We start from the raw sequence: 65,013 nt of genomic DNA, 5'->3' as shown, positions 1-65,013 counted from the left end.
TGTATTATTGTTTTCAATTTTATACTTTATTTTCTGTGTTTCCTTGTGTGGACAGTCGCTTGTGTTGTGTCGTTGCCTTGGAAACAGTTCTTCATATTGAGCATGCATGTATCGACAGTGGAAAGGAAAACTCCCTTTTAACAGGAAGAAGCATCCAGCAGAACCAGGCTTAGTGTCAGCGGCCATCTGCCATGACTGACTGGGGGTTTGAGAGAACAGCTTATACACACAAAAAACACAAAAACACTGATCCACAATTATTTTCTATTTAAAAATAAAGTAAAATGTTAAAGGCTGTAGTAGCTCCTACAGTGGCTTAATCTAGGAGAGAAAGACAAGTAAGCAGATAAACTGAACTAATTTTCAAGTCTAGAGTATGAAAGAGAGCACATACAGTTAGTCACAGTAAAGGGTAAGCCAGTAGCTATGTCTAGGAGAGAGAAAGGGTTAAACATCAACACACATGGCAAAGTGTATCGTAGAAGGAGAGCGTTAAGTTGTTGGCAGCAGGAGCTCAGCTGGTGCTCCCCCTCCAGGAAGGTGCCACAGCTAAACACTAGGCCAGGTGTATCCAGGAGGAGTCACTGACTTGAAGCAATCCGCTATGTTTCCTTAGACAGAAAACTTTTGAACCAATTTAAATATTAATCAGAATTTGACTGCATTGTTTAGTAACTTGGATCATTTTGAATGTATGTACTTGACTTGGCATCTGTCTGTATGATTCGACTGAATTGACTTTATAAAGTGCCTTGTGACGAAGTATATAACTGGCGCTATATAAATAAACTATTTGAAAGCTGAACTATAATTGTGTTCACAGAAAGAAATATATTTAATAAACACATTTTTACACAGTGATATAAAGCCTGTTTAAAAAATAACTTTATGAGTGTTACCATTTTTGAAGCTTTCTCAGAGTCTCCTTATTAATGGAAGAATTTCTGTGGAAAAACAAGAAATTTAATGTCATGTATGAAATAACTACTCTAGTAGTAACTAATAGACATGAAGTAATTTTTGTATAAATTAAGCAATAAGGTATTAAAAATGTTGCAATTCTGTACATTAGCATCTTGTGCTGCTTTGAAAAGAAATTAACTCAATCAATACAATGTAAAACATAACAGAGAGAGAAAAATTTGATCTATAGACAATCAAAGCTCTTTTTTTAAGACATGTAAACATTTTATCAAAATGCTCTAAATGAAAAGACATAAAACATTAATAACTGTCTATAATTTATCAATTCACAATAGCTTTATTAATTTAAACAGATTTCTTAGTTGGGAAAACTGGTTTTTAACCAAAGGTTTATAACAATTTTCTGACAAATTAGGGCCAAATTGACAAAATAGCATCTTGTCTGAAGACAATGATGTCAGTCACAACACCAAAGCTTGGCTTGACATGTTAGTCTATATGACCAATATTTTTTTCTAATTTTTGGAAACCCTTTTTTAGAGGAAATAATCAGCTATTTGATCTTCGGTTTTAAGTTTACAAACATTAACATGAGGGGGCGTAGTTGAATGTAATCTGCGTAAATGTGTTAAGAGATGCATCTACATGTAAGATCACCGACACAAAGGTTGTTGGTCTGACAGTGAAATTCATTATTAGCCTAAAACTGAACCATGAGGAACACATGGATAAATATTGCCAGATAAGATACTTTGGTGTTCTTTAGGCATTTTTTTTACTTTAAGGACCTAACATTGGCAAGATCAAGATCTATCTAAACATAAATCTTTGATGGACTAAAGGTTAATCTTCACCTTCCTCCCAGCAGTTGTAAGACTCTAATAACCATCACTGCTCTCAACAAATATATAGAGCATAGTTTGAACATTTCTCTTCTAATTATCTTACTGAGTTGTACATTTCTTAGAATCTGAGTATGTTTTTCACAACTGTACAATTTTTTTTTTCTTATGTTGTACATTTGATATTACTGTACTGACTCCCCTCTGACCTAATGAAGCCAATACACTGACAGAATAATGTCTGACAAAAACAAATCTGTAACTTTTTATTTCACTTTGTTCTGTAATGTGAAGTCAGTGATATCAGTTCTGATCCATGTGGCCTCTTTAATTTAACACTGTAAAATTACAAAATCTTTTAAAAGCTTTGAAATTAATGTTGCAATACTAGAATAAAATACAGCAACTCTATTTGGCAAATGGTAATACCATTTATTCCATACTTTTGTTTCTTTTTAGAAAGGCTTAATAGTATCAGAACATTGTTATAGTGCAATTGTTGTTTCAACAATGGATGTAAAACCTAATTGAACCAGACGGAGACTGCATGACAGCCTCATGGGTTTGCATGTCCTCAGGATTATATGCTGCTGCTGTTGGTTGATGAAGACTAAGAAGCACACAACACCCAGCATGATACAGATGAGTTTTTTTGAGGGGGCTTTGCCTGTATTCTTTCAGAATTAGGAGCAGTAACGACTATATTATACTAGAAAAGCCACTATATGTGACAAAGACGTTTACTTTCCATGCAGACAAAGCAGAGTATTACTGAAGCAATGCAAATGTGAAGGAAGGTGGGACTACAATTAAAGATTAGTTTTAATATAACATTTTCAATTCCAAGTTCAAAATGTCAAAAGATAATTAAACAGTTACTTTCCAGCTCTGACTGCAATAATGTCCATTTTCTCTGGACAGTTGAGTAATATTTTGCGTAGCTTTGAAAATTCTTCTGTCTGGCATGATCAGTTTTTTTATTACGTAAAAAAGCAGGGGAGCAAAAACAGACTGGTGGCAGTTCTGACCAAATAAACACAGGAGGGATATAGATTAACCCACACATATGTCTCAGTTTGCTATTTTGTCTAATTTCTTCTCACCTATTGTGGAGAACATGGAGTTTGCTCTAAAACTTTTGAACAAATAAACATGGTTACCTTGTCCTTTGGAGCTGTCCATCTATTTCAATTATTCTGTTAAAAAACAACAGACATATTTATCTGCATTTAACAAGACACAGAGAATATAAAAAAAGGTCGATTTGAAAATCTCTCACATCTGTAACTACAATTTAGGTGGCAATTTTTTTATTTTACTTCCAACAATTTCTAATGACAATTTAAGAGTGTGAGTACATTCCACATCAGTTTTTTTTTTCTGATTCAATTTCCGAAGTTAAAAAATGTGCCTGCAATGTAGTAAATGATAGTTGGGCCTTTGAGTGAGACAAATCAGAGTAAGTGGCTGTTTGGTTAACTCTTAATTAATCAATCAGTCTTATATCAGTATTTCCATACATAAATGCAACACAAAGTGATTTTACATAGGATGAAAGCAGGGGGCAATGGAAACAAAAAACGATGATAAAACAAGATAAAAACAACTAATATTTTTATACCTACCATGCTTAAATAATAAAGGCAAGATGAAAAAGGAAAAGGGAGAAATGTTGACAATATTTGGCTGGAGTCCAAGGTGACTTTCTAAGTAAGTAGCACAAGTGTGAACCCCCTTCAGTGAAAAACAAGAATGTTTGGATGTAAAAGGAAAGAAGAGGGACCAAGGATACACGTGTAAAAGCTGTGGAATAAGAAGCTTAAATAGCGAGGTGTGATTGGACAGCGAGTGGTTTAGACATGGTCTTTCTCTTAGCGCAAAATATCTTGTTAACAAGAATTTTAAGCTATATTTAATTTTATTGTGGGAGAAAACACCAGAGATGGTTTTCAAAACAGTTGTCTGATTAATATTATTGTTTACTTTATAAACATAAAGATTCCAGTAACAGCAAGTTTGTTTGCCAAAATGTTCAGCAAAATTAATTGGTGCCTAATGAATGTTGGGTTTGTTATAATTATTATCAAAAACTCGAAGACCATACAGATGGAAGACATCTTTAAAATTTTCCAGGATTATATTCGGACAAAAAAACAGTCTTACAGGCAAACAGCAACCGACATCAAATCTTGTTATTGTGTGCGTTATTTCTTACACTTACACACCCGATTAACAACATGGACTCTTCTTTTTGGCCAAATGGGAAATATTTTCTAATGAGCTGCTCTCAGGTGAACTTGACGACTTGTTCAGGGTCCAGAGATTAGTTGAGACAAGGAAAATAATCAGGTTCACAGAGCAGGCGGTTTTCTGTGTTGGCAAGGTTGTCATCTTGGGCAGGCTGTTGGTGTAACAATCTATCACTACTTTTTAATTAGGAGATACAGCATGATGGCTTTTTGTGATTTAAATGTAATTTGTCAGGGGTTGGTTATCAAATAGGTTTAAGCACAATCCCAAACCCATTTTTTAAACCTTGAGAGACTGTTTCATTGATGGATCTTTAATCAACAAAATTGTCTGACCTTTTTAGTTAGAAAAATGTTAATGTTGTGCTTCACATCATTAAATATAAAGTACCTTTGCTTGAGTGCTTCAGTTTCGTTTTCTTTGGCTTTTAGAGCAGCTCTGTGGAGTAAAATACACAAAATGTAAAGGAAAGGCATTTTCAACAAACATCTCATACTGAATTAATGCAATTAATGCAACTAACACTGGCATCAGTAAAAAAATTTAAATTATCTATCACCTTGATTATTTCTGCTGAATTTACTACAAAAAATTGGCAGTGTATTGGTTAGCTAAGATGTTCACACTTTGTGTGTGAGTCTGCTATGGATTTAAACGTATTACATTTAGATTTGCCATCTATCCATGGGTATGAGTTACCCTTGGCTACTGAAACCAAACCCTGATATAAACAGGTCTAGAAACAAATATTAGTCATTTAGTCATTTCTGTCTCTCCACTTGTCTTGAGTGTGCTGTTCATTTGGTATATCCATCAGGTTATTCAAAATGGCGCTGTGAATAGCTGCCTCGGTACTAAGCTTGCTCGCACTTTTTTGTGTATTTCCACTGTCTTGCTGCTATACTGCAGTCACTTTCACCAGAGAGCAACTCTTAAGCATGAGGCAGTCCTCTCAGGACAGTTTTTCACAGGTGTTCATCGATCTAGAGAGTTTTTCTGAGACCCTAGTTGAAAGTGAGACAGTTCTCTGTTGGATTTACTGGAGATGCAGATGAGGAAAATTCTGCTTCACCGAAACTTGTCTCAGTAAACACTTCTGATCCCGAGCTTTTAGCTGTTTCAAGTGGGCAGCTGCAAGGAGAGCTCGTGGAAAAAGAGAGGACGTGGATTCTGCTTTTATATGAACAAAGGTTGGTGTTCTAATGTCTAATGTCAGAAGACATGCAGCCCTCACCTAGAGTAATTTCTTATAAACTGCAAATGCTTTTATTCACCTAGGGAGTTTTCCTGCTTTGTTCTGACCAGTGTTTACATCCCACCATAAGCCTGAACATTAGAAGCTGAAAAACAACTCACTGAGCTGATAACAGACATGGAGAAAAACACCCAGACTCTCTCATCATTGTTCTTTGTTCTCAAATAAACTTCTAAAGTGCAAACAGCATGTAAACTGTCTCAAAAGGGCTAAAAGCACTCTGGACCACTGTTACAGAGTTTTAAAAGAAGCATACCACACAGTTCCCAGTGCAGCTTTAGGACTGTCTGATTACTGCCTGCCTCACATTATCCCAATTTACAGGCAAAAAAACTGAAAACCTTTTAGTTAGGAAGTGGACTGATGAGTCAAAGCAGATGTTACAGGCTCGCTGTGACTGCACGGATTGGAGTGCTTTGGAAGCTTCATCCATTGACCTGAATGCATTTACTGACGCTGTGATATGGGACATGGGTGTCCAGACCAAAGCTTTTTACACATATAATGACAATAAACCATGGTTTTCTTCATGTTCTTTGTACATTTGAATTTATTACTCTTAGATCGGTTTTGTCTTTTCCCCTTGGTTTACTAGTGTTTGGTGTATCAGTTTTGCTTCACTCTTGTTAAATAGTCTCCCTCCCTCAGCTTCCCTGCTTTCATTCTGCCACAGCTGCTCCACATTTCGCTTTGATTAGCTCATCTGGTTCTTTTGTCATATTCCACCCCTGCCTCATTACTTAAGCTCCTAATTTTATCATTGTTCAAAGCTGGATTGTTCTTTTACACTGTTATCTATTGTTCCTGTACTCCATGACCTGTTCCTCCTGTGTTTCCACTTGTAAGTTTTCCATATTTTTACATTACAAAAATGTATGTTTTACCACAGCCACACTCTGCCTTTGGGTCCTTTAATAGCGCAAACATGACATCATAGTTATCTTTCTTCAGACATATCTTCAACTCTTACTTCCTTGACATCCACTTTGAAAAAGTTTGTTTGAACTCCCAGGAGGAGAACTTTCTGTACTTAATAGATGTTTTCTGAAGCACCTGTCTTGGTCTAGTACAACCTCTCCCTTAATTTCCTGCTTGAGGCTGATACATCTAACTCTGATGTAGGGGCAGCTTTTGTACAGATGTCTGTATTGGATAAAAAGTTTAATCCTTGTTCTTTTACTCCATGACTTACCTCACATGAGAGAAACTAATAGGGTGGAGACAGGAAACCTATCGCTATAAATTTAACCTTTAAAGAATGGCATTACCTCTTGGAGGGATCAGTTCATCCCATGGTTATCAGAACTCATTAAAAGAACCTTTCATACCAACAATCTGCGAATAGCTTAATGTCAACCCACCAGGAAAACAAGAACTTCACTTCACTGGCAGTGCCGGTGGTCATCCGTTAAAGAAATTAAAACATTCATCTTTGCCCATCCATCATAGAAGACAGTAAACCAGGCTCAGGAACAAGGACAGATGTACCATTGTACCCATAAATTGCTTAATATTTCACTACTTTGCTCTCAGACCTATTTTGATGCTTGGGTCTTGTTGTTAGCAGAATTTTTTAATTTTTAATCAAACAAAAGTTTACCTTATCCTCTCATGTTGCTGTCGTTGATGGTCTTTTATGTCTTCAATACTTCATGCAAACATGAAAGACATGTTAGTCTAAAGTTAATCAGTGTTGTAGGATATTTCTATTCTATTCTAAAAAACAGAATCTTTCTAACTGTTTCAGTGAGTTCAATAGATTCCCTCTTGTGAACATAATCCCACAAATCTAATCAGAAAGTTTGGGCTGTGGGTATAAAATTAGCTCTTTTACTCATTATCTGGGGTGGAGTGCGGCAAACTGAGGAGAGTAAATGCTGAAATACTGAGATTTTATTGTTTTATACCTAGAACTTGTTATTTGTTGAGATACAGTACCGTTTGTGGAGCGAGTTCATGTTTTCTTTTCCTTGTTTAAATGTAGATCTGTGGATGAAATATACATCATAAACCTAGAATTTTTCTGCTAATTTTAATAAATGAAATTTTTATTGCATGGGTTACATAACAGTCGCACTCTTTATTTATTTCACAATAGGGGATTTTAAGTCACACTGCTTGAAAAATAAAAATCGTACACTTACCTTATTTCATTATGAGGATGAAGATAAGAGCCCGTCATTTGTTCAACTCTTAAAAATTAAATAAAATGAATATTCATTTTGATACCATCTAAGGGATCACATATTGTTTAATTAAACCAGCAATTATAAAATCAGTGCTGAATTGTGGGATTGAGTACACATATAACTGATACATTTATTATTCCACAAACCTAGAAATCAAAGATTAGTTTATTCAAGAACCATACTGTGTTTATTTACAGAAATCTGCTTTGATAGTTTCATGTCACCCTTGGCACTACTCCACTTGTATATACGTAGTTTTGAAAACAAATTGCAATGATATGAAATCTGGCGCATACAAATAACCACCTGCCAACCAAAAATCAAGTTATTTTGCAGGATTTTAACCACAACCTTTTATTCCTTTTATCGTTGAACTGAAGTCGGAACACTTCATGAGTTTTGCATATTTTAACTCTCTCACTAGTTTATTAGGTTGATAAGTGAAAATGTTCAATTAAAAGGTAAATGTATTTGTAATTAATTGTTAACCTACTTTATGCAAACATTTCATTCTATAACTCTATATAAATCTGATGCATTTACCTGGAGTTGCCTGCTCCCATCTCACTTTCTGTTGCACTGCCTTGTCTTGTTCAAAGTGAATGCGTCAACAAGTTGACATTCATAATAATCAACATATCACTTCATACAAGGGTTGGACCTTTGGTCAGTCCTGCCCAGTTAGATTATATATAAATATTTACCTGAAACACCTGCCTCTCAGTACTTTATCTTATTTGTTAACACAACCTGCAGGACCTGTTCCTACAATGGAGGAATCTTACATCATTGCTATAGACTTTGACATCCAGAGAAGAAAAAGTAAATCCCCAGGTAAAACTATGGGGTAAAGAAGTTGGACTAGAAACCTCAAAGACTCCAACCTGCATCCTATTTGATGAAAATCAACAGTTTGTCAGCTTCGGATATAAAGCCAGACAAACATATTTAAAAAAAAACGGCAGAGATTCCAGAGCGAAGTTCTTCTTTGATTGCTTTAAGATGTCTCTCTATGACAAAGTGAGTAAAAAATAAGCGAAATAAAATGATCCATTTGACAAGTCATATCTTATCTGCTCCTGAATGTACTTGTATTTGGCACTGTTCTACACAATTTGTAAGAAAATGAATAAATATTCACACTTAAAGCTCTAGAAAACCTGTAAACAAAAATGTGTTTTTGACCGTAGATTAATTGGATGAATTATTTAATGTTCTTTAAGTCTTTCACATGATTGAACAAATCTAATTATGAAACATCTCCAGAAAATCACCACAGATCTGACAATTAAAGCGGCCAATGGGAAGGAAATGAAAGCTTTGAAGGTTTTTACAGAAGCTCTAAGATTCCTGAAAGATGATGCTCTGAAAACCATCGCAAAAAACACAGAAGGGAGAAAGTTCTTGGCCTCTGACTTCACCTGGGTGCTGACTGTTCCTGCCATTTGGGATCTTTCAGCTAAACAGTTCATGAGAGAAGCTGCAACCCAGGTAACCCACAGACTATTTACACACTACAGTGGAAACATGTCCTTATTGTTGCTAAATATATGTATTTCTTATTGCTTGCAGGCAGGTATTATGACAGATGGAACAGAAAACAATCTGGTGATTGCTCTGGAACCAGAAGCAGCTTCAGTCTATTGTAAAAAACTACCATCTGAGGGTTTTGTGGCAGAAAACCTGGGAGAAAACAAACTTGACAGATCTCCAGGAACTCGGTACATCATTGTTGATTGTGGAGGTATGAAATTTCCAATAGTGGCTGTTTCAAATGAATATGAGGATTTTATAAGAATTAGTTAAAGTGGTAACATATCTATATATATGTATATGTATATGAATACAGTACTGTGCAAAAGTTTTAGGCAGGTATATAAGAATGCTGTTAACAAAGAATACTTTCAGAAATATAAATGATGATTGTTTATTTTTATCAATTTATAAAATGCTAAGTGAGCGAACCCAAACATACAGGCAAAGTCATTAAGAACTATCTTCAGCATAAAGAAGAACAAGACTTACTGGAAGTGATGGTATTGGCCCCACAGAACCCTGATCTCAACATCATCGAGTGTGTCTGGGATTATATGAAGAGACAGGATGTGAGAAAGCCTCCATCCACAGAAGATCTGTGGTTAGTTCTCCAAGATGTTTGGAACAACCTACCTGCCGAATTCCTTCAAAAACTGTGAGAAGTGTACCTAGAAGAATTGATGGTGTTTTGAAGGCAAAGGGTGGTCACACCAAATATTGATCTGATTTAGATTGCTCGCTTGTTCATTCACAGCATTTTGTTGATTAATGAAAATAAAAAATTAACACTTCCATTTTTGAAAGCATTCTTTGTTTACAGCATTTTTTCACACCTGCCTAAAACTTTTGCACAGTACTGTACATAAACCTTTCACAACTGGATTGCATCAAAAGCAACACACAAGATTGAAAACTGTTTGGAAGTAAGTAAGTAGGTAAAGTTTATTTGTTAAGCACCTCTCTCAGACAAAACCATCACAAAGCGCTGTCCAGAAACCCATTATAATAAGTATAAAAGTAAGTTAAGTGCCATAAATAAGACTGTTAGGTATTATTTAGTCAACTCAGAGGTAAGAACGATACAGTCAGAGTTACTTGTGACAAGGGTAGCCCACTTTGCAGTAAAACTACCAAGTTTTTGACACCCTATCTCTTTATTTATATGCACAGTTCAACAGACAGTTCAGACAGGGTGTGTGTGTGTGAGACAGAAAGGAGGCTGGTTCACACAGAGATAACAATAATTCACACACACAGGGAGGAAGGCATAGTGCAGGTGCCTTGCAACACAAGGTTTTTACATGAGTGATAACAAGTTTTTGCACCCATCCAACAGTCCCTCCTTTTATCACAAGTAAAAACATTTAATATAAAAACGAGTAAGAAAAATACTTTGTATGAGCGAAAACCCACGGACGGTAAACAGATTATATTTTGTGGAAAATACTCATACGGCCCCGCCGCCCTCGGCGACCATTAAAAGTTAAATGTTGATTAATACTTGAAATCATAAAAATAAAAGAATGATACTTGAAATCATAAAAATAAAAGAATAATACTTGAAATCATAAAAATAAAAGAATGATACTTGAAATCATAAAAATAAAAGAATAATACTTGAAATCATAAAAATAAAAGAATGATACTTGAAATCATAAAAATAAAAGAATAATACTTGAAATCATAAAAATAAAAGAATAATACTTGAAATCATAAAATAAAAGAATGATACTTGAAATCATAAAATAAAAGAATGATACTTGAAATCATAAAAATAAAAGAATAATACTTGAAATCATAAAAATAAAAGAATGATACTTGAAATCATAAAAATAAAAGAATGATACTTGAAATCATAAAAATAAAAGAATAATACTTGAAATCATAAAAATAAAAGAATAATACTTGAAATCATAAAAATAAAAGAATAATACTTGAAATCATAAAAATAAAAGAATAATACTTGAAATCATAAAAATAAAAAATAATACTTGAAATCATAAAAATAAAAGAATAATACTTAATGAAAACAGTGAAACATAATAAAGGAATTAAAAAATCTGCCCTGTTTATGTCATCATTGTACTTTTTCTCATTTCACTTAAGCAACAACTTCTTCCGATTTTCTGCTGTAAGGTTATTTTATGAAATACAATGTATGAGTACACTCAGGCTTTTGATGTGATTTATTTACAACATGTCATCATAATCGTCCCCTTCATTTTTGTGCATTTCTACCTGGTTCAGTGTTGCATATGCCACCATGAACAATACCAGAAATTCTGTAGGAGTGGATGTGCGTCATGTTCTTCCGTCAGTGTTCTGAGATGGGTCCCGTCTGATGTCCATCTCTTCTGGTTCGGTATCACCTCCTGTGGATCCTGCTTTAGATAGAGAAAGAGTCCTGCTACCAGAATTAAGCTCAGGCTTATCAGTCCTGTCCACATGTTACAGAGAGCCATTTTATAATTAGGCGCAGATCAGCTGTTTTCTTCACCGGTTTGAGACGCTGGGCCATAGGGGTCCTCCAACTCCTTTGAACCCGGACTTCCTTCTGCTTACCCCGTCGGTTGATCTGGCTCCTGTAACGGCAAAACTGGCTTACAGTGGCTTTTATGGATCCAGGAAGGCCTCTCTGCTATTTTCAGAGCTGTGGGCGTTGTCAGGAGTACTTAAAACGGCCCTTTCCACCAAGGAGTGCTCCAATCCTTCCGGTGGAGTGTCTTAATCAGGACCAGGTCTCCAGGCCTCATTCTGTGGGATAGGAGCAGAGATTATCGGCAGACCACTGGACATTTGTTCTTCTTTTGTCTGCAACATTTTATTCATCCACTCAGCTAATGAAGGTTCCTGTTGTGCTTTCTCTATTTCATTCATGTCAGAGGGCAGAGAAAACGGTCTGCCATGTACTATTTCTTTGAGAATACAAATTTATATCAGCAACTTGGTGCCACGTGATCTCAGACTCAGAATATAGTGGGTGGAGCCATACAATGATGTACAGTAGGTGGCAAATGGAGTAAGACCGGTTTGATTTGGAGTTATTCTCATCCATAATTTAACCAGGGATAGGCATTTGGGCCATGGCCTCCCTGTTTCTTCCATTGTTTTCCTTAATCTTTAACTGAAACCCTAATGCATTAGAACTTAGTTCTATTAATTTATTTACAAAATGAGTTCCATTATCTGACCTTATAATCTGTGGGATACCATATGTGGGGAAGAAATGTGTCACTAGGTTCATCTATTACAACTAGGCAATATTTCTTCCCCCGTGTTTGCAACAAATTATGCAAAATCTGCAAAAATGATTTGCATAGTCAGAAAAATTTATAGTGTAGCATTAATGCTTTACCAGATGTGACATATTCCCCCCTTGACACGTGGGTCTTCCCAATGTGTCACTGTAGCCGCTGTGTTGTATAACTTTTTTGGGAGGATTGGTTTATCTTCTATCTGATAGATGTCATCTTTTTTCTGTGCTCCTCTCTTTAGCCAGGCCTTTATTTCTGTCTTGGGTGCTGACTGTTGGGCGTCTTTCAGCACGTCTGTGTCTATAAATAGCAGATCTGACATTTTCTCTTTAATAGGTTGAAATGAGTTAGTTATGTCCCTGATGATGTTTTAAAACCTCTATTTTGCCAAATCTTAGCATGGTGATGTACTGATCCGAAAACGTATTGGCTGTCTGTGTATATAGTAAGTATTTGTCCCTCATGTAATTCACATGCTCTTACGACAGCATATAATTCTGCTGTTTGGGCTGAGCATGTATTGGGTAGAGATTTAGCTTCTATTATCCTATCGATGGTTGTTACTGCATAACCAACTCTATTCTTTCCATATTCATCTTTAGATGCTGAGCCATCTACAAACACAACACATGAATCTGGTATAAGGATTTGAGAAATGTGTCTTGTCTGGGTTTGGTGTCTTCTTCAACTTTTGCTTTATGAGAATGTGGTTTTCCATCTTCTGCAGTAGGTATTAGAGTACTTGGATTTAAAGGGCACATCTTTTTAGAGTTATGTTTGGCTGTGATAATAATAGCGATGTCAGTGTGATATGCCTTGCATGTAGCGTCAGGTGCTTCTCTTAATATTCCTGACTTCAACATATCTTGTATTACTGGCTTAGTATCTTCTTCAGCTTCTGGCTTTAAGGGGTATTGGCGGACTAATGGCCTTTTTTCAGATATTAGTTTAACCTTGTATGGTGGGAACCCCTTTATAAGCCCTACATCAGTTGATTGGGACCACAGTTCAGGTGGGACAGCAGCTAGGGCAGGATGCATGTTGCTCTCTTTGCTCTCAGCTAAACCCTGTATTTGTCCCTCTGCCTCATCTAAATATATCCTTGGATGGACTTTGACTATCCACGCCAGAATGAGCTTCCAGATTCCTGTATTAGGATCTACCTTTGACAGTGTCAGTGCTGTTCCTGCAGAGGTTTAAAGCCTCTGTTTTTCCAAATTCTTATTATTCTTTTTTATCATATTTTATAAAGTAAGTCCTTATTACATTTAAAAATGAGATCACTATTTTTGGTAGTTGCTATTATTATAAATAATGCTTGGTTTAGTTCTTATTAAAAATACAAAATAAAAACTCACTCACTGATGAACACAAAAAATGAAGGGCATATTATATCTTATAATCTTAGTTTGTCTTACCCAGTTTTATAGATACAACATCCAGTTTCAGTCAGCTTTGTATTTAATTCAAGTAACTAAAGTTTGTTTCAATTAACTCAAGTTTTCTCTATTTCAGTCCAGTCCAGTAATTCTGTTAAGGTTCATTTCATCTTATGTTAAGTTTGAGTCTAATTCGATCATTTTGAACCTGACTGGAAAAAGTCTAAACATCTGTTAAAATCTTTTTGTTTTACCATAGAGAACTGACCTAATATTATTATGGTAATGTTGAGGACTCTAATTTTTACATAACATGAAACAGACATTTATTTCACAAAAACAGAAAGTCAAACACAGACATTTGGCCACATGAAAGTTTAAATAACCTGTTTGTACAAGAATTATGAAAAATTGAAGACAGATCTATGAACTTTCTTATGGTTATCAGTATTTTCAATACAGGTAGAACCTTTGCCATCTTTGTATGATTTTTCGAAAAAGATTCTGGAAACCTTATTAAGATATAAATTTGGCAAAGATCATCAGAACATCAGACCTTTATTAGCGCTTTTAAGGTCCCTCAAAGATGCATTACAATGAAATCAGTCATTCCCATTCACACACATTCACACACTACTTACTTATTTCTCTGTCAGAGTAATTTTTATTTGCAAAAATTTGAACATAATTTGACTTCTATTATTCTTAAAATGCACATTGTTTCCTCATAACCCCTTTTGTTTCCACAAGGTCTGTTTTGAATGCTTCAATTCTTTTTTTTTATTCACCAAGAATCAAAAAGGTGGTCTTAGTGGGTCCACCTTAAAGGTGTTATTTGTTGGGTGTCATGTTATCATTGTCAGGTCAATGAGGTTCATAAGTCAGTCAGAACCTTGGTCATTTGTTCTGTGCACATAATGTTTCATAGATCCAGCCTATGATTAGTCAGCAAAACTTCCACCTATAGGAGAAAAATTGATTGTTAATGAATGAGCTGCATTTCCTAGGAACACTGTCTTCCTCCTGGATGAGCATCACCTGTTGAAAAACTTTCATCATTGTTTGTTTCACATATTCAATCAGATCTTTATATTATACCAGTAGGTGAAGTTGTTAGTATCTCATGTAGACTGACATATACTGTTGCATTTGGAGAGGATCTCAGATTAAATAAACTTAGTTAGAACTTCAATCCAAGTTCATTTTGTGTCTGCAGACTTTAGCCAATTTTTCTTTTCTTTCTTTTTTTTTTTTTATACATAAAGAGCAAGATTCAAAACATTTTCAAAAGACAGATTGTGGCAGAATGTAGACAAAACTGCTTATTGATTGACAAAATAACATTCAAGCACACAATCACCATATTAAAAGGCTCTACTTCTAGAGAATCACTAAACTTCTGAGGTCCGGTTTTGGCCCACGGACCTTGAGTTTGACACATGCAGGGTAGAGTTACAATTTTTTTTTTTCAGACCTTTCAGCAGAGACAGACTTCTGCTGTTTGCAGAAGTTTTATCTTTGTTTTCAGGCAGCTGCATCTCTTTGTCAAGGTCGTTTCACAGAGCTGAAATTTAACTTCTCTCAAAGAGGAAAAATCAAGAATGCACACAATCTGAGCCAAATATGGAATTATTTCCCTGTAAAATGAATCTTTTGCATTTTATCATGATATTGTTAGTAGTATAACACCATAGAATGATTTTTAAAGCACCTGTTTCTCACTAATGCTTGCCTACAAAATCTTTTACTCTCAGATTACTTCTTTAACAACTCTAGTCATTGTTCACTGGGTTGTCCAGTTGGACAGTTTCCATGTTGTCCACATTGTCACCTCCTCTTTTAACTTCTTTTACCACGTCCTCTAAAACCATCTCTTAGTCTTTATAATTTGGGGCTACCTTGGTTTTCTAAACTGGGATGGGTGGCAGTCCGCCCCCCTTTATTTGTTTTCAGTTAAGCTGAAAGTTTTTTCCTGTGCTTTTCTTAAGGCCTCAGTATTATGGTTATGTCAGTTAAAAGCTGCTCTTATTGTTGTTTTTTTAATTCATCTTTTTGTTTTAATCTGTTTATCAACTGTGAGCACTCAGGGACTGAAAAGTCCCCTTTGAAATTATAATCTGGCAAGGTTTTTTATTGTCTGTTGAATCTTTTGAATGCATAATCTCCAGTTTAAGATCCCCGTGTAGTTTTAGGATTTCAGTGATAATTAAGTTACCTGAAAATCCGTATTTTTATGCCATCGTGTACATATTTCTGTTAAATCAGAGCTTTTTCTCTGTTCTTTCCCCATTGTTCTTTGTTATTTTTCTCTTTTTAGTTTTCATTATTGCTAATTTTAGATCCCCTTGTAATTTTAAGACATCCTTTGTATCTAATTTGCCCAAAAACCCATGTTTTTTATTTTTTATTCCATCTATGACAGATCATACCTGCTCCTTTTACATAGTTCTCCATAAACTTTACCTCCCCTTCTAAGTCAATTAGTTTACTTTGTTTCTTCCCCATTATGTTTTATGTTAGTTTAATTATAGTATAAATGTCCCAGATAAAAGGTCACTGGCATGAGACTTATGGAGAGGACATTAACACGGCCTTCTACTGCAACTAATTCGCAGCGGTGTTAATTTTCTGGAATGAAATCCGACTTTAATCTCCAAAGTCACCAGTACGTAGTTTTAATCTGGGCAAAATAAAACACAGGACTAGCAGAATCCTGCTGATTCTATTAAAATGCTTAGTCCTCCATACACACACAACACAGTCACACAGTTAGTTTCAGGTACCTTGTAATTTTTTCTAAGTTAACTTGGTGTTATTTTATGAGCTCAATTTACTCCGTTCTTTTTACTTTTATAGCGCTTATTCTATTCCCACGCAGGGGAATAACCCTTAGTCGTTTTATTTGGCCCCCTTCTTGGCGGGGCCCTACCTTAATTTGTCACTATTCCTTTCATGGTGGAATAAAACCTTCCCAATGCAGCGTCCTTACCGGCGACGCACTACCAACGACTTTTAAGTACTTTTCTTCTTTTATTTATATAGCGCTTACTCTATTCCCTCTCAGGAGAATAATCCTCAGTCGTTTTCTTTAATCCCCTTCACGGCGGGATTGTACCAAATTTGTCACTATTCCTTTCACGGTGGAATAAAACCATTCGAATGCAGCGTCCTTACCGGCGACGCACTACCAACGACTGTTAAGTACTTTTCCTATGAACTGTATTTTAAAACTGTCTCACCTCGGAGTTGACTTCTTGGTGACTCTCTGGACCCTGTGAGAGTCACCCCGCGCCGAGGAAGGCGATAACCCACTGGCCAGGTGTGAATTCACACACACCGGGACTTTCAGCCACTCCGGCTAATGGAGGCTGTGCAGCGGTGCTTCGCTCGACGTCAGGCTTCCCCCACGGATCCCAGAGTCACTGTTAAAGCAAAGAGAAACAAGGTGATTGAATTAATCCGGCTCGAAGGACCAATAAATCTTAGGTATTATTTAGTCAACTCAGAGGTAAGAACGATACAGTCAGAGTTACTTGTGACAAGGGTAGCCCACTTTGCAGTGAAACTACAAAGTTTTGACACCCTATCTCTTTATTTATATGCACAGTTCAACAGACAGTTCAGACAGGGTGTGTGTGTGTGAGACGGAAAGGAGGCTGGTTCACACAGAGATAACAATGATCTCACACACACAGGAAGGCATAGTGCAGGTGCCTTGCAACACAAGGTTTTTACATGAGTGATAACAAGTTTTTGCACCCATCCAACAAAGACAAAATATATACAATAAGACACACAACGAACACCCAATAACACAATAAAAATGATCATTCAACTGAAAGCCTGTTTAAACAGGAAGGTTTTAAAATGCGTTTTAAAAGAGTCCACAGAGTCATCTAAACGTAGCTGTGGAGGTAGATTGTTCCACAGCCTTGGTGTCGCAGACTAAAAGCCTCTGTCCCCCTTGGTCTTCAGTCTGGTGTGCGAAAGAACTAGAAAATGTAGAGCTTTTTTCAGTACATTTTGTGAGCAGATCAGATATGTAATTAGGGGCCTGGCTGTGTAGGGCTCTTTATGGTAGTGTGAGAATTTTAAAACAAACCCTAAAATCTATTGGTAGCCAATGTAAAGAGTATAAAACGGGGGTAATGTGAGCTTGCTTGCTGGAGCGTGTCAGAAGTCTGACTGCAGCATTTTGTATTACTTGGTGGTATAAAAGGGATGATTTATCCAAACCAGTAAACAGGGCATTACAATAATCTAAATGCAATGGTACAAATGCGTGGATTATTCTTTCCAGTTCAGCTAAAGAGGCCATATGTTGCAGTTTAGAAATGTTCGTTAAATAAAAGAAACAGGGACAAGACAGATTTTACAGTGAGGAAAATAAGTATTTGAACACCCAGCGACTTTGCAAGTTCTCCCACTTAGAAATCATGGAGGGGTCTGAAATTTTCATCTTAGGTGCCTGTCCACTGTGAGAGACAAAATCTAAAAAAACAAATCTGAAAATCCCAATGTATGATTTTTTAAAAATATATTTGTGTGTTACTGCTGCAAATAAGTATTTGAACACCTACCAATCACAAATATTCTTGCCCAATTACAGGTCCTTCTCAAAATATTAGCATATTGTGATAAAGTTCATTATTTTCCATAATGTCATGATGAAAATTTAACATTCATATATTTTAGATTCATTGCACACTAACTGAAATATTTCAGGTCTTTTATTGTCTTAATACGGATGATTTTGGCATACAGCTCATGAAAACCCAAAATTCCTATCTCACAAAATTAGCATATCATTAAAAGGGTCTCTAAACGAGCTATGAACCTAATCATCTGAATCAACGAGTTAACTCTAAACACCTGCAAAAGATTCCTGAGGCCTTTAAAACTCCCAGCCTGGTTCATCACTCAAAACCCCAATCATGGGTAAGACTGCCGACCTGACTGCTGTCCAGAAGGCCACTATTGACACCCTCAAGCAAGAGGGTAAGACACAGAAATAAATTTCTGAACGAATAGGCTGTTCCCAGAGTGCTGTATCAAGGCACCTCAGTGGGAAGTCTGTGGGAAGGAAAAAGTGTGGCAGAAAACGCTGCACAATGAGAAGAGGTGACCGGACCCTGAGGACGATTGTGGAGAAGGGCCGATTCCAGACCTTGGGGGAGCTGCGGAAGCAGTGGACTGAGTCTGGAGTAGAAACATCCAGAGCCACCGTGCACAGGCGTGTGCAGGAAATGGGCTACAGGTGCCGCATTCCCCAGGTCAAGCCACTTTTGAACCAGAAACAGCAGCAGAAGCGCCTGACCTGAGCTACAGAGAAGCAGCACTGGACTGTTGCTCAGTGGTCCAAAGTACTTTTTTCGGATGAAATCAAATTCTGCATGTCATTCGGAAATCAAGGTGCCAGATTCTGGAGGAAGACTGGGGAGAAGGAAATGCCAAAATGCCAGACGTCCAGTGTCAAGTACCCACAGTCAGTGATGGTCTGGGGTGCCGTGTCAGCTGCTGGTGTTGGTCCACTGTGTTTTATCAAGGGCAGGGTCAATGCAGCTAGCTATCAGGAGATTTTGGAGCACTTCATGCTTCCATCTGCTGAAAAGCTTTATGGAGATGAAGATTTCATTTTTCAGCACGACCTGGCACCTGCTCACAGTGCCAAAACCACTGGTAAATGGTTTACTGACCATGGTATCACTGTGCTCAATTGGCCTGCCAACTCTCCTGACCTGAACCCCATAGAGAATCTGTGGGATATTGTGAAGAGAACGTTGAGAGACTCAAGACCCAACACTCTGGATGAGCTAAAGGCCGCTATCGAAGCATCCTGGGCCTCCATAAGACCTCAGCAGTGCCACAGGCTGATTGCCTCCATGCCACGCCGCATTGAAGCAGTCATTTCTGCAAAAGGATTCCCAACCAAGTACTGAGTGTATAACTGTACATGATTATTTGAAGGTTGACGTTTTTTGTATTAAAAACACTTTTCTTTTATTGGTCGGATGAAATATGCTAATTTTGTGAGATATGAATTTTGGGTTTTCATGAGCTGTATGCCAAAATCATCCGTATTAAGACAATAAAAGACCTGAAATATTTCAGTTAGTGTGCAATGAATCTAAAATATATGAATGTTAAATTTTCATCATGATATTATGGAAAATAATGAACTTTATCACAATATGCTAATATTTTGAGAAGGACCTGTATTACGTTAGACGGGTAGAGAGAATGAGTGAGAATGTTGTGTGCAACAACAGCTATTATGGTAGCTCGCCGCACTTCTGTTAACATTACGGACAGAGTAGAAGAAGAAGAGCTGAGCCTTTTAAAAAGAGGAAATATGTGAGCTGTTATGATTTGGGGTTGTTTGGTTTTTGGTTTCAGGTTTTTTCTTATGTTTTTCACAGTTAAGGTTTTGACTGGTTCTTTTGTTATTATTCTTCTTAGATTTTGAATCATGCTTCTGTTATTTTCCTGGTTCATGCTTTAGTTTTGTCATCTTGTTCATGTTTTGTCAAGTTTGGTTTTCGGATCTGGTTATGCTTTTGCTTCACGTTTTTCTAGTTTGTGTTCAAGAGTCTCTGTTTTGATTAGTCACGTTTTGTTCTGTCAATTAAGTTTATTCAGTTCGCCTGCACCATGTTAATCAGTTTTGTTTTCCACCTGTACCATGCTCCATTTATACACACCTGTTCAGTTAGTTGTCGCAGAAACATTTCTCATTTTCATGCTCATGTCTTGTTCTCTAACCAAGTCTTGTCTTTTTGATCATGCCATGCCTGCCTTGCCTGCCCGTTTGTTTTGTTCCTGCCTCCTGCTGTGAGTGAGTTTTTGTTATTAAATCTTTTTCACTTACCATCATGATGCCTGCTCGTCTGCATTCTGGGGTCCAATATCTTGCAAACCGTAACATGAGCAGAGCGCTAGCTTGTCACCACCAACAGGGAGCTGTCCTCTGATATGGTACAGTATGTGTGAACCGATTTATTTTGTTCGGACTGGGCTGAGGAAACATTACCAGTGTTGTCAACATTATCTGTGCCCAGGTAAGAAATAGGGCTTGGATGTGTTTGCTTTACTAAAGATAAAGGACCCGTATGCAAAATAAATCAAGCTTTTATTAACAAGCAGAACAACAAAAGTGCACAGGGAGTAGCTGAGGCATAAGTGAGCAAGGGTGGGAGGAATCGTAATAAAATGATTAAAAGAAGTCCTTGTAAAGTGCTGCTTGATTTGGTTCGATGGCACTCAACAAGGTTTTTTCTAAAAAAAGAGGTTTTAGAATTGACAGGTGATCTTTAGCTTATTTTTTCAGACCTAGTTAAGAGTTGTTTTGCTAATTTTGTCATAATCTGCCATTTTGGGTTTTGTTTTTGTTTACTTTTCAGCGGGTTTGTTAGCTTACTTCACTTAGTTAATCCTTCTTAAATTATTTTGTTCATATGTTTGGTTAGAGTTCCCAGCAGGTCTGTAGTTTTTGTTCGTTGGTTGGGTCTGCCCTTCTGCCTTGCCTATTAGTTCTTTTCTTCCATGTCCTTAGATTCCTTCTGTTTATTGTTACAAACCGGATTCCAAAAAAGTTGGGACACTAAACAAATTGTGAATAAAAACTGAATGCAATGATGTGGAGGTGCCAACATCTAATATTTTATTCAGAATAGAACACAAATCACAGATCAAAAGTTTAAACTGAGAGAATGTATCATTTTAAGGGAAAAATATGTTGTTTCAAAATTACATGGCGTCAACAAATCCCAAAAAAGTTAGGACAAGGCCATTTTTACCACTGTGTGGCATCCCCCCTACTTCTTACAACACTCAACAGATGTCTGGGGACAGAGGGGACCAGTTTCTCAAGTTTAGAAATAGGAATGCTCTCCCATTCATGTCTAATACACGCCTCTAACTGTTCAATCGTCTTGGGCCTTCTTTGTCGCACCTTCTTCTTTATGATGCGCCAAATGTTCTCTATAGGTGAAAGATCTGGACTGCAGGCCGGCCATTTCAGTACCCGGATCCTTCTCCTACGTAGCCATGATGTTGTGATTGCTGCAGAATGTAGTCTGGCATTATCTTGTTGAAAAATGCAGGGTCTTCCCTGAAAGAGATGACGTCTAGATGGGAGCATATGTTGTTCTAGAACCTGAACATAGTTCTCTGCATTAATGGTGCCTTTCCAGACATGCAAGCTGCCAATGCCACAAGCACTCATGCAACCCCATACCATCAGTGATGCAGGCTTCTGAACGGAGTGTTGATAACAACTTGAGTTATCCTTGTCCTCTCTGGTCCGGATGACATGGCGTCCCGGTGTTCCATAAAGAATTTCAAATCGTGACTCATCTGACCCCAGAACAGTCTTCCATTTTGCCACACTCCATTGTGTGGAGCTTGCTTAGAAATGGCTTCCTCTTTGCACTGTAGAATTTCAGCTGGCAACGGCGGATGGGACGGTGGATTGTGTTCACTGACATTGCTTTCTGGAAGTATTCCTGAGCCCATTCTGTTATTTCCTTGACAGTGGCATTCCTGTTTGGGGGGCAGTGACGTTTAAGGGCCCGGAGATCACGAGCATCCAGTAGAGTTTTATGGCCTTGACCCTTACGCACAGCGATTGTTCCAGATTCTCTGAATCTTTTGATGATGTTATGCACGGTTGATGATGATAACTTGAAAGTCTTTGCTATTTTACGCTGGGTAACACCATTCTGGTATTGCTGCACTATCTTTCTGCACAACAATGGTGGAATTGGTGATCCTCTTACCATCTTGACTTCTGAGAGACACTGCCACTCTGAGAGGCTCTTTTTATACCCAATCATGTTGTCAATTGACCTAATTAGTGTTCAATGGTCTTCCAGCTGTTCGTTATATGCTCAATTTCCTTTTTCCAGCCAGTTATTGCTACTTGTCCCAACTTTTTTGGGATTTGTTGACACCATGTAATTTTGAAACAACATATTTCTCCCTTAAAATGATACTTTCTCTCAGTTTAAACTTTTGATCTGTGATTTGTGTTCTACTCTGTATAATATATTTGATGTTGGCACCTCCACATCATTGCATTCAGTTTTTATTCAAAATTTGTTTAGTGTCCCAACTTTTTTGGAATCCGGTTTATATTTATTTGTCTTATTGTTTCCTTTAGATCTAGCTTTTTCCCCAGGTTTGTTATTTTAATATAGTTCTCTTTTGTTCAGTCTCACATGTTCCTTTCTGCCAGGTCATTAGTTACAGTCTATCACTGTGTTGTGGTTGTTTACTTTTCTCAGTTAGGTTTTCCCTCATGTCCTCAGGTTACTTTTGTTAGTTGTTACTTTCCAGATTCCTATATTTTATGTTTGTTAATAGTTTACTTAGGTCTGTTCCCTGAGTTTTTTTTCATCTAGTTTTGGTTCCCTGTTAATTAGTTTTCTTCAGATACATTCCCCCCTCAGTTCCTGCAGCTTGTCCTCACACCTGTTCAATATTCATCTGATTACCTGCCTCCCTTCTCATTGGTCCACATTGCTCTCTCCTCCTGTTTAAACAGTCTTTGGTTCTCATTGTCACTCGATGGTTTCTTCCGTTAACAACCTTGCTGTTCCCTGCTGATTCTCTTCATCTGCTTGAACTTTTTCCTCATCATGCTGCTGCCCAGTGTTTGTCTGCGTTTTAGTCCACTACAACCCCAAACTACATCAAATTTATTATTGTGATTTGTAAGCATAGACTTTCAGTGTGTTTGTCTATTCAGTTTGGACATAGTATAGAAGTTCCTCATGAAAAAAACAAACCAGTCAGTGACAGGGGAAACTGAATGAGGCAAGAACTGCATGAACTGAGAATGAAAAGGAGGAAGAGATGATCACCTGGTTGAAGGTGCATTTCTTCTTTTGTTTGAGCTTGTAGCTGCAAATAAAAATATTTTTTTGCTAAATATAGAAGTTTTGGCATTTTATCAGCTGAGGAATGTACTTAAATAATACAAAAACTGCTAATATGTATAAAAAAATACTAGGATGACCCCAGTTTGTCATCTAAAACCTTTTCTGCTCTTATTCTATCCAGACCTCCATGGCCATCATGCCTGATGAACATGGCAGATGGCAGAACCAGAGATCAGCATGTTATCAGACTCCCTGACCAAAGTTCACTCACATCACCCACACATACACTTTACTCACACATCAACTACATAACCACACACACACACACACACACACACACACACACACACACACACACACACACATAGTGTACTTATACACACTTATGTAAGTATATACCTGTTCACATTTATGTAAGTGAGCATACACACACACATTTGTTTAGACCCTGGTCCCCCCTCCCACAGTTTTAGTACTCCATTACTACTTTATTTGTTTTATTACTCTTAGGAAACAATGTGAACAACTGTAACAACAATGTGAAGAGACACATTCCTGCTGTTACACCTGATTTTTATTGTTTAAATATTAATAAATATGTAAAAATAAATTAAACGGTATCTGTCCCAGTTTCTTCATTTCATCTTGCTAAGATTTAATTCTTTTTTATCTATCTTTGAGCTGGAAATGTCCCCGGATTTAATTTTCAAAATATGGTCACCTTACTGTATGACCACCATTCCATTCCAGTGTGTTTCCAACTACACACACCAGTTCCATTTAATAAGATACTGGTCAGATGAACACAACAGCAATGTCAAAAACCAGTCAAGAGCATGCCACAAGACGTGAAAACTGACTTGAAACGATGATTCTTTTACCAAATATTTATTTCCATCTATCCATCCATCATGCAGTGTTTATAGAATAAAACAAATAATATTATTTTTACTGAAAGATATACCTAAAATAAGAAGAATTAGAGAAAAAAAAAACCATTTTGCAATTGTTCTTTTTCAAAGGTCATGTACATGTGAATCATGTAGTTTCGTACAAAAACGAGCAAGTCCTGAACTAAATCTCAGTTTTGGTTACTTGTGACTAATAGGTACAGTAAATGTGCTCATAAGAATTCATGACTCATACATTTAAATATTTATTATTTGTTGGTGACTATTAATTAAGAAAGAGAACTCGAACGTGCGAAGAACTAAATTGTTTACAGCAGAGCAGTCAGTTTTTCACAAACTTCTCTGTGTGTTTCAGGAGGAACCATTGACATCACTGTTCATAAAGTCCTTAAAAGAGGAGTTCTGAAGGAGCTGCACAAGGCCTCTGGGAACAATCTAGGAGGACAAACTGTGGACAGAAAATTTAAAGAGTTCCTCAGAGACACGTTTTCTGCTGCAGTCTGGGATGAATATGAAAAAAACTATCCCAGTGAGGTTCAAAGAATAATGTATGACTTTACACTTTTCAAAAAATGTGATGATGATGTAGAAATCATCTGTCCACTAAACCTAGGCATGATGGCTCAGAAAAAACAGAACATTGAAGAGTACTTTAAACGAGTGCAAGGAGCATCTTGGAATGAGGGATCAATCAAAATAACGAAGCAGACACTGAGATCTTTCTTTGAAGACAGTCTGTGGAGCATCACCCGGAGTCTCAGAGGAATCTTGAGCAAAAGACTCAACATTGAGTACATTCTGTTAGTGGGAGGTTTTGCTGAAAGTCAGATTCTACAGAGATACATCACTGATGAGTTTATTGATGACTGTAAAGTATTGTGTCCCATTACGCCCCAAGAAGCAATTATGAAGGGAGCTGTAGAGTTTGGAAGAAACCAAGGTGTAGTGGCATCAAGAAAAAGTGCCTATACTTATGGAGTAAGTCTTTTAGAGCGGTTTAATGAGTCAATTCACAGGGCAGACAAGAAATACACAAACAAAGAGGGAGACTTTTGTAGGGATATTTTTGGAAAACTGGTTGAAATTGATGAGGATGTTGGTTGGAATGAAACCAGAGAGCACTTTATGTATCCTATAGAAAGAGATCAAACACAGATAACTCTTGCATTTTATCGCACAAAGAAAAAAAAGCTCACGTATGTGGATGAGCCAAAAGTGGAAGAAATTGGCTCATTTGTTGTTCAGTCCCCTGACACCACACTTGGAATGGAGCGTGAGATCGACCTAGAAATAAAGTTTGGATCCACAGAAATGACAGCAACGGCCACTGACAAAGAGTCAGGCTCAGTACACACAGTTATCCTGAATTTCATGGCAAAATAATTATTATACAAACAGAAACATAAAAGAAGATGAAAGACGTAAGATGCAAAAAACTAACAAATGTGCACGGGCCCTGCTATTATTTTATACAGGCAATTAAGTTGATCATACAATGCTAAATGATTAAAACTGCCTATTTAAGAAAGATAAAAGATTGCTTCAAATATTCCCAGTGCCCTCCGGCACCCTTAAAAGGCACAGGGTATATATATATATCTAGATATATAGATATATATATATCTAGATATATATATATCTAGATATATATATATCTAGATCTAGATATATATATATATATATCTATATATATATATATATCTATATATATATATATATCTATATATATATATATATCTATATATATATATATATATATCTATATATATAGATATATATCATATATATATCTATATACTATATATCATATATATATATATATAGTATATAATATCTATATATATACTATATATATCTTAATATATTATATATCTAGATATATATAGATATATATCTATATATATTCTATCTATATATATATCTATAATATATATATATAGCTATATATTATATATATCTATAATTATATATATATCTAATATATTAGTATATCTATATATATATATCTAGATATATATATATATATCATGATATATATATATATCTAGATATATATATATATCTAGATATATATATATATCAGATATATATAGATATATATATATAAGTCTATCTATATAGATATATCCTATATCCTAGATATATCTATATATTCTATATATATATATATATATATATATATATAGATATATATAATATATATCTAGGATATATATATATATATATAGATATATCTAGATATATATTATAATATTATAATCTAGTATATAATCACTATATAATTATATATCTAGATATATAATATATATTCTATATATATGATATATATTATCTGCTATATATATATCTTAATATATATATATATCTATATATATATATATAATATATATCTATATTATATCTATCTATATATATTAATTATCATCTATATAATATATTAGCTCGATAATATATATATATATCTCTATATATATATATATACTATATATATATATAATAATCTACATAGATATAATATATATATATATATATATCTAGATATATATATATATATCTATATATATATATATATCTAGATATATATATATATCTAAGATATATATATCTAGATATATACTGTATATATAGATATATCTATATATATATATCTATATATATATATCTATATATATATATCTATATATATATATTAATATATAGTATATATATATATATATATAGATATATATAATATATATATATATATCTATATATATATATATATATATCTAGATTATCATATATAGATTATATATCTATATAGATATATATATATATTATATATCCTAGATATATATATTAGATCTAGATCGAGATATATATATATTAGATAATCTAGCTATATCTAGATATAATAGATAACTATATCTATATATATATATAGATATCTATAATAGATATATCATATATATATATTCGAGAATATATATATATTATATATTCTAGATCTAGATATATATATCTATATATATATATAGATATATAGATAATTACTAGATAATATCATATATATATAGATCTAGATATATGATATATATCTATATCTAGATCTCGATATAGATATTATATATATAGATATATATATATAGACATATCTATCCTAGATCTAGATATATATATATAGATATATATATATAGATATAGATATATAGATATAGATAGATATATACCACACTTGGAATTAACCGTGTGATCGACCTAGAAATAAAGTTTGGATCCACAGAAAGGACGGCAACGGCCACTGAAAGGGAGTCAGGCTCAGTACGCACAGTCATCCTGAACTTCATGAGAAAATAATTGTTATACAAACAGAAACAAAAAAGAAGATGACGTGTGTGTCTATCTGTTTGCTTGTTTTGTTTGCTTGTCAAGTCAACAACGGAACAGTTATTGACTTATTGTACTTCAAAAATGTCACATTACTTTTATGTATTTTTTTATATCTAGCAAAAATAAAAACCTAAGTAAGTATACATGTCTTCCAAACAGTGTTTGTTTTCCTGACAATAAATGTAAACAAAGTCTAGAAATTCGGGGTCATGGTCATGTGGACTTGGAGTTTTGTTGTCACTTTCATTTTTTTGTTTCATTTGTCGCAAAGTACCATCTCACATTTACCACAAAAAAAAAATTACCATAGCTCCAAGACCTTTAAGAAAATATTCTGTGCACTGATGGGACAGCTGTGGGACTTCTGTCTTCTGTGTGTCCCATTACGTTTTGTCTAAAACTAACTATATCAGAAACAATTATATCGCCGACCATACATGTTAGAGGTTGTGTGATGGTCTGCGACTTCTTCACATCTTTGGTATTTGTACAATTTGCAATAACTGATGGAATCATGGATTCTGCTCTCTAACACAAAATCCCGAAGTATCCTGAAGTATTGTAAATATCCAGCCTTCAGTTTGTGACCTTAAGCTCAAGCTCAGTTGGGTTAATGCACCATAAGAGTGACCAAAAGCAAAAAACTAAACCACCTTTGAAAAGTTAAATGAAAAAAATAGAAAAAGAAAACAAATAAGGTGCTGGCGTAACTCCAGTATTAGTTGTGGAGTACCACAGGGTTCAGTACTCTTTCTCTTTACTATATATATGCTTCCAACAGGTCAAATTATCAGGCAGCATAGAATAAATTTTCACTGTTACGCTGATGACACTCAGCTTTACTTATCCATGAATCCTGATGAGCCCAACCAGTTAGATAGACTACATGCATGTCTTGAAGACATAAAAACTTGGATGACTTTAAATTTTCTGCTTCTAAATTCAGACAAGACAAAAGTTGTCGTCTTTGGACCGGAGTCTTTAAAAACGAAACTGCTTAGTTTCACCTAACCTGGATGACATTAAATTGACCTCCGATAATAAAGTAAAAAACCTTGGTGTTATTTTTGACCAGGACATGTAATTTAAATCCCATATTAAACAGGTTTCTAGGATTTCCTTCTTTCATCTCCGTAACATTGCCAAATTAGAAATATCCTGTCCAGGAGTGACACTGAAAAACTATTCCATGCATTTGTTACTTCAAGGCTGGACTATTGTAATTCTTTACTATCAGGATGTCCACAAAATGCAGTTAATGTCAGAGTCTGAGTCTTTGTGTGTGTGTGTGTTGTGTGTGTATTGTGTACTTGTTTTTCTAACCATTCAGTTTCCAGTTGGTGCTGGAGTTCTCAGGTGCTCTGGATGACAGGTGTTTTCCATCTGCTGATTGATTGGAAGAATACTTAAGTGGGAGGCTGCTAGCACTTCGATGCTAGAGTGTTTGCCTTAGTGGTAACAAGCTCAACCACCACTAATTTTGTGCTTCGTTTTTTGAACTCAAGTAATCTTGCATTTTGTTTACCTTGCTGAGTTTCGACTCCATTCCAGAGTATCTCTGAGCATCTGGATTATTAACTACTGAGTTAAGGAACTACCTTCTTTTGGATTTCTCTCACTTCCGTCTGAACCTTTCGGACACGGACCAAGCTGGCGGCTCCCCGTTTACTTCGACTCCAGGACCTAGTTATCAATACACCCTGCTTCTTCCTCCTTCTTGAACATTGGCACCTGAGCTCCTTTTTGTTGGCACCAAGCTCACAACAGAGACGATAACTGGACAATCCTCCTTTGCAAGTTAAGACTCTGAATCCCTCTACCCCTGGCGGTTCTAGCTACAACAATTTAGTAAGCCATTTCTCAGATCTAAGTAATCAGTTGCTTCATATCATTCATTTGTTCACCAATCCATTCTGCTTCCTTCCCTTACAGTTGGTGTTCCCGGTTCCTGTCCTAGACTACTTTATTGACAATAAAAACCGTAAAACTTTTCCTTCTGAGTGTTCTCTGTATGTGGGTCAAATCTATACCGAAAATGACAGAACACCCTGGCCAACAAGACCCTGCAGAAACACTCAGAAGAACTACAGGGGTTGGACAATGAAACTGAAACACCTGGTTTTAGACCACAATAATTTATTAGTATGGTGTAGGGCCTCCTTTTGCGGCCAATACAGCGTCAATTCGTCTTAGGAATGACATATACAAGTCCTGCACAGTGGTCAGAGGGATTTTAAGCCATTCTTCTTGCAAGATAGTGGCCAGGTCACTACGTGATACTGGTGGAGGAAAACGTTTCCTGACTCCTCCAAAACACCCCAAAGTGGCTCAATAATATTTAGATCTGGTGACTGTGCAGGCCATGGGAGATGTTCAACTTCACTTTCATGTTCATCAAACCAATGTTTCACCAGTCTTACTGTGTGTATTGGTGCATTGTCATCCTGATACACGGCACCGCCTTCAGGATACAATGTTTGAACCATTGGATGCACATGGTCCTCAAGAATGGTTCAGTAGTCCATGGCACCCATCTAGCACAAGTATTTGGCCAAGGGAATGCCATGATATGGCAGCCCAAACCATCACTTATCCACCCCCATGCTTCACTCTGGGCATGCAACAGTCTGGGTGGTACGCTTCTTTGGGGCTTCTCCACAACGTAACTCTCCTGGATGTGGGGAAAACAGTAAAGGTGGACTCATCAGAGAACAATACATGTTTCACATTGTCCACAGCCCAAGATTTGTGCTCCTTGCACCATTGAAACCGATGTTTGGCATTGGCATGAGTGACCAAAGGTTTGGCTATAGCAGCCTGGCCGTGTATATTGACCCTGTGGAGCTCCCGACGGACAGTTCTGGTGGAAACAGGAGAGTTGAGGTGCACATTTAATTCTGCCATGATTTGGGCATCCGTGGTTTTATGTTTTTTGGATACAATCCAGGTTAGCACCCGAACATCCCTTTCAGACAGCTTCCTCTTGCATCCACAGTTAATCCTGTTGGATGTGGTTCATCCTTCTTGGTGGTATGCTGACATTACCCTGGATACCGTGGCTCTTGATACATCACAAAGACTTGCTGTCGTGGTCACAGATGCGCCAGCAAGACGTGCACCAACAATTTGTTCTCTTTTGAACTGAAGAGCAAAACTGTGCTCTTACCCTGCTAATTGAACCTTCACACTCTGCTCTTACTGGTGCAATGTGCAATCAATGAAGACTGGCTACCAGGCTGGTCCAATTTAGCCATGAAGCCTCCCACACTAAATTGACAGGTGTTTTGATTTCATTGTCCAACCCCTGTATTTCAGAACATGCAAATCAGCTTCATTCTCATGACTCTTCTCTCCACTTTCTTACAGAGCAGCGGTGTCAAACCAACCAGCAGGTGGTGCAGATCATTTCCATGCTACGGCAAACCCTCAATGCCCAGTCCACCACACAGGTAGATGGCGCTGCTGCATCCCTGGTAACCCCACAACTGTTCCACTCTCGTGACGTAATTTCCCCTAACCCAGGTAAGTTTTCTGGAGAAGTAGGTAATTGTAAAGGATTTTTACTCCAATGTGCTTTAGTTTTCAACCGCACTCCAAGTTCCTTCCCTCATGATGATGTTAAAATTTCATACATCATTAGTTTATTGACCAGCAAAGCTTTGCAATGGGCCGAGGCCTGATTTTCTGTTTCTTGCAACTTTGGTTGTACTTTTGAAGAATTTATTTCTGAATTGAAGCAAACCTTTTCCACTGAAGTGAATCAGTCACACACCGGAAGGCAGCTGCAAGGATTAAAGCAACGCAATAGACCTCTCACTGAGTTTTCGATAGAATTTCATACATTGACAGCAGCTTCTGGTTGGAATGATATTTCTTTAAGGTCAGCATTTATTCATGCTTTAGACAATAATTTAAAAGATGAGTTAGCTTTGGTTGATGTTCCTGCCACATTTCATGAAGTAATCTCTTTGGCCACAAGAGTGGATAACAGAATAAGGGAGAGAAGGAGAACCAGAATAAAGGAATCTGGTATTAGTTCACAGACTAACTTTTCACCCATTGCAAGACCCACTCAGCCTTTAGCTACCCGTTCGGAACCTATGTTTATAGGACACACTCGGTTAACTCCAGAAGAAAGACAGAGATGCAGACAGGCCAAACAGTGCTTTTATTGTGGTTCCCCTGATCATTTTCTTGTTAACTGTCCTATTTGTCCCAGGCAGCCAAAAGACAGGGTCTGCTAACCTTAAAGGGGTGCTAGCAGACTAACCTGAAGATAATGAAGCCCCTAGACTCAGCTTACCAGCAACTATCATGCTTAACCAACAAACATTGACTATGTCTGCTTTGATTGACTCTGGAAGTCAACAGAATTTAATTGATTCAGGGTTAGTGAGCAAAGCAGGAATTGAGGTTGAACCTCTTCCTTCCCCACGATCTGTATTAGCCCTTGATGGTCAGGCTTTACAGCAAATTACCCATCGGACCAGACCCATTGACCTTTTGTTATCAGGGAACCATAGAGAAAATATTTCTTTCTTTGTATTTCCATTATCACAGGGTTCTTTGGTTTTAGGTTACCCCTAGTTACGAAAACACAATCCTCATCTTGATTGGTCGAAGGGACATGTTGAATCTTAGACCCACTATGGAATAAGCGGTAGAAAATGACTGACTGACTGACATGTTGAATCTTGGTCCATTAGTTGCCACTCATCTTGCCTTCAGTCAGCATTTACCCTGAGCTTTTCTGAACAGAGTAGTGAGGAAAATGAGGAGATGGATCTCTCACATGTACCCTTAGAATAACATGACCTCAAGGGAGTTTTAGTAAAAACAAGGCTTTGTCCTTACCACCCCATAGGCCTTACGACTGCGCTATTGACCTTCTCCCTGGCGCCCCCTTACCATCTAGTAGACTATATAATATCTCCCACCCAGAACAGAAATCCATGGAGAATTATATAAACAAGTCTTTATCAGCAGGGATAATCCGACCATCTTCTTCGCCTCTTGGGGCCGGATTTTTCTTTGTAGGTAAGAAGGATGGTTCTTCAAGACCATGTATTGACTATAGAGGTCTTAATCAAATCACCGTCAAAAATAAGTATCCTCTTCCACTACTTTCCTCTGGCTTTGAACCAGTTCATGGTGCTACAGTATTCTCTAAACTAGATATGAGAAATGCTTACCATCTTGTTATGACCCGCCAGGGGGATGAGTGGAAAACGGCCTTCAAGACTCCTCTCGGTCATTTTGAATACCTGGTCATGCCTTTTGGACTATGCAATGATCCTGCTGTCTTTCAAGCACTTGTTAACAACGTACTTAGAGACATTTTGAACATTTTTGTTTTTGTATATCTTGATGACATTAATCTATTCCAAGGACATTGAGGAGCATCGCCGCCATGTACGCTTAGTACTACGTCCTTTAGAAAACCAACTCTTTGTGAAGAGTGAAAAGTGCGAGTTTCATCAAACCTCTGTCACCTTCCTAGGATATATTCTCGAGAGTGGACAGGTTCGATTTGACCCCGAGAAGATTAAGGCGGTCCTGGAGTGGCCTGTACCAGATAACCGCAAAGCACTACAAAGATTCCTCGGCTTTGCAAACTTTTACAGACGCTTTATAAGAAACTAGTCAGACCGCCTCACCACTCACTGCTTTAACCTCTTCCAAGGTCCCATTTTCATGGTCACCCGATGCTGAAGAAGCATTTCAGGCTCTAAAAAGAAGTTCTTTCAAGCTCCCATCTTAATTCACCCTGACTCTTCGAAACAGTATATTTTAGAGGTTGATGCCTCTGACATTGGGGTAGGAGCAGTCTTATCACAAAACTCTGAAAATGGGAGATTACATCCTTGTGCCTTTTTTTTTACGCAGACTGAACAATGCGGAGAGAAATTATGACGACGGAGATAGGGAATTACTGGCTATCAAGTTAGCTCTTGAGGAATGGCGCCACTGGCTTGAGGGCGTGGAACATCCAATCCAAGTCTGGACGGACCATAAGAATTTAGCTTACTTACAATCTGCTAAGAGATTGAACCCATGTCAGTCCCGGTGGTCTTTGTTTTTTTTTTTTCATGTTTTGACCTCTGTATTTCTTTCAGAGCTGGAACTAAGAACGCTAAACCACTCTCCACACAGTTTGCAGGTGATGAGTCTGTAAAGGAGCCTGCGCCCATCTTACCGCCTAATTGGACGGTCGGGGCGCTCAGGTGGGAGATGGAAGACGTAATCCACAGAGCACCTCAACAAGAGCCCGACCCCGGCACAGGTCCACCCAATCATACCTACGTCCCACTTCAGGTTCGTCTCAGACTCATTGATTGGTTACACACAGCTAAGTTTTCAGCCCATCCCGGAGTTAGCAGGACAATAGCTCTAATACAGAGAAGGTTTTGGTGGCCTTCAATCCACAAGAATTTTAAAGACTTTGTTCAGGCGTGTTCCACTTGTGCCAGAAACAAGACCAGCAATCAATCCCCCGCTGGTCTTCTCCAACTGCTCAGTATACCTGGTCGTCCCTGGTCACATATTGCTTTGGACTTTGTTACTGGTTTACCCTCATCTTCAGGTATGACCACTATTCTCACAATTGTTGACTGATTCTCTAAGACATGCCATGCCGTCTCATCCCACTCAGGAAACTCCCCTCTGCTCTGCAAACCGCCAAGCTTCTCACCAAACATATTTTCCGTTTACACGGCATACCACATGACATCCTGTCTGACCGAGGTCCACAATTCATCTCTCGGGTCTGGAAGCAATTTTGTTTAACTTTGGGAGCTAGAGTTTCACTAACCTCCGGCTACCACCCCCAATTCAACGGACAAACACATAGACTCAACCAACAACTTGAATCCATCTTACGCTGTCTCACTTCAACTAATCCTACAGACTGGTGCTCATACCTACCATGGGTCAAATATGCTCTGAACTCTTACGTTTCTTCTGCTACAGGACGTTCCCCTTTTGAAGCATCGCTAGGTTACCAGCCACCTTTGTATTATGCTGATGAGACAGACATCGCGGTCCCTTCAGTCCACCAACACATCCGTTGCTGCAAGACCATTTGGAACTCCACCATTCAAACCCTCCAACGAACTGGAGAACAGAATAAACGGTTCACTGATCATCAACCCCGACCTGCCCCGGACTATCAGCCTGGCCAAAAAGTCTGGTTATCTGCACATGACGTACCATTAAAGTATATGTCCCGAAAACTTTCACCTCGTTTCTTCAGACCCTATGAGATCGAGACAGTGATCAGCCCATCAGCGGTCCGCCTTCGTCTACCTGCAAGCCTTCGCATACACCCTACGTTTCATGTTTCTCAGATTAAGCCTTGGATCCCTAGTGCTTCATTCTCTCTACCCCTGGCGGTTCTAGCTACAACAATTTAGTAAGCCATTTCTCAGATCTAAGTAATCAGTTGCTTCATATCATTCATTTGTTCACCAATCCATTCTGCTTCCTTCCCTTACAGTTGGTGTTCCCGGTTCCCGTCCTAGACTACTTTATTGACAATAAAAACCGTAAAACATTTCCTTCTGAGTGTTCTCTGTATGTGGGTCAAATCTATACCGAAAATGACAGATAAAAGCCTTCAGCTGATTCAAAATGCTGCAGCAAGAGTTCTGATGAAAATTAAAAAGAGAGATCATATTTCCCCTACTTTAGGTTCCCTTCATTGGCTCCCTGTTAAATCCAGAATAGTATTAAAAATTCTCCTCCTCACATATAAAGCCCTTAGTGATCTAGCTCCATCATACATCAGAGATCAGATTGTTCCATATGTTCCTAACAGAGCACTTCGTTCTCAGACTGCAGGTTTACTGGTGGTTTCTAGAGTCTCTAGAAATAGAATGGGAGGCAGATCCTTTAGTTATCAGGATCCTCTCCTGTGGAACCAGCTCCCAGTTTTGAGGCAGACACCCTGTCTACTTTTAAGGCTAGGCTTAAAACTTTCCTTTTTGATAAAGCTTATAGTTAAAGTGGCTTAGATTATCCTGAGCTATCTCTGTAGTTATGCTGCTATAGGCTTAGGCTGCTGGAGGACATAATGACCACTTTCACCCTCTTTGCTACATTCTCACACTACTCTCCAATTTTGCATTATTTGCTGTTATTTCAGCTTTTAACTTTATGTTCTCTCTCTTTTCTCTTCCTAGAAGCAACACCTGGCCTGACTCTGTGTCTACCTGTGACACCTTTCTGGAGAGGGGAATCGTCCGAGCTTCTGCTGGCAACAACTTAATGCTCACCCTCTACCGATTATCCACATATCCCTGTCTTTCAGTGTTTAACCCTTTCTCTCTCCTAGACATGGCAATTGACTGAACGTCTACTGTGACTAACTATGTGCTCTCTTTCAGACTCTAACCTTGAAATCTGGGTCAGAGTTGATCTGTTCTTTCTTTCTAGATGAAACGACTAAAGGATCTACATCCATTAACATTAACGTTTCCTTCCCATAGAAAGTACTCCTGGATCAGTGCTTCTTTGTTTTCTTTGTGTCTCTGCTCTGTTCTCTCAAACCCCCAGTCGGTCGTGGCAGATGGCCGCTCACACTGAGCCTGGTTCTGCTGGAGGTTTCTTCCTGTTAAAAGGGAGTTTTTCCTTTCCACTCTCGCTACATGCATGCTCAGTATGAGGGATTGCTGCAAAGTCAATGCCAGTGACTGTCCACTGTCTCTACATGCTCATCCAGGAGGAGTGAATGCTGCAAGTCACTGACTGGATGCAATCTGCTGGGTTTCCTTAGATAGAAAAACTTTTTATCCAATTTGTATAAATAACTAACTCTGACTGCACTGTTCAATGGTTAGGATTAATTGGAATGTATGTACCAGAGTTTTGTGAAGTGACTTGAGACGACATGTGTTGTGAATTGGTGCTATATAAATAAACTGAACTGAATTGAATTGAGTGGCCTAGTCAAAGTCTGGGCTTAAATCCAATTTACATGCTTTGGCATAAGCTTAAACATTTAAACTATGTTCTCAATTGCAGTCACTTTAAAGCGTCTTATTGCCATCAAATCAGTGCTGATTTGATGGTAATAAGAGGCTTTGAATGTGCCACTGCAGTACCTTTGGGATCATTGTTCTGTTGTTGATCCAGTTTGAACCAAGCTTCAGCTGTAGACTGAGGAGTTTATACTCAACCCAATGATTGCAAGGTACCCAGATCCTGCAGCAGCAAAACAAACCCAAATCGTATTCCCTCCACCACCAAGCTTGCCATTGGGTATAAGGTGTTTGTATGTACTGTGTTTGATTTTGTCCTGAGATGGAAATTTACATTTACATTATGGCCAAACATCTCTGCTATGGTCTCATCTGTCCAAAGATTCCACATGGCTTGAGGTTAATTTAGTTATAACCTTTAGTTATAAAAAAATAACCTGTTCTGCCATAATGTTAATATGAACGTGGTAACACTGATGGTGATCAGTTCATCAATGTATTTGATCAACAGGACCTGGCTGCTAATTTACCTCTTAATTCCTATGTAGTAAGGGTGTACATATTTTTTTTCACACACAGTTTGTCCATTTTGGGTTCACCTATTTAATAGATGGTTAGTGAGGAATCTACTGCTGCAGAGTCCACTGCTGCTCCACAGCATCCTGCTCATGAAACAGGAGCAACGTCAATTCAAAGGAAAAGTTAAGTACACTCTGACCTCAACTTGCCTTACCCTCATTGTTAGGTCTTTTATTTCCCCCACAGTTCAACAGAATACAACATGGTAATTAGCAAAACTGTAAACTAACTGATCTACTTAAAGCACAGAAAATATCTGAATGTTTCTATTCTGCATTTTCAAAGGAGAAACCATTTAAATTATCGCACCTATGAACCAACTGGTAAAACACATCTATCAGCTGTACAAACACATAGGAGCCTAATTTAAAACATACCAATCAAATACGAGCACCATTAGAATGCAGTACGGAGTTCACCTGTTTTCATTTGACATAAAAACAGATCTGTGGAGACCTCTTCAGTTGTCTACAAGAAAATAAATCCTGGATGAGAGGAAATTACCTCAGTTTAAATGAAAGTAAGACTGAGGTTATCTGGCTTGTTGCAGATTCCCTTCATAATGACTTTGCTAGGGTTGTTTTTTATTTGTTTTGTTTCAAATTCTAATGCTGATGTGAAAAACATTGGTGTGTTTTTAGAGAAATGGATGAACAGATCAGTGATGTTGGTAAAACTACTTATTATCAGCTTCTAACCATTGCTAAGGTGAAGTCATATTTAGTATTAAAGTACTGTTGCAATTCTTTGGTTTTAAGAAGTGTGATCATATAACTCCAGTGGCGGATGCTGGTCTTTCAAGGAGGGGAAGCTCAATTTCAAGATCGCTGATTCGCTGATTTCGCTGTCAATCAAAAAGGGATTCAGCCTCAGACAGATCATCCAATCATCATGCAGAAGCTGAGCGTCCGAGCCAGCCGAGGCCAGCCCACTGAACACTGAGTATGAAGTATCTTTAGCATGTTCGTGATCATATTTCACAACCGAAGTTGTTACTTAAGTGGTTTATTATACAACTTAGATATTTTTCAGTGTGAAGCTAGAATCCTGAACTGATCCCAGATCAGGGGATAGGGGTTACAGATTTAACCTGGATCAGGTTCAAATGAGCCTCTCTCAGTCCACTTTGTTTTCCAGAATATTCTGATGGAGTACTCTAATTAACTCGAGTTTACCTTATTCTTAATTTACTGCAGGGCTGCTTCTCTATTTTTTACTAAAATAAATAGATTCCATCTCACTGTTAATAGACAATCATGTATCATTAAATATTAACTGAATGAGACGTATATTTCATGCGTTGACGTGGCTGGTTTATGGTTGGCTGAATTAGACTCAGTCTGCGTGTTTTCAAGCGTCATCTGTCGACTAATAAACAGTCAAAATCGCCACCTAGCAAATGTTCAATATCGCCATCTGGCGTTCAAAAAGCCATTTAGAGGCAAAGGAAACCTTTGCAGGTGTTTTGAGTTAATTAGCTGATTAGGGTGTGACACCATGTTTCCAATATTTTACTTTTTCGCAATATTCAAATTATTGTAGGCACTTTTTTTATTTCATTATCTGTAAGTCATAATCATCGAAATAACATGAAAGAGGCTTGAAATATTTCACTTTATGTGTGATGATTCAATAATATGTGAGTTTCATTATCTGAAATGAGAAATATTGAACTTTTTCATGATATTCTAATTTTTGACATTTACTAATAGGTTTTTCCAGATGGCTGGATACAGTGGCTTTTAAAAGAATACCTTCCCCCTTGAACTTTTCCACATATTTTCACATTAAACCAGAAAGTGATGTGTAGTGTTGGTTCTCTGCCACATATAGCGTTTTGTATTTTGCCCAAAAAGTTCAATTTTGGTCTCGTCTGACAAAAGCACCTTCTTCCACATGTTTGCTGTGTCCCCAACATGGCTTCTGGCAAACTGCAAACGGGACTTCTTATGGTTTTCTTTTAACAATGGCTTTCTTCTTGCCACTCTTCCATAAAAACCACATTTGTGCAGTGCACTACTAATAGTTGTCCTGTGGACAGATTCCCCCACCTGAGTTGTGCAGTTTGTCCAGAGTCACCATGGGCCTATTAGTCGCATCTCTGATCAGTGCTCTCCTTGTTCGGCCTGTAAGTTAAGGTGGATGGCCTTATCTTGGTAGGTTTAAAGTTGTGCCATACTTTTTATTTCCTGATGATGGATTGAACAGTGCTCAGTGAGATGTTCAAAGCTTGGGAATTTTTTTTTATAGCCTAAGCCTGCTTTGAACTTCTCCACAACCTTATCCCTGACCTGTCTGGTGTGTTCCTTGGACTTCATGATGCTGTTTGCTCTCCAATAATCTCTTAACCAACCTCTGAGGCTGTCACAGAGTAAGATTGAGATTAAATTACACACAGGTGGACTCTATGTTGTCATTAGCAATCATCAGGCAGCTTCTGAAAGCAATTGATAGCACTCAGAGTAAAGGGGGCTGAAATCATTTATAATTTTCGTTCCACTTCACAATTGTATACCACTTTGTGTCGGTCTTTCGCATAAAATTCAAATAAGTAATGTGACAATATGTGGAAAAGTTCAAGGGGTATGAATACTTTTACAAGCCACTGTAAAACAATGGAACAAAAAGGTTTGATTAGATACTGGTAAATTTTTGTTTACATAATATATACTTAAAACTCTGCTTATATATCCAATATACTGCACTTTTCTGTCATTGTTATTCTTCATAACCAGTCAAACCTGCTGATAAAATGGAAAACATCATAGCTATAAAGTTTGATTCTGCTGATTTACTGATCTGCTGAGGAAATATAGATCACTGAGTCAAGTCTTGGGATAAAGACGTTGAACACCAGAGACTCCTGCATCCTGTTTGATAAACATAAAAAATTAGTTTTGGATATAAAGCTAAAGCAGCAACGATGGGAAGAGAAGCCAGAAATAAGTTATTTGAATCTCTCATGATGTCCCTCTGTATCAAAGTGAGTAAAATTACTGGATTATTTTCAGTAACATGTTAAACATTGTCAGGATTGTAACGTTTTATTACAGCATAAAATATTAACAAACAAAAATGGATAAATAATATATAATTTTAAAATACTTGCAGAATTTAATCAAGGATCTGTCTATTAAGGCAGCTAATGGGAAGGAAAGGAAGGCTCTGAAGGTTCCATCAACTCCAATGGAAGAGGGAAAAAGTCAGTTCCTTCACCTGGGTCCTGAATGTTCCTGCCTTCTGGGATCCTTCGGCTAAACCCTTTTTGAGAGAAGCTGCAACTCAGGTAGCATCAAGTTAACAAATTTAGTGACAATAAATGGTTTCATGTAGATGTTAACAAAGAAAACTTCCAAAGATTGAGGCTTAATCTTAATAAAAGTATTCTTATCATGAAGCTGAAGTTGGGTTCTGATTCTAGCTTCAGATTCAGGAAATGGCTAATGGTCGATTCCACTTAATGTTTTGCTACCTTCAGCATCTTTAATCTACTCTAGTTATAAAACTACAACACCTAGACACTTCAAACCTGGACTAGATTATTCTAAACTGATAGCAGAACAATTAAAACCAAGTTTGTGATTTGTGAAACCTCTCTGATTTGTGAAACGTCAATAAAGGGCAATTTCAGCACTTTTTTGGCATTTGGATCACACTAGAACTGGCCAGCTCCAAAACTACAACACCTAGACACTTCAAACCTGGACTAGATTATTCTATTGTACTGGCTAAATAATTAGTGCAGAATGAAAAGAAAAGTCAAAATAGGCAAACATGTGTTAGTATGACAAGTCATAGTTAAAACCATAAAAAACACCAAAATTCAAACTTGTAAACACTTTTATTTCACAGCTGTTTTCTGATTTTAGATATTTGAATGTCTCTCTATTTCTGCCCGTAGTTGCATCAGAAGCTTCTCTCTTACTGAAAAAAAGGCATTAAGTTATGAATCACTTGAATTGTTTTCTGTTTTTTACACATGATTATTTTTGTTGCTCATAATGCTTCAGTCACTTTAATTCTCTTACCTCTCCTCCAGTTGGCCGTGCTGAATTTGTTCCACTTCCTCAGCCCTGGTTAGTGCTTTTGTGTTTTCCAGTGCATTAATGGATGCCTGCGTTACATCAAAAAACGTAAGGTAAAAAACAATTTTCTAAACATCCAAATATTTACTTTATATTTTAATCAAGATTATTTACAACTCTGCCTCTCCTCACCTATTTCTATCTGTCTTTGTTCTGATTAGTGGACTTTCAAACAACAGATGTCTTTTGAAAAACGTTTTAAGCATGAACAACAGGTGAAACTGAAGGAGATGGCATGCAGGAAAAGGGATCAGAACCCCAGATAGCTGCATCAATGACTGTAGACTTCTCATATGGTGCACTAACAAGCTACCTTTTTGCTCTCTTTTATTTTCCCAGAATGCATGCAATTTTCTGCTGTCACTACCTGCTCATCAAGGAGGAGTGAATGCTGCTGACTCTATGCTCTGCTGGGTTTCCTTAGAAAGAAACTTTTTAAACTACTAACTGAGCTAATTAACTGAGCATAATGTACTATTCTATAACTAGGATCAGTTGGAATGTATGTATGATTGAACTGAAAGGATTTCTGTAAAGTGCCTCCAGACGACTTTTTGTTTTGGTGCTATAAAAGCGTGATTTGAATTGAATTAAATAATTAATAGATTCTTTTTTACTGTTGATTTGGTTCATTTATTAAGGTTTACAATTAGACTTACAACATGTATGTTTTCTGAATACAGAATTCTTACTTCTCTTCAAAATGGAAATGTGTCATCGCTTTACCAGAAAAGACTGTAAAATTCAAAAGGACAAAGGTAGTTACTTTCTAAATAAGGACTCTTTTTGTCACAAGAAGAAACGTGGAGCCTCCAGTGTTGTCTTTGAAACAGTAAAAACAACTATAGCCATCTTGGTTAATACCCTTTCAGTGAAATTCATAGGCTAAAATGTATTATCTGATTATTTGTGAGACAAAGCCAATACATTTAAAGTGAATCAATAAAAAACTTTACTGTCTATTTCTTGTCTACTGCCCAATTCATGTTTTTTTTTTGTTTGTTTTGTTGTTTTTTGTTATTAATAATTATACCTAATCATTGTATTTTGATATACCAAATAAGTAGTTTGTGTGTTGTTTTATCATGAAAAAAGAGAAAGTGTTACACTTACTGGAAGTGTTACAAAGGCCATAAAAAATTTGATGTATTGTATATCCAATGGAGTATGAATAAATTGCCTTAACCAGGAGTCCTCTCAACCGGTCCTCAAAGGCAACTTTTAGATCTGTCCCTGGTCCAACACACCAGAGTCCAGCTAATGACCTCATGATTTTACTCAGGAGTGTTTAAGCAGATATACATTTAAAAGTTGCAGGACACTGGCTCTGGAGGCCAGTATTGGAAAATCCCCTTAGCTAAAGGAAGCCTTACCTTTTTTTTTTTTTTTTTGGTGGGTTCATTGGTATATATAATTGTATTTATAATCTTATGAAAATAAACACACATACATGACAATTAAATACAACATAGCAAAGGGTTATTATCAAACCCCAATCCCTCCCACCCGCAAAACAGTGCATCAGATGAATACAAGATTGAAGAGAAAAATGTCACAGTGAGTATTTAGGAAGAGACATAAGTTATATAAGGCTGACAGATCTCCAAGAAATTATTGTATTTTCTTTTAAGACAATATGTAATTTTCTTCAGAGGAACGCAACTATTCATTTCTGAAAAAGATCTCTCAATAGAGGAAGGGGATTCCAATTTCCAAGACATTGCAATACATTTCTTAGCTACACACAAGGCAATTACTATGAATTTCATCTGTGTTTTATTTAGTGAGCCTCGAAGAATTGTAATATTTCCCAATAAACAAAGTTCTGGATCCAACGGGACATTAAGTTATAGAATGGTGGTTATGGTGGAACAAATATCTTGCCAGAAAGGCTTTACTTTTATACATAACCAAGTGCAGTGCAGGAAGGATCCCACCTCAGTGCCACATCTAAAACACATCTCTGATATGTTGGGTTTAAATTAATGTAATTTTTCTGGAGTTAAGTATAGTTGATGTAAAATGTAATAATTGATCAGCCTGTACCGAGCATTAATGATCGTTGACACACTCTCGTGACATAACTCGGACCAGAGTTGTTCATCAATTGTAACAGACATGAACCAAAATGGACTGGTCTTTGCACTGCATTCAGAAGCAGCTTTATCCTACTGTCTGACACTGCTGATGGTTTCATCACAGACTACAGAGGACTGGACAAAATGGATAACTCTCCAGGAACACAATACGCTGTTGTTGTTGCTGAAGGTAATTTGTTTTCTGACCCTTTTCTTTTTGTTTTACACATGAAAGGTTTTAGCTTTACATTTGTTAATTTATTTGTCAAAAAACTAAACTTCCAAAGATGGAGGCTTAAATTAACACAGTCCTTATCACTCATGACAGTAAAACATCTGCAATAGGTTATCCTAATATAGGAGCTCAGATCATCGTTATGCTTTTCTTCACAGACCGCAGATAATTGGACCTCTCCCAGTAACACCTGTAATGATGTGTTTGCTGTCTGGACAGGTAGTGCAGGTATCGTGTTGATCACTTTCTCTGTGTGTTACAGATGAAAACATTGACATCAACGTACATGAAGTCCTGGAAGGAGGAGGACTGAAGGAGCTGCATAGAGCTTCTTATAATGACCTGGGAGGACAAAGTGTGGACAGAAAATTTAAAGAGTTCATGAGATAAATATTCTCTAATGGAGTCTGGGATGAATATGAAAACAACTATCCCAGTGAGGTCCAGAGGATGCTGAAAGATTTTTCCAGGTTAAGAAAAAGAGATAAAGATATTAATATGGAAGGTTTATATCATTTAGAAATGAACAAATGCAGATGTGTCTCTATGATTCTGACATATTATAAATGTATTTTGTTATATACCTTTATATTACATTGTCCTCTGTTGGTCACTAACTGCTACAAGTTTTACTATTTTAACTGTTGTCATCCTTATCAAATAGCCAATTTTTATACATATCCTTTACAAATTAATAGCATTTTATATTAATGTTCAGATGTTAAAAAAAACTCCTCTGTGAGCAATAAAATATTCAGATTTAGATTTTTCTGTAAATATAAAACATGCATTTATTTTAAATCTAAAGATTTGTCTTTGATTTTCAAATCATGAGATGACTGATTATGTTTAATCATGTTTTTTATTAGTTTATAAAACATGGAGCAGATGATCATTATTTCAATGATACAAACACATTTCTCCTGATTTACACACATGTAAAACAGAAATCCCTTTAATAAAAGCTTGTTTGGTTGTTTTGTATAATTTTGAAAAGCTTCTCTGAGAAACTGGAAACTGCACAGAGAACAGATTTCAGTTTTAGAGTAAAGAAAAATTTAGCTGTCATTTTTTTAAGTATTCATTATTTCATTAATATTGTTTCTGCCATTGTGTTGTGTAACATGTACGAAAATGTCTTAAACTCCTTATTCACACATTCGTGTCATGACCAGGTAATAGAGAATATTAAGACAATACATCAGACATTATTGTACAATTATGAGGTTTACAATAGAGCAGAAGAGGGATAAAGTCTTTGAGTTTAAAGTCACAAGTTGGTCTCCAGTCTTTCCACCCAGGTCTCAACTCAAGTCCCAAGTGGAGTCAGTCCTAAATTTTTAATTTCTACCCATAAACAAGTCATATGACAAAAAATGTCATTTAATCACCAAGTAATAATTTCTAGAATTATACATTTTCAAAATGTTTTTGTATTTCAGAGAACAGCAAAAGGAACTGAATTTCCAAAACATGAGAACATCAGAGTTGATGTTGCTTTTTACACAAAATATTAATTGAGACAAGCAAGTCTGCATAGTATCGAGGTTGGTCGCACTGTAACCTCTCAGCAAGGAGGTCTTGAGTTCTAATCCCAGCCTGGGGTCTTTCTGCATGGAGTTTTCATGTTCTCCTACTTTTCTGGATATACAGGAGAGTCAAAACCTGTGACTTTCCAGGCTTCAATATTAAATTAGCAAGCAAAAAAAAATTATAATAATTACTTAGTTGTTAAGCTAATATTGAGCATACATTAGTCACTTTATTAGCTTTGACTCAGCATTGTTTGTGTAAGTTTGTCATAGTTTTAACACTTTTGACCCACATGCAGAGGAACACTCAGGAGACAGAGAAAACGTTTATCAGGTTTATTTAGAAGATGGTCATTGAATCTGGAACTGGGGTCGTCACTCTGCGCAGAAATGAAGGTATGGTGAATTGATGGAAACAGGGTCTGAGAAGTACTGAGATCTAGTGTTATTTTGATGCTTACGGGTGGCAGTGAGGAGTCCAGCTCAAGGAGCTAATATTCAGAGCCTGGTCAGAGAGGGGATGATTCTGCTGCTTGGTTCAGGCTGGCTCCGAGGTGAGCAGCCAGAATCTCTGAGTGGGTCTTGGAGTGATCCAGAATATGATCCACTAGATGCCTTGCCTTGAGGAAGAGACTTAGGTGCAGATGCCAGGGCGGTTGTTGGAGGGTGGGTTCGCAAGAGGCAGGTGTGAGTAGAAAACCCATGGCAGTCAGCTGGTTCTTGATATCGAAGGTATTCGGGTTTCTTGTACTCGGAGTTGTACAAAGACAGGAACTGGAGGCAGGGCTAGGAATTAACCTACGAGAGAAACACACCGAGAAGTCAGGAACTACACTTTCAGGAGATAATGAAAGTCAGTAGTTTGGCCGGTAAGGGGTTACCACATTGGTAAAACACTCAGGCACTGGAGTGCCGGCTGCCCAGCGTCTTTAAGATCCACCTCATGAGCTGTTAACAGGTAACACCTGTCGCCCTCTGGCGGCATCTAGAGGCTAAACAGTGTAAACAGCAGGCAAAAAACACAAAGCAAAATCCTGGCTTTGACAAAGTTTAAATATTGGAATAAAGTTAAATATTATTGCTTCTCTACTGTAGTTTTACATTCTCAAATTCAGTCATAATTTATATTTATTCTCTGTCTCATGTCTATTAGAAACAGGAACAGGAAACAATACTCTCCAATTATTTTTACCTCTGCCTTCCTCCTTCCTTGTTGGATGGAGTAAAGGGGAGTCAGGTTTAGCCTAAACCGGCTCGGTTATGGTTTATTTGTAAACACACCCTCCATTTCTGCTACCTGTATGATCCCTTCTCTGTTTCAGTGGTTATAATCAGTCTGACAGAGAGAGGTATCCCAATCCTTGTGGTTTTCAGTATAACAATGACCATCAGTGGGCTCTAGATGGACAAACTTTATCAGTTTATTATTTTACTTAGTACCCCTAACATAGCCCATTCTAAAATGTCCAAACTCTAAAACTCAGTAGTTTATTCTAACCTCCCCAACCACCCGCACCATTCAAACCTTTTGTGAAGTGTCTCGAGACGACATGTGTTGTGAATTGGCGCTATATGAATAAAACTAAATTGAATTGAATTGAATTGAATTAAAATGGCTAGGAAGGAATAAAGCTAACATTCTAGAAATGTTTAAGTGACCTTTTGAAAAATACAGAGGATCCTTTTTACTACAATTCTAAAAAAACAGACAGAATTCACTTTCTGTCAGTGACCAACCTGTTTAGCATGATGTAAAAGGTGGGGATATTATTAAAGTTGTTTTAAGAAAAGACAGAAGCTTCATACATTAAGTCCCAATCAGGATGAAGAAGCTGCAACTGCGCCAACACCTGCAACTAAACAGAATAAAAAAAGAAGAAACATATGAGGCTATTGGCAACAACTGATTAATAGATTAAACAGACATTGCAAAATTGTAGTCTCCTATTAGGCTGTAAACCTGAACTATAGAGGAACAGCTGATGAGATGAGTCATTTTGATCTCTTTTACAGTTTTTTTATTATTTGTTTGGTATAATAAGAACAAAAGTTTGGAAATTTAGGGGTTGCTGAATAAGACTGTAGAGAAGTTGGTAGATAACAATGTGCTCATTGTTCCTTCTGAAAAAAGATCAATGTATAATAGTCAGCTTCTTACATTACTTTTTACAACTAGAACACAGTAAAAAGAACATGAAGTTACATATTACCACATTTAAGAGTTAAGGAGCAAAACTACAATTGAAAATGCAAAATAAATCAGAGCTGAATTTGTTACAGTCAATTAAATATGTGTTTGTATTTTACATTGTGTCCCTAAATGCACCCGTTCCAGACAGCTCTGTAGGAGTGTAAAGAATGATTAACATGTCCTAAACACGGTGATAAGGAAGGGTTAAGCTTACTGGAAGACAAAAGCCACAGATTCTTAAATGCTAACTTTTTTATGACCCCAAAACAAACATTTCCCTAAAGCAAGTATCTTGTTATCACGAGAGAGTGAATTTTGACAATCAGGGACAGTCAAGCTTCCAGATCACCACTGAGTCACAGTAAATAATATCTCTGAAGTTTGAACCCGTTAAGCCCAGGAGGTAGTTTTCTAACATTTCAGTTATAAACTGCCTATTTTATCCCCGCTGGGATGCCTAGCAACAAACTTAAAAAATAAAAATGAGAGTTGGAATTAAGAAATAATATAGGTGTTCATCTTCTGACCAGTTGCTTGTATTTTAAAGTGGGATGGTTATGGTGATGAACATGTTGAAATTTTTGAAATCTCATTATAATAAAGTTACTGCAGAACATGATCCTCAGGTTACTCACATGCCCATGACATTAATTATCAAGAAAATGATTAAAAAGATGCAGATGAATGATAAAATGCAACATGTGCCAGTATGGATCTCACCAGCTCATGATCTCCAGAGAGGGTTCTCCAACTTCTCTTGTAGAACAAAACTCTCCCATCTCCCCACTGAGCCCGCTTTTTGCTTTACTGGATTCTGATAACATGAAAGGAGCTCTTAAAATCGGGACCCAAATGGCTCTGACATCTTCTCCATTAAACACCCCCCGTGGCCGAGGCCCTGCTACTAAACCAACATCTTCCAAATGCCGCAGACCTCCACCACCTCCTAATCTATCTCCTCCTAATCAGGACCTTCAAATCACTTCTCTGTGATACAGTCTGGGCCCCAGTGGTAACTCTACCAGAAAGGAGCATGTCCAGGAAAAACTTGGGCCCCTAATAGGAGATAGTTATAAAATCTCTGTGCTTATACGTGACAGAAAGAACAAAGCCAAAAGGATAAGAGACAGTAATAAACAATCAACAAAAGCCATAAACTGTCAGGTACAACCAGACACAGAGTTAATATCAGCAACTAAGTCATATAAACTGGCTTTATTGAACATTAGATCTCTGTCAGGAAAATCATTTTTAATCAATGACTTCATTACTGACCACAATCTTGATGTTATGTTTTTAACAGAAACATGTTTACATGAATTTAATGAAGCTCCCATTCTGATAGAGGCGACGCCTCCAAACTACGATTTTCTTTGTGAGAGCAGACAGCAAAGAAAAGGTGGAGGGGTTGCCACTTTGTTTAAAAATTTATTAGAGTATTTCTGGGCAAATTTGACTCTTTTGAATATTTGGCTCTCCAGGTAAAGAGCCCAGTCCGAACCATGTTCTTGAATATTTACAGGCCTCCTAAGTCCAAAACAAACTTTATAAGTGATTTTAATGAGCTTTTATCTGTGATATGTGTTGATTATGACTGTTTAATTATTGTGGGAGACTTCAACATTCACATGGACAATCCTGAAGACAGAAGTGCAATAGATCTACAGGGGTTGGACAATGAAACTGAAACACCTGGTTTTAGACCACAATAATTCATTAGTATGGTGTAGGGCCTCCTTTTGCGGCCAATACAGCATCAATTCGTCTTGGGAATGACATATACAAGTCCTGCACAGTGGTCAGAGGGATTTTAAGCCATTCTTCTTGCAGGATAGTGGCCAGGTCACTACGTGATACTGGTGGAGGAAAACGTTTCCTGACTCGCTCCTCCAAAACACCCCAAAGTGGCTCAATAATATTTAGATCTGGTGACTGTGCAGGCCATGGGAGATGTTCAACTTCACTTTCATATTCATCAAACCAATCTTTCACCAGTCTTGCTGTGTGTATTGGTACATTGTCTTCCTGATACACGGCACCGCCTTCAGGATACAATGTTTGAACCATTGGATGCACATGGTTCTCAAGAATGGTTCAGTAGTCCTTGGCAGTGAAACGCCCATCTAGCACAAGTATTGGGCCAAGGGAATGCCATGATATGGCAGCCCAAACCATCACTGATCCACCCCCATGCTTCACTCTGGGCATGCAACAGTCTTGGTGGTACGCTTCTTTGGGGCTTCTCCACACCATAACTTTCCCGGATGTGGGGAAAACAGTAAAGGTGGACTCATCAGAGAACAATACATGTTTCACATTGTCCACAGCCCAAGATTTGCGCTCCTTGCACCATTGAAACAGACGTTTGGCATTGGCATGAGTGACCAAAGGTTTGGCTATAGCAGCCCGGCCGTGTATATTGACCCTGTGGAGCTCCCGACGGACAGTTCTGGTGGAAACAGGAGAGTTGAGGTGCACATTTAATTCTGCAGTGATTTGGGCAGCCGTGGTTTTATGTTTTTAGGATACAATCCGGGTTAGCACCCGAACATCCCTTTCAGACAGCTTCCTCTTGCATCCACAGTTAATCCTGTTGGATGTGGTTCGTCCTTCTTGGTTTGAACTCTGGTATGTCACCCATAATGTTGTGTGCATTTCAATATTTTGAGCAAAACTGTGCTCTTACCCTGCTAATTGAACCTTCACACTCTGCTCTTACTGGTGCAATGTGCAATCAATGAAGACTGGCTACCAGGCTGGTCCAATTTAGCCATGAAACCTCACACATTAAAATGACAGGTGTTTCAGTTTCATTGTCCAACCCCTGTACATGCTCGCGCTAACTCACATTATAACAAACAACAACGCAAGTTATCATAACTATGCAGACGACACACAGCTATACGTTACGATGTCACCAGGGTAAATGCTTAGAAGAAATCAATGCATGGATGGGCCAAAATTTTCTTCAGCTGAATCAAAACAAAACTGAAGTAATAATCTTTGGACCAAAGGAAGAGTGTTTAAAAGTTAGCACACAGCTTCAGTTAATACAGCTAGAAATCACCAGTCAGGCTCGAAACCTGGGTGTAGCGATGGACTCAGACCTGAACCTTCAGAGGCACATAGAAGGCCAACCTTGTTACTACATTTATCACCTAAAGAACATCTCCAGGATTAAAGGACAAATGTCTCAGCAGGACCTTGAAAAACTAATTCATGTGTTCATCTTTAGTAGAATTGATTACTGCAACGGTGTCTTCACAGGTCTGCCTAAAAAGTCAATCAGACAGCTGCAGTTGATCCAGAACGCTGCTGCCCGCGTCCTCACTAGAACTAAGAAAGTAGAGCACGTCAGCCTGGTTCTAAAGTCCTTACACTGGCTCCCTGTAGCTCAGAGAATAGAGTTTAAAATACTTCTGTTAGTCTATAAATCACTGAATGGCTTAGCACCAAAATACATTACAGACTTGTTGTCAGTGTATCAACCATCCAGACCTCTCAGGTCTTCTGGCTCAAATCTACTCTGCATACCCAGAACCAGAACCAAACATGGAGAAACAGCTTTTAGTTTTTATGCTCCACTAAACTGGAATAAACTTCCAATAAACTGTAAAAGCACCGAAACCCTAAGTTGCTTTAAATGAAGATTAAAACCTTATTTGTTTAGAGTGGCCTTTGACTGTGCCATCTAAACATTATTAGTTAAGTTTTCAGTCCAACTTTCCTTTAATTTTCTTATCCATCATTCTATTCTCTTTATTTTTTAATTACCTTTATGTCAGTGTAATGTACTTTGCCTATTATGTTTTTATATATATATATATTTTTTTACTTCGTGTGAAGCACATTGAATTGTCTTGCTACTGAAATGTGCTATATAAATAAACTTGCCTTGCCTTGTACCTTGCAGCCCCCAGGACTGAGATCTTTTTTCTGTCTGTCTGGTAAAAAAAAGTTTCATAAGAGGTGGTCAGATGGTGGCCAATAATCTTGGCGTGGCACACCAAAACCTATACAAACATGCTGGGAGTTCTATTCAAGTTGGATACTATGTTCTTTCATTACATCCAACTTGAATAAAACGTTTTTTTTTTTTTAAACAATCTAAGTTCTTGTTTTCAAGTACATATATACTAAAAGTCACCTGATTTAATATGTTAACACATGCTTTTTAGTCTTTGAAAAATCTTGCATTAAGTATTTTAAAATACTGGAACTCTCCTAGGATTTGACCTAAACACATGATCCTAGTATGTTCCATTAAGGAGCAATATAAAAGTGGCCAACGTTCAAAAGGGAGCATTGACATATGCTGGAATTAGTGCCATATAGTTAATTGACTCGTGCTCATTGACCACTGGAGATGCGCATCAGCCCCTTCACAACCCTTCATGGATAAATGGGTAGACAATGGACAGAAAGATAGATAAACTGACTTGAATGAAGTGTATTAATTGAGAAAAGCTAACAAAACCAACCTGGTCCTAATGTGGATTGTTAATTATGAATTAACAATTTATATTTTTTGTTTAGTTTCCCAATGTAACCAGTTTCTATATTAATATTTGTATAATTATGCAACATTTGTTAAAGCATTTGTCTATTCATACCCGACTGTTCCTGTGTTCCCCTGTGTCTCTTATATTAAGGGTTTGGTCATCCATCTCCACCCGACTTTCTTTTTCTTCTATCCAGTGTCCTGCAGGACCACTATAAATATTGAGTTGTCCATTTCTTCTTCCCTTTTTATTTGTTCCACTGGGAAGAGATTGGGCTGGAGATCTGTGACACATGCTACCTGCTAATGTTAATATTTTCTAATTGTTAGGTTGAATAAATGGAGAGCGCCTCCAAACGTATTCCTGGTGTCTTGTGTGTTATCTAACCAACATCACACACAATGCAGGAAACCCCCGGTCACACTTGGTGCCTTGACCTGGTTTGTGAACAGTTCCTTCAATTGTTGAGCTGTGCCTCCCGGTGGTTGGGGCCAGAGCAATTATCAAACAAAAAAAGTGTCACTTCCTGAGGTCTGTGACATTTCTTGGGCATGTTGTGAGTGCATCCGGCATCTCTCTTGATGAAAAGGGTTGTAACTTGTCTCAGCAAAAAATCAGTCCCTTTCTTGGGATGGCAATGTTTTACCAACACTTAATCCCTGCATGTTCTTGTGTAGCCAAGCCGCTTGACGGCGGGCCAGAAGAGGAGATATAAGGACTGTCGTGGTCGTGTGAGACCTGGGACATTCAGACAGCTGACCCCACTTGATTGGACCCCTGAGTGTGAGCAAGCCTTTGAGCAGCTAAAAAGTGTGCTCCTCAATTCTTTGGTTTTAGCCCACCAGGACATCGACAGGCCTTTCATTCTCTCCACATATTCTTCCAGTGATGAGTGAGGGGCTGTTCTCTTTCAGTTGGCCGCAGGCAAGGAGAGGGCATGACCAGTCACTTTTGCTAGCAAGTCCCTCAGTCGTAGCCAAGCTAAGTACAGATCAGACCTGCTTACAGACTTGGGTTCTTGGCTCTTAAATGGGCAGTGTGTGATAAATTCAGTCATTGGCTCATGGGTCACAAGGTCACCGTCTGGACTGATAATAACCATTTCACGTGTATTTTGACCAAGCCGAACTTGGATGCGTTTCAACAATGCTTAGTCTCCAAGCTTGCCCTGTGCACCTTTGACATCAAGTATGTCCCAGGCAGGTTGAATTTTGTGACGGATGCCCTGAGCAGAAGGTCATTTGTTAGATCCTTGCTTGACTGTCTCCTGGCAGAACCTTATGTTGACCCATTGAGGCAGGCCTGTGATGTGAAGGATGAATCTGTTCAGGATGCTTTTCATTAGACCTGTCAGCCCCAGTCATTGGTTGACCCAACCTTCTCAACTATTGTTAATGTCTCCATGTCTGAGAGTGACGTCTTCTCTGTCTTATCGTCCATCAGCGACTGGGAAGTTGCGCCCAGGCACAGTGCTGGATCCGATCAGTTGTTGTGCCTAATCAGGATGCGTCCTCTGTGCTTTCCAAAGCTGAGCTCCAGTCTCAACAGGACCAGGATGCAATAGTCTCAAGGGTTGCCTAATATATGAGCTGGAAGCGCAGGCCCTGTAGACACGAATGCATCAATGAGTTTCATCAGACCTTGAGGATTTTAAAGCAGGGGGATAGACATTTGCTTCTCGATCCTTTAGCGGGTCACCAAAGATCCTTTAACCAAACACAAGCGCTTCCAGTTTTCTGTCCCACAGTCTCTGCGGTCAGTCGTGCTCTCTGGCATACATCGCCGGTCACCAAGGCAAAGCGTGTACACTGTCAGTGGCGTGTCAACGCTCAACTTCAGCTGAGGACAGTAACAACAAGCCTGTGGATGTCCTTGTGGTCACTGACCACTTTACTAAGTTGGCTCATGCATTCATGCGTCGTGACCAGTCAGGAAAGAGGGTGGCAAAGAAGTTTAGGGAGGGTTTCTTCTGCATTTATGGCTTACCTCAGAGTATACACTCTGACCAGGGTCCAAGCTTTGAGAGTGAGTTATGGCAGAGCTTTTGGACATGGGGGCATTGTAAAGTCGCACACAACACCCTACCACCCCATGGGCAAAGCATTCTGGAGCGGTTTAACTGGACCTTGGGGAACATGTTGAGATTTTTACCCTTGTTAGGTTGAATGTATACAGGTCCTTCTCAAAATATAAACATATTGTGATAAAGTTAATTATTTTCCATAATGTAATGATGAAAATTTAACATTCATATATTTTAGATTCATTGCACACTAACTGAAATATTTCAGGTCTTTTATTGTCTTAATACGGATGATTTTGGCATACAGCTCATGAAAACCCAAAATTCCTATCTCACAAAATTAGCATATTTCATCTGACCAATAAAAGAAAAGTGTTTTTAATACAAAAAACATCAACCTTCAAATAATCATGTACAGTTATGCACTCAATACTTGGTCAGGAATCCTGGAGGCAATCAGCCTCTTCTTGTTGTGCAGCGTTTTCTGACACACTTTTTCCTTCCCACAGACTTCCCATTGAGGTGCCTTGATACAGCACTCTGGGAACAGCCTATTCGTTCAGAAATTTCTTTCTGTGTCTTACCCTCTTGCTTGAGGGTGTCAATAGTGGCCTTCTGGACAGCAGTCAGGTCGGCAGTCTTACCCATGATTGGGGTTTTGAGTGATGAACCAGGCTGGGAGTTTTAAAGGCCTCAGGAATCTTTTGCAGGTGTTTAGAGTTAACTCGTTGATTCAGATGATTAGTTTCATAGCTCGTTTAGAGACCCTTTTAATGATATGCTAATTTTGTGAGATAGGAATTTTGGGTTTTCATGAGCTGTATGCCAAAATCATCCGTATTAAGACAATAAAAGACCTGAAATATTTCAGTTAGTGTGCAATGAATCTAAAATATATGAATGTTAAATTTTCATCATGACATTATGGAAAATAATGAACTTTATCACAATATGCTAATATTTTGAGAAGGACCTGTATATTATCACATATCATCACTCACTTGTATTTCTGTTTGCATGTCTGAGAATCCTCTGCTGGTGACCTATGCCTTGGAACATTCTGTCTCTGTTCTAACCGTGGCGTCAAATGCGGGATCACAGTTTATGGAAAGGAACTTTTATGTGGACGATGGAGTCACAAGCACAGACACTGTTAAAAAGGCAATACAGCTTGCACAAGAGGCCGCAGAGATTTGCAGGCAAGGAGGGATCCTCCTGCACAAATTTGTCTGAAATAGTCATGCTGTTCTACAAAGTATCCCACCATCTGAATGTGCAATGGACACAACAACAAAAGACTTATCATTTGAAAACATTCCACAAGAAAGGGCTTTAGGCATTCAATGGAATATTAAAAAGGACTGTTTTAGATTTGATAACACCTTAAAGGAGCTGTTACATTCCAGCTAGTTTTGGGGAGCCTAAGGAAATAGCATTGCATCATTTTTCTGATGCAAGTACTAGTGGTTATGGACAATGCACCTATGTAAGAGCCATAAACGTAAAAGATGAAATCCACTGTTCATTAGTAATGGCCAAAGCGCGGGTTTCTCCTATCAAGCTGACTACAATAGCTAGACTTGAGCTAACAGCAGCTGTGGTCTCAGTCACAGTTAGTAACATGCTAAGAGAGGAACTAGGTTATGCTAATGTCAAAGAGTATTACTGGACTGATTCAAAGGTAGTTTTGGGCTACATAAACAACGATGCACGTCGTTTCCATATCTTTGTAGCAAATAGAGTCCAAAAGATTCGCCAGAGTACCAGCCCTCAGCAATGGCTTTATGTGCCATCAGAAGAGAACCCAGCTGATAGTGCATCTAGGGGAAGATCTGTCTCTGAGCTTCTCTCATCTGACTGGTTCACTGGTCCCTCTTTTCTCTGGAAAAAAGACCTGCCCACAACACAGAGGGTAGAGCAGGATCTGTCTATTGGAGATCCAGAAGTCAGAAAGACCCAAACAATGTTAACTAACGTCACAGAGACATTCAACCTTGCAGAACGTTTGTCAAAGTTCTCGTCATGGTCCAACTCAGTCAAAGCTGTAGCCCGTCTCATAAGGTGGGCTAAGAAAGTAAAATCAGATGCACCTGCTACAGTGAGTGAACAAGAAACGGCAGTAACCCTCATCATTCAGAATTTACAAAGACAAATGTATGGGAAGGCGATTAAACTATTGAACAAAGGCAGCCAGCTACCACATCACAACAAACTTCATCACCTGGACGTTTTCATGGACACGGATGGTCTTCTCAAGGTGGGAGGGAGACTTTCATCTGTCAAAGACTCTTTCAAACACCCTATTGTTATTCCAAAGGAGCATCATGTGACCAACCTCATAATAGCTCACTGTCATGACAAAGTGAAGCATCAAGGAAAGGGCTTCACAATAAATGAAATAAGATCCAGTGGCTACTGGATCCCTGGGATGAGCAGAACTGTTGCTTCATTCATCCGGCAATGTGTCATTTGTCGCAGACTACGCAGAGCTCCAGAGGGCCAGAGAATGAGCGTTCTACCTGCTGAACGTTTAGCCATCCCCACCCTTCACATTCTGCGGTATGGACTGCTTTGGCCCCTTTGTTACTACAGAGGGAAGAAAACAACATAAATGCTATGGACTTTTATTTACTTGCTTTTGCTCTCGTGCCATTCATTTGGAGCTTTTAGAGGACTTATCCACTGACACATTCATTAACTCATTAAGGTGTTTTATTGCTATCAGAGGTGCAGTCCGCCAAATTCATTGTGATCAAGGGACAAACTTTGTTGGCGCAAAAAAATGAGTTTAAAGATGCTTTAAACAAATTAGACACCCAGAGACTGAGCATTTATCTGTCCCAAAAACAGTGTGACTTTTTGATGAATGCACCTCACTCCAGTCATGCAGGCGGAGTGTGGGAACGTCACATAAAGACAGTTAGAAGTGTGTTAAAAACTACTCTGTCACTTGCACATGGCAGACTTAATGATGCTTCATTAAGAACTTTACTCTACGAAGCTATGACCATAGTCAATAGTCGCCCTTTGACTGTGGACAACCTTAACAACCCTGACAGCTTAGAACCACTTACCCCTAACCACTTGCTCCACATGAAATCCAGCACTTCACTGCCTCCACCTGGTGTCTTTCTGAAGGAGGACCTCTATGGAACAAAGAGATGGCGTCGTGTGCAGTTTTTGGCGGAGCAGTTCTGGTGCAGATGGAGGTGGGAGTATCTGCACAATCTTATTGCCAGGCAGCGCTGGCACTCACCCAAAAGAAATCTTAAAGTAGGTGATGTTGTATTGGACATTGATGAACCTTTACCCAGATGTGAGTGGAGACTTGCCAGAGTCCTGAAGACTGTTGTTAGCAAGGACGGACTCGTGAGAAGAGTAAAAATCTCTTTTGGAGATAAGAGACTGAATAACAAAGGTCAGAGCCCTAGTAGGTGTTCCATTGTGGAGCGTCCAGTGCAAAAGCTTATTTTGATACTAGAATGTGTATAAGCAAATGATAAGAAGTGGTTATTTCTTGGTGAAAATTATTTGTTTTGTTGTCCTAATGAACACAAAAACTCATAATTTGGTGGGAGTGTAAATAGCCATATGCTTATTTGGGAAAGCAAATTAGAAAGTGTTGCAGTCTTTTGTTTGAAGTCTTGAATGAGGTTATTGACTTCCTGTTGTGAGCTGCATGCTTTTATTCTGAACTCACAGTTCCGGTGTAACGTAGTTGTACGTAAGGTAACATGTATTCACAAGTGCGGTATAAGTTTCATATGGAGCAACGGTAAACATTGTTTTATACTGGCAGCCCTCCGCAGAGGCAAAAGGTATGTTGATTTAAGCACTTAACATTCTTTAGTAGTTGTTGAGATGTTTGTATAAAGTGAATATAGCAGGTAAAACAGAATGATGTAAACCTAGTTACACATATCTGTATGTGTTGCAGCTCTTACGGTGGTGATATGGTGATTATCAGAATGGAACAAGGTTTAAGGAAAGGAAAGGAATAAAATCTCATAAAACCATCAGTAAAGTTTCATCCTTGTTCGAGAGGGCATGCTACAACAACGTTGGGTCATTAATATTTCTCCCTTTTCTAAAACCATTTTGCACTTTAGTAATGTACCCGTTGCTATTCAAATAATGTGTTAATCTATTATTAATCATTTCTTTTCCATTATTTTGCATACATTTGATGTTAAAGCAATGGGTCTATAATTTTCTGGTTTTGTGTTGTCTTTTCCTGGTTTGGTTATTGGTACGATGATTGACTCCTTCCAACTCTGAGGCAGCTACCCCCTCCACCCAGACTTTATTATAAAGCTTATATACCTTTATATACCTTCTTTTTCCCAAATTTTCACAACTATGTACTCCAAATCTTTACCTTTTCCTAATATTTTATATTGAACTCCTTCCTTTATAAATATCGCACACCCTCCTCCATTTCCTTCTGGTCGACCCCTTCTTATACTACCATACCCTTTAATAACAAAATCTAATGTTGGTTTGAACCATATCTCCTGTACGCAAATGACCTCTGGTTTCTCTTCCAGTCCATCAATATACCCTTTCAGTTCCTGTCCGTTAGCTATAAGACTTCTTGCATTCCATTGTAGTATTATCATATATTATCAGCTGGGGTTCCTGGTCTCCCCTCTGTTTCCAACCTCTTATTGATGTTCTCCCAAGAACCCTCTTTGAAACTCAGAAATTTTTCTGCTCCTCTCACAATTATTTAAATTTTTTCAGTTTTATGTTTGGCCTGGTCAGTGCAATTGATGACATAAGCAATGAATAGTATTAGTTTTTCTACCGATAATGTGATATTCTCCTCTGTTTAGAGTTTTTGAGGAATTTGTCTCTCTTTTTGTTCCACCTCTCTTATCTTTTGTCCTTTCACACTTTTGACTGCTTCTGCATAACTTGTAATTTTGCTCATCTTGACATGTTGGATTTCCTTTGCTGTTTTTTCCGGTGTTTCGGGGACTGCGGATCCTGCCTTACTTGGACAACAGGCTCATTTGTGCTGCGACCCGTGATCACTCAGAACACTCAGACGGTGCTCGCCCACATGCGTCAGCTGGGTTTGAAAGTGAACGTGGAGCACTCACAGGCTCCGACGGCTTCGGATTGTGTCTCGGTGCCTGCAGTCTCTGTCCCAGTGGTGGAACGGGTCCTACATCATGGCGGGAGTTTCGCTCGGCCCCCTTCCATGTCTGAGGGAAGTTGTCCATGCGGATGCTTCCTCCAAGGGTTGGGGAGCGACCTGGCAAGACTGTGCGGGTCAGGGGATGTGGTCCCTGCGGCAGTGCGGGGTCCATATCAACGTTCTGGAGCTGATGGCTGTGTTCCTGGCGCTCTGTGCTTTCCTTCCAGGGCTCCTGGGGACACATGTGTTAGATCCGTCGGATAACACCACAGTTGTCTTTCACATAAATCATCAAGGGGGGTCCAGGTCACTCAGACTACTGTCCCTGACCCGCCGGCTCCTGGTCTGGGTGGCACCACGCCTTGCCAGCCTCAGGACGGCCTATATTCTGGGTCCGTGGACTTTCTGTCTCGGCAGGTGCCACTTCCGGGGGAATGGCGGCTTCACCCAGAGGTGGTGGATTGCATTTGGGTGACCTTCGGCAGGGCGGAGGTAGACATTTTTGCCTCCAGAGATACAGTTCACTGTCCCCTCTGGTACTCCCTGATGGAGAGTGGCCCCGGACCCTTCTCTATGCCTTTCCCCCATTCCCCCTGAAGCCCCAGACACTCCTGAGGGTTCTCCAGGAGGGGCACAGGCTTCTGTTGGTAGCGCTGTTGTGGCCGGGGAGGACCTGGTTTCCTCTGCTGCTCCGGCTCTGCTCCGGCTCGCAGATGCGCCTCCCCTCCAGGAGGGACCTCGTCTCCCAGATGGGGGACCGGATTCTCCACCCCGATCCAATCCGCCTGCAGCTCTGGCTTTGGCCTCTACAGGTGCAGGCTCTGCCTTCTCCATTATGGTGGCAGGGTGGGTCAGACCATGACTGGTGCATGGGCATTGTCCACACGGGCCATATATGGTGCTAAGTGGGCGGTCTTTGCTGACTGGTGCCGTGGTAAGGGACTGGACCCTGTTCGCTGTCTTGTTTCCCATATGCTGACCTTCCTTCAGGGGTTGCTGGATCTGGGGCGATCCCCTTCCACTTTGAAGGTGTATGTGGCGGCCATTTCCCATTGGCATGTCGGGTTTGGTGGTTGCTCCGTTGGCTGGCATGGAGATGTCATGCTGTTCCTGAAGAGTGCCAGGCGCTTGTGTCCACGGCCCCTGCGTGGGATTTGTCGCTGGTGGTTGCGGCCCTTCAGTCTTCCCCTTTTGAACTTGTAATGGGGATGGATCTCAAGTGGCTCTCCCTGAAAACCGCCTTCCTGTTGGCCATGGCTTCTGCTAAATGGGTGGGGGAATTGCATGCTCTGTTTGTGTCTGAGCCATGTTGTCAGTGGAACCCGGATGGCTCCGGTGTTACGCTGTGGACTAATGCTTCTTTTGTTCCAAAGGTGCCTGTGGTGGCTGGCAGTGTTCTGCCGCTCCGGCTTTCCCGTTTTAATCCTGGTACCCCCTCTGAGCCCTCAAAGCGTATGTCCACTCCATGGCACCCATTCGTCAGACTGATTGTCTCTTTGTCTGTTATACTGGCTCTCGGAAGGGTTAGGCCCTTTCTAGACAGCGGTTGGCACGTTGGATTGTGGCTTACTCTTTGCAGGTTCGGCCCCTGCCGGACAGTGTACAATATCACTCCACTAGGAGCCTGTCCACCTCATGGGCTGCCATGACCGGGGTGCCTCTAGAGCCCATTTGTGAAGCAGCTTCCTGGACGGTACCGAGCACCTTTGCTAGGTGTTACAGGTTGAACGTTGCCATGCCTCATCCCCTGCAGGGCATGCTGGAGCAAACACCTTCTGCGTCCCGCTGAGGTTGGTGTTGTTGCTGTGTTCCTTTGGATTTCTGTTGGACTCCTCGGGACTCTGTTGGTATGCGTCATCCAGTGCTTGAAGCACCGCCTCTGGCGGTCAGTAGGGATGAAATAGAACAAAGGTTACGACTGTAACTATGGTTCTATGAAACCCGGATGACCGCCAGAGCACTCTGTCCCTCGGTCTCCGCGTGCTCGCCAGAAGATTGGCGGGACTGAGTTCCCGGTGACATGTGACTATATAGACTAACGTGAGTTACCGGTAGGTCACATGTGACTATGTTGTCATTAAATTCTCGACCTGCGCATACACAAGAATGATCATTCAGTGCTTGAACCGTAGTTACAGTTGCAACAGTCGTAACTTTTGTTATCTAACCAACATCACACACAACACAGAAATCCACCGGTTATACCTAGCCACTCATGACTGATTAAATATAACCTGTCTCACAACATGAAGTTGGCCAAAACATTTTCAAAAGCAACACATTGTAGCCTGATCTAAAGAAATTTGGAGACAGATGAGGAACAAAATCATAACATCAGTCATTAAGGAAAGGACCACAAAGCCTTTTTAGGGCTTTGGGACTCAAGTGAACCATAGTAAGAGCCATTATCTACAAATATAGAATATGAAACAGTGCTGCGCCTTCCCATGAGTGCCTGGCCTCTAAAAGTATTTTAAGAGTAGATTAACAACTAATCTAGGAGGTCATTAAAAGTACCCAGAACAACATCTAAAACACTTAAGGCCCATTCTCTCATACTGTTGGTACGATTCTCTCATACCAACAATCAAACATTGTGGTGGTAGTGTGATGGTCTGGGTCTGTGTTCTGTTTTGGTTCAAATTCAAATATACTTTATTAATCCCAAATGGAAAATAATTGTTGTAACTCAAGGGTTGTTGTAGATGGTGATGGGTGTGATGAGGAAAGATCTCTTGTGGTAGTGAGTATTACAGCAGATCTGAAGAACCCTCTTACTGAAGAAACTGGCCATCTCATAAAAAAGATGCTCAGGGTTGTCTGTAAGTTCTTCATATTATCAAGCACGCTTCTTTTCACTATATTCTCCAGAAGCAACTCCTAATTTGTGACAGGAAAGCTGTGGTTTAAAGGAGGGTGTGATGTCTTTTTGGCTGTAGGCAGGATAGGAGCATTCAGATGCTGTTTTTGAACTGTACCTATTAAAGAATGTGTTTACTTCATATACTCTGTCCAGACTTCCATCTGTGTGATTTTCCTTCTGCATAAACCCTATGATCTTCTTCACCTCCTGACTGCACATCTCCTAAATTGTTCTGCTGGAGCTTGGTCTCCAGCATATTCTGGTATGCCTCCTGGCTGAAATTACAGCCAGGAGGCATACATGGCAACTTTAACTTGTCTTTGTATACTATACAGTAATTTGCTGAAGGCTCCTTTTTTGTTATTAACCATTTCCTTCATGTCATTGGTTGTCCAATGGTTGTCCAGGGTTTGATATTAGGGAAATATCTCCCTTTTCTGGTGAGGATGGTGGTCCACTGAAAGGTTTATATAGTCGGTCACACAGAAAGTCCAGTCATTGATGTTCTCTCCATGTGGCTGGCATACCAGTCTGTAGCTTCCTGTGACCAGTTTCTCACAGTTGATTTTATTATAAGTTTTCTATTCTGAGCAAAGGAAAACAAGATTGTGCTCTGGAACCAGTGATATGATCCTGCAGCCATGTCTCAGTGAAACACATAATACTGCATTCCCAATACTCTGGCTGGGTCCTTTGTAGGGCTTGGAGTTCATCCAACTTGTTTCCCAACGCTCTCACATTGCGCATCAGAATCGAAGGAAGAGATGGTATGAACTCTTTCTCCTCTTTGCTCCTGCTCTGCGTCCACTGCATCTCATTTTCAACTCATCTGGGATTTGGGAGCTGTAGGGGTCCCCAGAATGCAGACAGGCAGGCAGATATGTGGTGAGTAAAACTCCAAAAATAAAACTCATACAAGCAGGTTGTGGCATAGAACTGGTGTTGGGACCCTGCCATGGAAACAACATTAAAACTCCGGGACACACTTTTCTGGAACTTTCAAAATAAATTGCATTTAACTGACTTCCAGCAACTGAGGAAAGGGGGATAGCAGAGGACTTTCCATGATGCCACTGTCTGAATAAGAGCACCCCCTCTCCAACAAGCCGACCTCTTCCACACGGCCTTTCAGAGGGACCGGATAGTGGAGACAAAGCGCGCTGATGTCTCTTTGCTGGCAAACAGACATAAACTCTTCAACTGGATCCAAGGATGTCATACGATCATTGATCATATGCAAAGTTAAGTGAATGAAATACTGTCTGTGTATCCAGTATTTTCATTCATAAACGGGGAAATTAAAGTGTAAAAATTGCTTACTTTCTCTCTGAGGCCTGCAGAAGCAAACTGTCCCAGAGAAGTTTCCTACAGAGAAGCGGTCTCTATGAAGCTGAGCAAAGTGGTCTCCCAGTCTGGAAGGAAGACAGCAGAGACCCCATCAACGGGGTTACGTTAACGTGCAGTGTGGTTGGCGGACAGAACGAGCCGTCTTTCATCCCCAGCTACGGAGGTTAGCTAGAAGCTAACCGTTTAAAGACTGTGGACGTTTCTTCAAACTTCTCCGCCTTGGACAATGTTCCTCACCACAGTTCATGAGGTTAAGTGTTTGGGCAGAATAACATAGAAGTGATTTAGATTGAAATGATCTGAACGTTTTTCATTTGATGAAGTTTGGTTTTGTTTGTGTTGAACTCAGCTATCTTGGTGCTGGCAGACTATCTGCAGCACACGTGTTCAGCTTTGTGTGTTTTTAAAGTTAAGACACACTTTATTAAAGGGTGATTTTAAACAGAAGATTGATCATAACGCGCCGTCTGCGCTTATGCATTTTAACCCTTTTATTAATGGTATTTTTAAAGCTGTGTGTTTGATTCTGCTGCTAAGCTATCAGCCTCCTTTGTTAGCTTAACTGCTAACAGCTAAGGACATGTGCTTGCTGCTAAATATTTACCCAGAAAGGTTTAGTTTTCAATCCAGTAAATAATGTGTCCCTAACATCATTTTACTAAATTTGATAACTAAGTAAACACCATTAAGCCCCATTTCTCCAGAAAGATTTGGCTCTTTCCAAAATATTCCTTTAATATTTCTTTAAATATTATTTTAATAAATAAAGGCAGCTAATGAGACACCATTCCATCACATTCAATTCAGTTTTCAATTCAGTTTATTCATATGGCAACAATTCACAACAAATATTGTCTTAAGACAGTACACAAAAAAGTAAAAGCAATCCAATCATATAGATTCAATAATACAAACATTCTTTCTAAGGTTTCTAAGGAAACCTACCTGATTGCATCGATATCCTGCATGTAAAATAAATATCACATGCCTTCTGTTTTTCTTCAACTAAGCCCTCAAAGGCAAGTGAATTTTCTTTTTTTAATTTTCAAAAGTAAAAACAATATATATTTTAATGTTATCTATACACCCTTTGCTTCTTCAATATCATTTGGTTTTCTTTATAGTTTAGCTTAACTGGAAAATGTCATCTTGTGATATTATTTAAAACAATTCTGTTATGTTTTTTGTGAGATGATACTTTATAACTTATTAACTGTAATTATAGTTTGTGGTATTCTCATGTATTAACCTGGAGTTGCCTTTTAGTTAACTCACTTCCCTGTTACTCTTTCTCTCCCTGTCCAACGTCTATGTGTTCAGCCAGACTGATACTTTTAGAATCAGAATCTACTTTATTAGCCAGGTTTGTGTGCACAAACAAGGAATCTGACTTTGGTTTCCATCACTCACATTGTATATCAAAATCAGTTCAAACCACAATATGTATAAGAAAATAAATAAAGACAGTGAACTTGTTAAATAAATTGTATCTCTTAGAAGGGTCTTTGGACTATAAGTCAGTCCTGCCTACTTTCAGAGAGTAAATATGTGAAGCCTGAATCTTAGAAATTTATTCTATCTTCACCTCCTCTAGAAGGATCTGTTTCCATAATGGGTGACTCCTTTATCATAGCCATAGATTTTGGCACTACATACAGTGGATATGC

General features: G+C 38.5%; 1 protein-coding gene across 1 annotated transcript; it reads left to right on the top strand.

Annotated features, from left to right (window-relative positions):
- The first annotated feature begins 4,954 nt into the window (after window positions 1–4,954).
- LOC124870887 (heat shock 70 kDa protein 12A-like) lies at window positions 4,955–35,005 on the top strand. The gene is made up of 9 exons (XM_047369710.1): window positions 4,955–5,030; window positions 8,314–8,480; window positions 8,727–8,951; window positions 9,033–9,204; window positions 24,777–25,795; window positions 31,157–31,239; window positions 33,677–33,733; window positions 33,907–34,105; window positions 34,841–35,005. The coding sequence occupies exons 1-9, from the start codon at window positions 4,955–4,957 to the stop codon at window positions 35,003–35,005; spliced, it is 2,163 nt and encodes a 720-aa protein (XP_047225666.1).
- Window positions 35,006–65,013: the final 30,008 nt, after the last annotated feature.

This window comes from Girardinichthys multiradiatus, chromosome 7 (genome assembly GCF_021462225.1).
Source record: "Girardinichthys multiradiatus isolate DD_20200921_A chromosome 7, DD_fGirMul_XY1, whole genome shotgun sequence".
NCBI classification, from domain to species: domain Eukaryota; kingdom Metazoa; phylum Chordata; class Actinopteri; order Cyprinodontiformes; family Goodeidae; genus Girardinichthys; species Girardinichthys multiradiatus.
The sequence above is the reverse complement of the archived record's forward strand: the minus strand, read 5'-3'. Positions and strand labels throughout refer to the sequence as shown.

Coding starts and splice junctions, on each gene's coding strand:
- LOC124870887 (XM_047369710.1), top strand. CDS start 4,955: ATGAGGCAGTCCTCTCAGGACAGTTTTTCACAGGTGTTCATCGATCTA. Junction 5,031..8,313: donor TTCTGAGACCCTAGTTGAAA/GTGAGACAGTTC, acceptor TATGGGGTAAAG/AAGTTGGACTAGAAACCTCA. Junction 25,796..31,156: donor CAGTTATCCTGAATTTCATG/GCAAAATAATTA, acceptor ACTTTCTTACAG/AGCAGCGGTGTCAAACCAAC.